Below are 72,089 nucleotides of genomic sequence, written 5' to 3' on the forward strand. Positions count from 1 at the left end.
CAAGCTTTAATAGTGCAACACATGTAAAGAATATATTCATGTAAAGTTTAGCCACACTTAAAAGTTCCCATTTGAATAAGTTAAATGTTAAAACAATTAGAAGAATAAACCTTCAATTTCAAATAATCAATACATGATATGTTGTAGCATTACTGAGGACCAAACAACCAACGTTTAGGATCTATGGCAAGCGAGTAAAAAGGTTCTAAGGACCAAACATTTCACTTATGACCCCTTATGTTTGCATGTCTACACTCCAACACCCATATCGAGAAACACACCCACACCTACATCCACAGACAAGCATGCACACTCACACACAGACACACAACTAAATGAAAGCATTATAGCTTATGAAAAGCCTGAAATCAGGCCCGTCAGATAACCTTGCAGCAGCCACAAGGTACATCTTCTAAAATTAAACTAAAATGTTAGAAACATAGAATTGCAGACTTCATTTACATCCTTTATATCTAAACTACTTCCATTGAAACATGGATACAATTCTTTGTTGCACAAGACCATATGAAAGTTATACAACAAGAGAAAAGAAAATAGTTTTAAATAAAAGAATTTCATACCCATGAAAATATGTGAGCTTTGTCGTTGATTCAATGATGTGTAGACATAAAGGATTAATAAGATATATAGTGGATGATTAACACTAATTAATTGTGCAGTGCCCTGTTCACTCATGATTTAGATAGGCATTGATGCAAAATTTGTAGTTCTTAAAAAAATTATACCATTGGCACCTCTAATATGTAGAGAGAGGACTGAAATTCCAGAGATGGGATTATGGGAAGTGTACCTTAGCTTATTATCTTAAAGAAATTAAACACCAATAAAAATCAATTCTAGTTCTAGCTAGATGGATTCATTAAATCGTCTTCAACACCTATACAAATAAAACGAAATGCAGCATTCAAAACAAAACTTCAATATTAAACGCAAAGCAAATTAAAATAAGTTAACATAACCTATATCAAACCAAAATGACAAACCTGTTGATTAATAGTTCTTTCTACTGATTCAAAAGCTTTCATGGTTTGAGACAATTAATCCAACGTTGCAGATCCCTCTCCCCTTTTTGTGGCTCACAAAATAACTTCCTAAATATAAACAAAAGAAAATTCTTTAAAAATGGAAAAAAAAAAAAATCTAAAATCCAATCAATTGGGGAAACAGACCAGTAGAGGAGGGTTAGACAGACAGAGAAGTTCAGTTTTCTTGTCGCAACTTCAATGAATCTTACAAATTTATTCGATTCGAAAGTGCTCCATTATATTCTTAGATTAGTTGGAGCATGTGGAAGAGGGAGAAGAAGATGAAGTTTTCTTTCTGTTAAAAAGTACATAAAAATAGTTGAGAGAGAAGAAGATAGGTTATCGTCGAGTCGGAAGAAGTACAAATGGTCAAGAAAGTAATTTGCATTTGAGAAAGGGTAAAACGGTATTAACCGGAAGGTGGAAGAAGGGCATGGTAGGAAGTTCACATTTTCTGGCTTACATCATCAAGTGGGTCCGACGTCCTGTTTTGAAATAAAACATGGGTCAACATTTTCAACGCCTTATTGTGGTATGTTCGCTAATTTGTGGCCCGATTCGTGTATTTGCCGATTCCAAAAGGCATAAAACTGAAATAACTTTAGTGAGCCAACTTATCTTCTTCCCCAACACCTAATTTCTACCAGTAGTAAACAAGAAGAAAATAATGGTTTGACGAGACCCTTAATTTCACCATAGCAATTAAACATAAAAACCCTTATTGTCTACTTATAATCGTAGACATATTAACATATCAACCACATGAATTCCGCCCAGTCCCGGCACCAATCAACACCAAATCAACAAATTATCTACTTTAACACTTATAACAGTCCTATACACACCCTTAGCTAGTCATTAATTATACCATCACCAACAAGCATTTAACCCCTAGAATCCCCCGATTTTTTTAATTGCATCGGATTAGAACGATGTTCATACATAAACATAAGGAAGTCTTATCACCGTCCACGTACCACTTATATACTATATGCATTATGCTTGAATCATTGTAAGTTTCAAGAGAGATGGGTTATATATTATGTGATGAATTACTGATCATCAATCACGAAGTAGAGAAAAAAAACACAAAAAGAGAAAAAACCATTAAAACCAACTCCAGAAAGAATGAGGTTTTTTCAGAATAAAGGTGAAGTCTTTTGTTGGATATGTGCAAGCCTAAAAATGAGATGTAAATAATGTTTTTTGTTCATTTTTTTGCAAAAAATATATTACACATGTGAAAATGGTTGCCACATAAGCTGATTTCGAACGGCAAGTTAACAGATTACCCCGATTGACCAATTTACTAAGTTTGTTACCCCAATTGACGAGAAAAAAAGTACGTTACCCCAATTGAATTTTCGGGGAGAGTACGTTACCCACTTTGGCTATTATTTCAAAATGAAGCGTACTTTCATTTGTGCCAAAAAATACAAGTAAGTTTCGAAAGGGTATCTAGATATGAATGCAGTCAAATTATTTGAACGGTATGTATAGTAGACCGTTAAATCCTTCCCCAATCTATTTTCTGCCCACGTGGACGTATGAAAAACTTCCGAGGTGGACAAATGTTAAAATTTTGCATTCAAGCTAACTAGAAGATGCCGAAATATGAAATCATTTCACGCATGTTTCTCCCGTGACCAACTAACACCCAATATTTCTTCCCTCGTTTTTAGTTGAGTAAGTACTCTTTTTAGTTCCAATTTGACTCTTCCAATTTTTTTTGTTTCCACCCACCACTAGCCTTAAATCCCTAAATCCCCAAATCTAGTTTGAGAGAAAAAATGGTATTGGAGCTCTAAATTCCATTGTGGAGTAGAACCTAAGTTCTTTAAACTTTATCACCTCAAAGTAAGTTCTTTAAACTCTATCACCTCAAAGCAAGTTATCTTTAATTTTGAAAATGGGTTGATTTGTTGTCGGTTTCGAGAATTGTTTTCATCATTACTTTACTTTAGCACTTTTCCTATTAAACTAAGTAGAGTACTCAAACTAAGTACTATTAAAGTAACAATTTTGTTTTTTTATTTACTTTAGCACTTTTCATTGTTGCTTATTCTATTGTTTGATGCTTTCCTTGTTGCTTATTATATTGGTTGAATTGATGCATTCTTAGAGTTGTTTGTAAAACATGACTTAAATCATGTTTTGTAGTGGTTCATGATACGTATACTCTAGAATTACACCATGGGGGTGTTTTTCATAATGCTCCCAAATTGTGTTATGAAAATTGAAAGGTTGAGTTTTACACTGAATTAGAGGTTGACAAGCTATCCCTTTTTAAGCTTAAGGGCATAGTCGGTGAGTTAGGATACAAGTCACTGATTAAATTGTACTGTTGTGTACCTTTCAAGTCCTTAGAGCATGGGATTAGATTAATTTGTAGTGATGTTGAAACAAATTTAATGGTTAAGGATATCAGACAACATGGTGTAATTGCAGTTTATGTTGAATTTGCAACTGTGGAAAATGTTGTGGCTGAGAGTGAAGTGATGATGATATATAGTGAGGATCTCTCTGATTATTACTCGGAGAGTGAGTCAGAGCCTGATAGCCTTGGAAATACCAGTGATGCTGATGAGGAACTCATTCAATATAGGAAATCTGTACTAGAAAAAAAAATGTAAGAAGTCTAGTGAAAAACCTAAAAAGAACGTACCAGAAGTAGGAAATGCCTATGATGATGTAGTAGTTGATGATGGTATTAATTCTAAAGAATATGATAGTCCTTCAAAGAATTCAGATGGCCAGTTTCAAAGGAAACCATCAAGGTTTCTTGTTTTTAGCAGAAATAATGACTTAATATAGATGCAACCAGTGCATGGAATGAGATTTTCTAGTCCAGAGCAATTGAAGGAATATTTGATTGATTATGCAGTGGCAAACCTTGTTCCTCTTAGGTTTACCAAAAGTGGTACTCAATGTTTGCTTGTTCAGTGTGCCCATAATTGCCCTTGGAGATTATGGGCTAGTTACATGCAATTTGAGAAAAGTTTTCAGATTAAAAGCTTGCACAATGAACACAAATGTGTGAAGAACTTTAAGATAATGATTGCAACCTACCATTGGTTATATAAGAAGTATGTTAAAAGGATTGTTGCTAACCTATGCTGGAAGTTGAAAGACTTCAAAGATGATGCCATAGAGAAGTATAAAATCCTTGTGAGTAAAATGCAGTGTTATAGGGCCAAGAAGTTGGCCATGGTTGAGGTTGAGTCATCTTTAGTTGAGCACTATGGTAAATTATGGAGCTATTCACATGAAATTTTATGAAGCAACCTAGGAAGTACTGTGAAGATTCAAGTTAAGGATAACCCTGATGAAACTGGACAAGGTAAGTTTATAAGAATGTATGTTTGTTTTGATGCTTTAAAGAGAAGGTGGAAGGAAGCATGTAGACCTGTTATTGGTGTTGATGGGACTTTCTTGAAGAGTTTTTGTAAGGGAGAAATTTTAGCAGCAACTGGGAGAGATGGGAATAATCAAATGTTCCATATTGCTTGGGCAGTAGTTAAGAATGAGAACAAGGATAGCTGGAGGTGGTATTTACAGCACTTGATTGATGACTTGGACTTGGGTGATGGAATTAGACTAACCATAATTTCTTATCAGCAAAAAGGCCTAGTGCAAAACATAACAGATTTGTTTCCTTTTGTTGATCATAGAAGTTGTGCTAGGCATATATATGATAATGTAATGACTTAGAATTTCACTAAAGGGTATTCAGGTTATTTTACGTGTTGATTCAGCGTACTATATGCTCTGTTTGGTTCGATGCAAGCAAGTGCAAATAGCAAATGGGTGCAATTACATCGTAATGCACGACAAGGAATTGCAATGGCAATTCACTTCACCTGTTTGGTTAGAGTAATGCAAAAGCACCCTACATTTTTTTCATCTTCTTCACAAACACATAACTAAATAACCAGATTATTTTCTCCTCCCCATAATTCCAAATTCTAAATACACACTTTAAGATTAAAATAAGTCTTTAAATATGAAACAGTTTATTTTCAGATCTCATCCATAAACCTACATAAAATCTTTTTTTTCCTCAATTTTTCATTCAATTTTTATCTAATTTCGACAGAGATTCAACAAAATTAGTTGATTTAAGTTGGTTTAAATCTTCATAAAGAGGAGATTGAGATTCAACGAAATTAGTTAATTTGAGATGGTTTATTCTTCATGGAGAGGAGAAATTGAGATGAAAAACTAAACTTTTATTTTCCTTGCTGGTGGCAGCTACAAAAGAGGAGGAAGTTACCAAAAAAAAGTTACGAAAGAGAGAGAGAGAAATTGCAAATAGTTACTCTGTTTTTTTGGTTGCAACAAGTTGTCTCCTGACCTATTTATACGGTGCACATGATTGCAACTTATTTGCATAACTGTCACTTTGCATTAGTGGACCAAACACCAATAAATGGCTAGTTAGTGGGAAATGGGTGCAAATGCATCCTATTACAGTGAACCAAACAGAGCTTATAGGAAATTTCATAAATTTCGTGTTGACTATCTTATTTTTGTTGTGTAATAGGGTCGAACCTGTGCAGTTTAAGTGCTAATTGGGAGCAAGTCGCTCCAAGAGCTTATAACAATTAATCGAATTAATCGGAATTAATTGCCTTAATTAACCTATAATACATATGTCACATATAAGTGATATAACAACCTAAAACAAAATAAAGTAAAAAAACTACAAGATTGAGTGGTGGAGTGCTAGCTGGCCTAAGAGTTTTCTTTAATTTGGTGGTTTTTCATTTTTTACGGTTTTAATTGTTTTTCCTCGGTGAAGCGAAACATTTTCAATATATAGATTCGTGGGCTTCTCTTTTTTGGGCCTTTTTGTGGACTTAAATTTTTTTAAAAAAACAAGCAAAACTTGCAAACTGTTATGAAATTCGTGGGCCTATATGGATGCCCACCATTGAGCCCATATGGGACACCTCCTTATATGTATTTATCCTAGTAATCCTTTGTCTTGGTGTTTATCCTGGTAATCCTTTATCTTGGTGTAATCCTTTATCTTGGTGTTTATCCTGATAATCTTTTATCTTGGAAAGGAGGTTACCTAGTTGTATATAAAGGTAACCTCCTCCCATTCATACTTACCTCAATGAATAAGAATTCTCTCTATTTCATTCTCTCAATGATTTAATACATATCAAATACATGTCAAGTTAGTGTGGTGTTCTCTCTAAGTCGGTTTAATTCTAACACGTTATCAGCACGATAGTCTCTAGCTTTGGATTAAAGGTATGTGTTTAACTTGTGATTAAATCGTATTCGATATTGTTGATACCATATTAAATTCGTGACTGTCGAATTTAACTTTACAGTAGAATAACATAGGTATGTTATTAAGAGATATTAGTGTACTACAATTTCTCTTTTAATTTTGAATGAGTAATCATAGAATTAGTAGTGTACACTGCACACTACAAAATAAAAAGCTCAATACAGAAACTCACGCATGCTGATGCGCTGGTTATTTTAGTTATATCATTTAAGAAAACAAGTTGATATGCCGTAAGAAAGATTACTATTTTATGATTGTTTGGCTATGGCGAAATCGTTTTACCTGATTTTAAGCGGTATGTATTGCGTTTTGGTGCCAGAATCAGTATTGTTTCGACCATTGGAATTGGTGGTGTTTGATGCCGTTATAGGTACTTGTATAGGCCGTCGAATTCGATGAACTAGGCCTGACCACTTATATTGGATGGGTTGGTTTGTTTAATTTTATGATGAAACCAAAGATTGGGCTATTTTTGTTTAATTGATCTAACCCTTTGATAGTTTTGTTTCGTGCCCTAAGATGAGAGGTAGAAGACGATGATGTCATCAGGACATAATCACTCATTAAAGATCTCCTTGGGCTTTAAGTCTATGTTTTACCTGGGCTTCAAAACTTAATGTTAATGTTCTGGGCTTTTAGCATTTGTTTGTTTCGGACCTAACTTCTTATAAATTGACTTGGGTCCGACCCGGTTTGGACCGAGCCATTTTGACACTTAAGGACCGTGTCCGGTTGTCTATATCAACTTGGTCGAGTCCAACCCATAAGGACTGGTCCGGTTTTGGCCCATTACAGTGGTCATTTATGTAGGCCCAATTTGTTTTTATAGCTATTTTGTTTTCAAGAACTTGAAGTTCTAAAATCATGAACGTGAATATTTGATGCCATCATTTTTTTTTTAATACATGTATGTTTAATTTGTTACAGTTACTTGAAAGATGTCAAACCTTACTAAACTCGATTTTCAAGCTATTTCAATTAGAGGCGACAATTATTTATCATGGCAGCTGGATGCCAAGATCCATTTACAATCTAAAAAACTTGGTGATACTATTAAAGAAGGAAACAAAATGACCCCAAAGGAAAAGGCCACAGCTCTCATATTCCTATGTCACCATATTTATGACGACTTAAAAAATGAGTACCTAACAGAGGAAGACCCAACAAGTCTTTGGAAATCCCTGAATGATAGGTATGTGATAAACCGATAAAATTAAATATATCTCTACTTACGAATAAACGATGAAATTCAACGCAAGTAAAACTAAAACTTTATCGTATACTATTTATCAAAGATTTCTACTCTCGATACTATTGAAGTAGAGTTGGAATAGAAGATTCGTTCCACTCCTAGTTCTTTAGCATTCAAGTTTTCTACGACTATCAATCCTACCAAAGTCAATGAGAGTTTTACAAATTACTCTACGATGCAATTTATACTAACAAGATAATGGGATTATAATGATTCAACTACGAAATGCTACGGAATACTAAAGTTTGAATCTAGAATAAGAATTAGGGGGGAATTGAATCCACCTTGAATCCAACTTAATAAACTAGCATAGATTGTTGTAATCAAATTCTTATATTCTTACGGTAAGAATTGGTCGTTCTAATCCCTAATTATACATGACATTTCTACCAATTCATAACTAGCATGTGAGGAAGTCCAACCCATTCTCATGGCGAATCAACGACCTTCTAGAGTGGAATAGGCTCTTACAACGATTCTACACTACACAATCAAGTTTTTATCAAGGTTTCATCAAACCCCTCTAATGGAGGTTTAGCCTTGATTCATCAAACTATCATTTCCATATGAATTAAAACTAGACATCATAAAAAGATTGGAACTTTGCTTATTTAAACTCAAATGGAAACTACTCATGCAATAATTGATTTAAACTAATAATGGCAAATAAGTAAATATAAGAATTGAAACTAATAATTAATGGAAAACGAAATTAGATTATCAAGAACTAAATATTTTATTGATCTAACAACTAAATAACAATCATTCAATACTGAAATTAAAACAAGAATAACAACTAATTAATTAATTGAAAAACTAGATATAACTAAGCTTTAATGGCTACTTTCTATCCTAACCTAATTGATATTTAAGAGCTAAGTCTTGTGTGTGGAAATAGAGGAGACCAGATCCATATTTTCGTGCATGGGCTGAGGGTCCATTTTTGGGTCGGAAAATCGAGCTCAAAGCCCAATTTCTTCAGTCCACAGGGCCTTTTTCAGTTAGGTTTGACTTCAATAGGCTTTTTGTCCACTTTTGCTCCTCTGATTGGGTCAAGGTTTGGACCATTGGAAAGCTCTTTCCGAGCTGGTCGTTTTGACATAAGGTATGCCTAATTCCAAGGCATGAGTCCAAAGATACGGTCTTCAGAGTTCTGCTGACTTTTATGTGCTGTTTCTGCCCGCGTTGACTTTGAATTTTCAGCTTCTGACTAGGCTTTACAAAGGCTTTTTCTCCTTGAATCTTGGCCTTTAATCACAGAACTTCTTAGCAACCAACCCTTGCTCCTTTATATCGCCAAAGTGGCACATTTTTACACATAATTGACTTCTATGCCTGAAATACATAAAAACATGTAATTAGCATTAACTCTTATTTATTACTCGCATAATTGGTATAAAAGTATTATTGTTAAGGGGTTAAAACTACAGTTTTGGGCTCTTATCAAACCATCCCCAAACAGCATTTTGCTTGTCCTCAAGCAAATATGAGAAATTAGCATAAGTGACCAAAAATGGAGTTCTAACTAATCTCGTTTCTCCGAGTGCGATTGCATTGACCATATGCAACAAGGCCTTAAACCACTAGGAATTCCCTGATGGACGAGTTATAGTCTCATGAGAGTTTTCCAGTGAAGGTACTCACAAACTTCATCTATACTACAACGACTCAGAAATAAAACTATTGTTTCCTTATCTATGTCTCAATTATCTATATATCTCACTATCAATGAATACAGAATAATCAAGTCGAAACCTAAGCTAATATATGCATAATAATCAATCATCTATGAATAAACATATATACAATGAGTAATACTATGAGATGTACTAGCAGGTCCGTTTATGAAAACTCGGAATAACGTCCTTAAGTAGGTCCTCACATAAATGTCAGGACAAAAACCACTCTGATTTTTCTGCTCAAGTTTCGCTACTCCAGTGTGCAGTGGGCACACTTTACCTTACAAACTCAATGACACATAAGGAAGTCGGAGTCGATCAAACACATCTGCCACTTACTATCACACTAACCTATTCCTAATTGAGCTAGAGGTCTTTATTAGGTGTTGCAGGGATTAGGAGATGGTTTAAGAAGGAAGGAAATGGATATTCAAAAAGGACAAGTTTGAGATACTAGAGGCTTCATATTATGCAACTAGAGAAACCATTGCTTTTTTCTTTTGCTTCTACACTTTGTTTCCATCCTTAGCCATATTTTTTTTTCTTTGGCCTTTGACTCTTTGATTCTATTTTTGGAGTTCTAACTCTTTATTTTATTTTATTTTTATTTTTTTATTTGGATGGAAACTTACTTTTCTCATCTGAAGCGACTTACAAATTCTTGATTTCAAAAGTCCTTCTCTTTTCTATTCTTCATCTCTATTCTCAGACTTATTCAAAGAATTAGGTAGGTTGATTTTTATTTTTTTTTTTTTTATTTTGTTTTGTTTTGTAACAGGGTAAAGGATTTGTGGTTTATGAAAGGCTAAATAAAGGCTCAGAGGGGCGACTAGCGGAAAATAATTCATAGGTTTGAATTTCTGGCTATATCGATCCAAAAAGGGCCTAAATTCTCGCTTAGGATATGGTATAGTAATCAAGTAAGTGGACGTGTGATTTCTCTATTTGGATTTTACTTCTCCCTTGTGTCATTTCTCAAATGTTCACTCATATAAGGCTTTAGGCTATATTTTCACAGGATTTGTAGAATAAGTAGTACTCTAGCCTAGATTTCAGAAACTTACTGCCAACAATCATAGATACTCATGTAACATATTTATAGACAGATGTAAGGATTATTACCTACATATTAGCCTAAGTTTCTAAAAACTATTCTAATGCAAAAGCTACGTGAGATTTGTAGATTATCAAAGGCCTAGAGAAGGAAACAATACCAATATTCCTAAGTGTATAACTTAAACTTTTATTTATATATTTTATTATATATATATATATATATATATATATATATATATATATATATATATATATATTTTTTTTTTTTTTTTTGAATTTTTAACTAGAAAACAAGTGCATATTATACATAACTATATCCTAACAGATGCCTTAATTACACTTCTATGCCCCCCCCAAACAAGAAGCATGCTTTGTCCTCAAAGTATTTAAATAAATAGGTTAGAGAAATACCATTGAAACGTGTGAAATTCTAGACCATCTGCAAAACAAGGTTAAACATACTAATATAGAAAAGAAAAACTGACGCAACTCTTTAAGAGTTCCACCCGTAATGGGGTTAATGAGAAATAAATTGCTTGGGACATAAGCAGACACTAACTGAAATAAAAACTAACCTTAACTCCCGTTTAAGCATTTTCCTCATTTCCCTCTCCAAAGAGAGGAGGTTCCTTCGCATCCTGCCATGCCATGATAACTTGCCAAGCCCGCCGCCGTGTGTTGTCAACTTGTGCTAACCTGTCTAGTGTTACTATGTCTGATGGGGTGTAAGGAGCAACCAAATGAGGTTGCACCTGCCATCCCGGCCAAGTCATTACTCGAAATGAGCGAACCACCCAATTGGTGGGTCTCATGACTTCAACCCTTTTCCAATCCGTGAACTGGGTACATAATTCAGGTAGACAACTAAGCATGATGTGACAAACCAAAACAGGCATAAGAAGATACTTATGTCGCATGCTTTGGGCTCTTTTAAGACTAGCCACTAATACTCGGGGAATGTCATATCGGCGACGTCCCTCAGCTAAAGCAAGGAAAACGTCACCAGCGGTACTATTTGCAGAGGTAAACTGCCAATCTCCTAAAATATTCATCAGGATGAATAACATAGTGGTGCCTACATTTAGGGATAGGCTACCAAGGGCTATGTTGTAACGCCCTTGGTCCATTATACGAAATACCCCTCCCCCATAATACTCATGGAAATATGTTTAGTCATAGAGGTATGCATTATCGGTCATATATCCCCACGTGTGAATAGGATCAGGTATTGGTAGTCCCGAAACTAATGCTACCACATACTTATTGAATTCTAGTGGTGTGTCATCAACCGTGAAGGAGAATTCTTGTTCTCCATCTTGGTTACAATAGAACTTAACATTATTGTAAAAAAATTCAGTAAGCTTAGGTGAATAAGAGTCGTCTTCACTTACCAGAAGATGCCTCCATCCGAACTGCATGATCCTTTCGCGGAACCAATGTCCATAAGTCTCGCTCCCTAACAAGTCTTCGAAAGATTGCTCCGGTATTACTATAGGAGAAGTCATCACAAAACTACTCTCTAGAATAGCTGCAACGATCCTGAAACAACCCACAAAAAATTAGAATTTTTCTTGCCCACAAGGGTCTGGGCGCGGGGTGCGCTTAACCTATGCCTGGGTAGGGCGCGGGGTGCACCATGGTGATTTTCGAGTTCCAAGTACTTGGGCGCAGGGGGCACTCACTTTTTGCCTGGGACGGGCGCGGGTCGCGCTCAAGATGAAAACTGGAATTCCAGTGTTTTGGGCGCAGGGTACGCTCAGCTATGGGCTTGGTAGGGTGCGGGTCGCGCTCTGATGAAATTTGGCTAATAGTGCCTAGGGTGCAAGTAGCGCTCCATGGGCGATATCGCGGCCTCGAGCTCAGCCTTGAGTTGCTAAAATGGAGAAGAAAAAAATAGGAAACGTGAAGTGAAAGGTGAGAGATGAAAGTGAGGTGTAGTGTGGGTTGTCAGTGTAGAATGAATGAAGTTTTTATAGGTTTTAAGTTGCTAAAATGAATCGGGAAGTTGCCAAAAAGCTTTAAGGCAATTTCCGGAAAAAAAAATTTTCAAATCGAAAATGGAAACAACCCATATTCTTGATTCTAAAACAACTCTAATATCTTTTAGATTGAATTTAGAATAGTAACTTCTAAATTATTTTAGATTTCATCCTACCACAACATCTAATCATAGGTATGGCCAGATCGACAATATTCTCAACCCTTACGTCAAACCAACTACTAAAATGGAGGATCCTATAACAAATCATGCTAGAATACCCAAACAATTCGGCAAGGTGGGATTAACGATAAAAACAATGCACAATTTGAAAACAACCAAATTATATTAAAATTGAAATTCAAATACAATTAACTACCGAATTTAAATTTAACTATTGAATTTAAAAAACTTAATATCCGAACTAATAAAAACAATAAAAACAACTAAATAACATCGAAACAACATATTTTTAGAAAACCTAGCCATATGATGAAGATGGACCCTGAGATGGAGATTGGGCCTGGGATGAAGATGGGCCCGAGCCATCCGTCCTTTGATAATGACTCTTATGCCTCTCAGACTCATCTGAAATAGAACCCTCCAGGGGTGGCATGCATCGTAGAATCTCTACTTGGAACAGGCGTTGTGCTTCCATTACTGCTTTCATCTTTGCATTCATCTCTGTATATTGTGCCTTGTGACGCTGAAGGAGTGTCTCCATGTTACACAAGAGATCCTCCTGACCCTTTTTGAGGTTTTCAAAACTCATCTGAAGGTTCTTTTGTTTATTTCGAATTATAATCTGCCTATCCCGTACATCTTCACAAATAGCATAAATGCAACGCACGCTAGTATGCAACACTGACATGCATTCTGACTCAGACGTACACTTTTCCAAGGCATCTTCATCCAAACATGTCATGTCCTCCATTTACTCATCCGAATCAACCACCCTATCCTCCGGCAACATCCAAGTCTTTTGGATGCACTCCGTATAAATAATTTCATTTGAATGCAATTTCAACATAGTCCGCTCAGTTCTTGGTTTCCCCCCCCCAAGACAACATTATCTTCGTAATTAAAGCAGGGAATGGTGCAATACTCTTCCCAACTCCTCTAATCATATTTATCAAAAACTCGAGGATACATAATTCATACCTCTTCTCTTGAATATCCAGATAATGTGTAGACATGTCAAACCGATGTCGCTCACTTTCTCTTTCCCAATGACGTTCTTACCAATCCACTGAGCTATAGCTAGTTGGTTGGTTTGCAGAGATGACTGTTGAGCACAATGAGAATTCGGATTGTATTGACCTTCCATGAGAGTGTCGTTCATCAATGCAGGAACTCCAGTATACTGGGATTCCTGCATGGTGGCGTCGAGGTGGCGTGCAGGCGTAATGCCTAGAATCTCAGCCAACTTCTCTCTCGATAATTCTCTCCTAACCCCAGCCACCTTCATGAAAACTTTCCGACCATCCAACTCTCTCTTCTTATAGAATTGTTTGACCAAATCGGAGTGGTAGAAATTATCTGTCGAGTACCACAACCTATTCCAATTCCTCCTAATCATCTCGTCACGAAAAAACGGCGCGAAGTGGTCGGCCGTAAAAGCTTGTTTCGGCAGAATTCTTCGTCTTAGAGCCATTGAAAGTTTTGAACTGATTTGGGGGTTTGTATATAGTGTAGGAAACGATGTGAAACAACCCTACTTAATAAAAAAAATGATGGTGGTGGGACAACTGTTGCGCAGCAGTTCAAATATTTTGTGGTTTTTTCCTAATTTTTGGTGGTTGCAAATGTTGGGGATGGTGGTGGGAGTGTTTTGGGAAAGGTTTTGAATTTGGGCGTGGTTGTATTTAGGTTTCTCTTTTTTTTAGGTTATGGTTTTGAATTTGGTAATGGCGGAATTGGAAAGAATCGCGATTCTGTTTTGTTTGGAAGAAGGAAACGCATGCGCGTCACACATGCATACCTTGGGCTCAAGCCCAAATCGATTTCGAAATTCGTCGATTTTTCGCTCAACTTCAACCTAAAATTGCCGCTTCGTTACCGGTCCGATTTTTGTGAATGAGTTATGGAAATGATCAGGAGAGAATTTCCAATCCAATGATTCATAAAACACTAAATTCCGACCATGGATGACATATAAGAAGATGGAAAACACCTCGAAGAGCGTACATGACGTAAGTTATGCAAACGAATGAAATCTAAATTTATAAATAATGTCAACCCGAATCGAAATACGATTAAACGGCCTAAGCAACACAAATGAAAAGTTGAACAATCCAGTACGGAAAAATGAACATCCCACCCCCAAACAAATTTTAGATAACAGAATTTGAAAATTTGTTTTAAAAGTGGGTATTTTAAAGTCAGATTCCCGAGACTTCCTAACTTACTATTTTTATGATTTTAACAATTTTTATTTTTTATGAATAAGATTTAATATAAGCAAAAAAACAAGAAAGCAATAAATGCATAATTCACACCATAGAGGAACATGACTAAAAAATCAAGAAAACATGCAAGAGTGGAAAACGTGAATTATATTAAACGTACGTGGACTTAGGATCCGGTACTTACAGCCACACACTCCTTAGGGAGGGCCCGGTTACCTGAGTGGTGCACTTACCAATATATGGAATTATAAGGAAGTACACTAAATAACAAAATGAGCCGTTTATAGTCAGATACTCGAAACTTTAACAAATAACTGGATATGTATATATATATATATATATATATACCCTTCAATTTTCCATATATCAACAACCTAAAGAGTTGGGGGTCTTTCCATAAATAAATAACATAGAATGCACCCCTAAACAGAATCAAGCACCAAGATTCTCTACGATGCAGCTTATTGAAATGAAAGTGAAGTCTGATGGATTTAGAATGTAACCGCGTATGCACCTTCTTTTTCGCCTTTGAACAAGAGGGAGTCCAAGTGAATGATCGTGAGAAAATAGATGTTTGTGGAAGATATGGATGAATTTTAGACGTAAGGAATGGAAAAAATGAGAATGTAGGTTTGGCACAAAACTCATTCATGGTGTAGGTGGGAACTGTCTATATTCTGAAAATGAAGGTGTCAAGTGCCTTTCCCTTGGGAATTATTTCTGTATTAAGAGGATTTAGAAAATCATTAAGTACAGAAGAAACAAAAGGCTCAAGCGCAAACTCCAGGTTCCTTTGAAAGGATGGAAGGTGGAGAATATTGGTGAGGGAAGATGAATGAGTGTCAGCTAGAGCTCTCAGGTCTAGATCATTAGAAGCCTTGAGATATGCCAGACATTCCTCAATAGGTGGGTCACTGGATAGAGGGTGAAAAATTCATCTTTCGTCATAGCGTCAAGGGATAAATGGATGTTGGCAGGGTGGGACTCGTGAGGTGGCAGGGAAGAGTTGCAAAAGAGTTGAAGGAAATCTTCCTCAATTTCCTCTATGTCCAAGGAGTATTTGTCGAAGTTTGAACTTCCAAAGGAAATGAATTTGTGCATTTGGTCATTCGGAAACGTGGTTTTGAAATAATCATGAGCTAAGCTCTCAATCATGCTAACCTTTCCATCGATATTCGTATAAGGCAACTGTTTGATTGTTTTAAAAACGTTAACCACAACGGAAAGATGGCCAAAGGATAAGGACATCGAACCATCGCGGCAGTTTATAAGCGCGTTGGCAGTTGCTAAGAAAGGGCGCCCTAAAATGATTGGAACATAATCGTTAGCTTACTTACGTCAGACGAGGATAACAAAATCCAGCAGGATAGTAGAAATCCTGAACCTTAACCAGCACGTTTTCCACTACACCCTTAGGATACTTGATAGACCTATCAGCTAATTGCAACGTCATTGTTGTAGGTTGCATTTCCTATAGACCTATTTGTTTATATAAATAATAAGGGAGTAAGTTAACACTCGCCCTGAGGTCTAATAAAGCAGTGGTCATGTGAGTATCCCTTAAGGTGCATTGTGCGATGAGGGGGCGACTGTGGTCCTTGTTCTTAACGATTTCATTGTGTTCCGTTAAAGTTGGAAACTGTTCAGTTAAAAAGGCGTCTTTAGGAATCTTTGTCTTATGCCTAATAGTGCACAACTCTTTAAGAAACTTAGCATGGTGATAAATAGTAAAATTGAATAGTTTACCTACGAAATGAACGATGAACTCAAAACGTAAGTAAACTAAAACTATCTTACGTGTCTATATTTATCAAAGTTTCTACTCTCAATTCTATCGAAATAGAGTGGAGTAACAAATTCGTTCCACTCCTAGTGCTCTAGCATGGATGTTTTCTAGTCTAATTAGTCGGTCTTAAGTCTAATGAGAGCTTTACGAAGGGTTTTATACTACGATACCTATATGAAATTGATTATGTTGAATTAAACTATGAATGCTATGGAAATATGATTGTTTTGAATCTAGATAAAGGATTAGAGGGGAATTGAATCCACCTCGAATCCAACTTAATAACCTAGCATAGATTCTTGTATCTCGATTCTTACGTTCTTACGGCAAGAAATTCGAGTTCTAATCCCTAGTGTTCATGACATTTCTACCGAATACTAACTAGCATGTGAGGTCGTCCACCCATTCTCATGGCGAATCACAACCTTCTAGATTGGAATAGATTCTACAATGCTTCTACACTATACCACTAAGTTTTCATCAAGGCTTCATCAACCCCTCTAATGGAGGTTTTAGCCTTGAGTCATTCCGCAATCATTTCCATATGAATCTAAACTAAACATAATATCAAGATTCAAAATTTACTAATCTAAATTAAACAATAATTAAATTCTAATTAACAACTAAGAAATGGTAACCAACAATAATTAAAACTAGATCTAATAGATTGAAATAATAAAAATCGAAATGACAAGAATAATAACTATTTTATTTATCTAATGAATCAAGAACAATGATTCAAGAACTTAATCTAAAACAAGAATTGAAAATGGAACTAAAACTTAATTAATCTACTGAAAACTAGATCTAGAATTATCTATATGGTTTTAGGTCTAACTAGCTACCATTAACAAAGAGCTAAGCTTTTGTTTTTATACTTTTAGATCCAAAAATCGTGCATGGGCTTGGAGCCATGTTTTGGGCCAGAGAATCAGGCCCAAAACCCAATTCTTTCAGTCCAAAAAGGCCTCTTCAGCTGTAGTTGGCTTCAACAGACTTTTCGTCTGCTTCTGCTCATCTGATTGGATCAAGGCTTAGACCATTGGAAAGCTCTTTCCGAGCCGGTCGTTTTGACATAAGGTAGGCCCAATTCCGAGGTCTGAGTCCAAAGATATGGTCTTCGGAAGTTCTGTTGACTTTTGCATCTGTTTTTACGCCGCGTGGACTTTGACTCTTCATCTTTTGACCGGGCTTTACAGAGGCTTTGTCTCCTTGAATCTTGGCCTTTAATCACAGAACTCCTTAGCAACCGACCTTTGCTCCTTTATCTCGCTAAAGTGGTACATTTCTGCACATAATGGACTTTGAAACCTGGAATGCATAAAAACACGTAATCAGTGTTAACTCTTAATTATTACTCACATAATTGGTCTAAAAGTATGACTGTTACAGGGTTAAAACTCCATTTTTGGGCTCTTATCACATGGTGAGGTAACTTTTTAATCGCTTCAAGAAAAGGTAAGTTTATCGTTAGATTTTTAAAAACTTCCCTAATCTCGTCAAAATTTGTATCCTTGTTTAACATAGCTAATTTCGAGAAAACGATGGTTTCTCTCTATATTTAGCATATGGATCAATAGGATGGTTAACCTTGCTTTTCTGTTTCTTAGGCTGTAGTTTAACTGGTACCTCTACAGGGGTAGGATCTTTAGTTTCTGTTTCGGTATCTAGTGTAATATCTGGTGTAGGGACTACTGGTGGGGTAACTATAGACATAGTTACTTTGTTATCCACCACTCTGCCTGAACGGAGAGTGGTGATGGAATTTATCTCACCTACATTTGCATTTTCGTTACTAGTATTACCGTTTACCTCAAAGGCTGTGTTTGGTGTTTTAGGATTAGGTATCACTTGTCCTGGAAACACACCTTTGGGTTGTACTTTCTCTTGAGTTAACTGCTGTAAGGAAAGTTGGATGGCTTATAAAATCTGTTGTTGAGATTGCATAAAGGTATCAAAATGATTCGGTTGTGGAGTAGTATTTGCTATTGGTTGTGTGACAGGAACTATGTCCCGTTGATTATTAATGGGTGGATTTTGGTAGGTATTATTTACCGGAGCGATACCTCTATTAGTATTATAATTATTATTATTATAATTATTATAATTACCCTGACCTTGTCCTTGTCATGGTTGAGCCTGGTTGTTATAATTATAATTACCCTGAACTTGTCCTTGCCTTGGTGGACCTTGGTGGACCTTGGTTGTAATTGTTTGTTGGCCTAACATTTGGGTTAAACAACCTTGGAGGTTGTTGATTATTTCGCCAACCGAAGTTGTGGTTTTGTCGCCAAGCTGTGTTAGGTTCGCTATTAATGGAACAAATATTATCTTGTTATGATTGTTGTTGTTTATAAGCGAGAGGACAATAGGAGTTGGGATGCTCTGGACTCAAACAGAAATTACATGGATTGGTATTGACATTCATGACGGGGATAAGCGTTTGTTGAACAGAAATAGCATCTACCTTTTTAGTTAGAGATTCGATTAAATTTTTAAGTTCCGGATCGGGTTTCATCTCAAACATACCGACAACTTTAACTGTTGTAGAAGAACTAGCAGAACGGGAGAAATTGTCACTACCCCCCCAGTTATTATTACGCTTAGTTTGATCTTCTAAAAATTTATAAGCCTCTGACACTACACCATAACAGGCTATTTGTAACGGCAAAAAAACGTTGCTAATAATTTTCGCAACGCTTTTTAAGCGTTGCAAATATGGCGTGGGTAAAGTGTTAGAAAATTTTGCAACGCTTAATAAGCGTTGTGATAAGAGCCCAAAACTGTAGTTTTAACCCCTTAATAATCATACTGTTAGACCAATTATGTGAATAATAAGTAAGAGTTAATACTGATTACGTGTTTTATGCATTTCGGGCTTCAAAGTTCATTATATGCGAGAAATGTGCCACTTTTAGCGAGATAAAGGAGCAAAAAGGCGTGAGAACTTCAGAATGCCATATCTTTGGACTCGGACCTCGGATTGAGGCCTACCTTATGTCAAAACGACCGGCTCGGAAAGAGCTTTGCAATGGTCCAAGCCTTGACCCAATCAGAGGAGCAGAAGTGGACGAAAAGTCTGTGGAAGCCAACTGCAGCTGAAGAGGCCTTTTGGATCGAAAAATTGGGTTTTGGGCCCCGATTCTCCGCCCAACCCATGGCTCCAAGCCCATGCACGAATTTTGGATCTGGATGTATAAAACAAAAGCTTAGCTCTTTGTTAATGGTAGCTAGTTAGACCTAAATTAAGATATAGAATTCTAGATCTAGTTTTATTTATTAAATTAAGTTTTAGTTCCATTTAAATTTTGTTTTAGATTAAATCTCCGAATCATTGTTCTTGATTGATTAGATAAATAAAGTAGTATTTTTATCAAGTTGAATTTGTCATTTCCATTAGATCTAAATTCAATTCTTGTCATTGTTTTATTCCAGCCATTAAATTAGATTCATTATTGCTAAATTAAGTAATTCTCAATTTCTCACATTATGTTTAGTTTAGATTCAATGGTAAATGTTAGATTGATGACTCAAGGCTAAACCTCCATTAGAGGGGTTGATGAAGCCTTGATGAAAACTTGGTTGTTTAGTATAGAAACATTGTAGAATCTATTCCACTATAGAAGGTCGTGTTTCGCCATGAGAATGGGTGGGCGACCTCACACGCTAGTTAGTACTTGGTAGAAATGCCATGAAAACTAGGGATTAGACTCGGAATTCTTGCCGTGAAAACGTAAGAATCGAGATACCACAATCTATGCTAGGTCATTAAGTTAGATTCGAGGTGGATTCGATTCCCCTCTAATTCCTTTATCTAGAGTCAAACAATAGTATTTCCATAGCATTTGTAGTTAATTTCTAGTAATCATCTTAATTAAGTATCGTAGTATAATATTTCGTAAAAAGCTCTCATTGACTTAAGAGCGACTAGTTAGACTAAGAAAACAATCCGTGCTAGAGAACTAGGAGTGGGGAACTAACTTCAGACTCCATTTAGTGCAATTCGCATTGAGAGTAGAAGCTTTGATAATAGATAACGTAAAAGTGAAAGTTTAGTTTACTTTACGTTTGGATTAATAGTTCATTTCAGTAGGTAAACTACTCATTTTACATTTGTCAAAATGCCGCTGCCATCTTAGTTGCACTTTAGCATTGTTTTCATAATATAATTAGTTATTTTTAAGTCCCATTTCACCCACCCACCCTTGTTTGATTCATGTAGTGGTTGCCGTTTCAGTTTTGGAAAAATTTCGCGAAACGCGACTCGAAGGCCGCTCACGCTTCAAAGAGAGCGACCCGCTTATCTTCTTGGACTTCGTTTATACATCGAAGGGCGCTTCAAAGAGAGAGCGATTCGCTTATCTTCATCGAGGCTTCGACTTTGCCTTGGCTCACTAAGATAGAGAAGCGCCAGCATAGCTGAAATTTTCGGATTTCCACAGTTTGATTCTAACTTCGAGCTGTCAAGTTTTTTTGTTCTACTCTCTTTATATATAATCGAACACGCTGCATACACAAGACGCTATTCATAAGCGAAGCAAGGACGCAATCAGGTATTCCTTTCTTCCACACCTCGCATCTCCTGTTAGAGGTTTATACTAGTATATCAGAATTGTTTGGAGTGTTGCATGTGTAGTTAAGCTCGACTTAGTCTTGCATGAGATTAAGGTCTGGTCGTACAAAAACACCGAACGTAAATACACAACAACATCAACAATCAAGTCTATCTAGTACACCACCCACGACACCTCTAACTACTATCACACACACCATACCTGACATAATGGCTGAAGAAAGAGAGACTCCTCTCTCCGACTTCTACAAAGCTTTGAGCGATAGCCCTAAGTCTTGCATCGCTCTAGTAGACCAACGGGGATTTTTGAATCCCCCAAATATATTTAATTGTTACCCGCTTTTCATGGGGGTTAGACCATGAAAACCCTATCATTTACATACGTAGGATTGAACAAGTCCTTATAACATTCCACCACCCTACGGTTGGTGCAGAACAGATTAAACTAAGGGTATTTCCTTTCACATTAGCCGATAAAGGCGGCTTCTTGTTAACCGCCCAAGCGCCTTAATTTGTGGACACGTGGGCTAAACTTGTTGTTGTTTATGGAACATTTTACCCACCCCTAAAGACGGATGAAATGCTTTCCAAGATTCATTTCTTCCGGAGTAACCCTCATGAATCATTTTTCGAGGCATGGAATCGTTCACCGATCTCCTTATAGAGTGTCCACACCATAACCTAGCAAAAGACACGTTAGTTCGCGGCTTTTTCAAAGGACTTCAACATCACCATAAAGAAGTCCTTGACATAATGAATGGGGTAGTTTCCTAAGTAAAGGAGCCTCGGAGGCTTACAAATTTTAGAAGACCAAACTAAACGGAATAATAATTGGGGAGTGATGATATCCCCCGCTCCGCTAGTTCTTCTTCAAATACCAAGGCCGCTAGTATGTTTGAGAATAAAACCGATCCGAACTTAAAAATTTACTCGAATCTCTAACTAAAAAGTAGAGGCTATTTCGTTCAACAAAAGCCTATCCCCGGTCATGAATGTAAACTCCAACCCATGTAATTTCTGTTTGAGTCCGTGAGCACCTCGACAATTATTGTCCTCTAGCTTATGAACAACAACCACTAGAGCAAGATAATGTTTACTCTATTAATAACTATCCTATTCCTAACGCCCCTTGGAGACAACATCCCAACTTCAGTTGGAGAAATAATCAACACCTCCAGGGTACAATAATCAAAACGTTAGGCAAGAAAACAATTATAACCAAGCTCCACTTAGGCAAGGACAAGGACAAAGTCAAGGGAATTATAATAATTATAACAACCAAGCGCAACCTAGGCAAGGTCAAGCACAAGGTCCGAATAATTATAATAATTATAATACCAATAGAGGTATCGTTCCGGTTAATAATAATAACTATCACAACCCACCCATAAATAATCAACGAGATATAGTTCCAGTCGCACCACCCGTGACTACTACACCTACACAACCGGATCGTATAGACGCCTTTATACAAGTTACCCAACAACTTTTCCAGACAATGACTCAATCAAACCAACAGATCTTACAATCCATAAATCAGGGCATACAACAGTTAGCCCAAGAGAAAGCCCAACCAAAAGGCGTGTTTCCAGGTCAACCGATACCAAACCCTAAAACAGCAAACACAGCCTTTGAGGTAAACGGTAATTCTAGTACGGAAACTACAATCGTAGGTGACCTAAATGCCATCACCACTCTCCGTTCTGGAAGAGTGGTTGATAACAAAGTAACTACGCTCAGTAGTTACCCCATCACATTCCTACACACCAGATATCGAACTAGATACCGCAATAGAAACTGAAGAGCCTACCATGGTAGAGGTACCGGTTAAACCACAACCAAAGAAACCGAAAAGCCAAGGTTACACAAAGAAGTAGAGCCATACGCTAAATATAGAGCTTAAACCACCGCCCTCAAAAAATTAGCCATGCTAACTAGGGATACAAACTTTGAGGAAATTAGGAACGTTTTCAAGAATCTAACGATAAACCTCCCTTTTCTCGAAGCTATTAAAAAGCTTCCTAACCACGCTTAAGTTTCTTAAAGAGTTGGCACTACTAAAGGCGAAGACTAACATACCCAAAGACGCTTTTAACCGAACAGTTCCCAACTTTATCCGAAAATAATAGAATTGTTAAGTACAAGGACCCCGGTCGTCCCCATCGTGAAAATGCACCTTAGAGATTTCCACACGACGACCGCTTTATTAGACACGGGGCGAAGTGTTAACTTACTCCCCGTATTACTTATATAAACAAATAGGTCTACGTGAAATGCAACCTACAAAAATAACGCGTTGCAATTAGCGGACATGTCAATTAAGTATCCTAAAGGTGTAGTAGAAAACGCGTGCTTGTTAAGGTTCGTGGATTTCTACTATCCCGCTGATTTTGTTATCCTCGATACGTAAGTCGCTAATGACTGCAGACCGATCATCTTAGGGCGCCGCCTTCTTGGCAACCGCCAACGCGCTTTATAAATTGTCGCGATGGAAAGATGTCCTTATCTTTTGGCCATCTTTTCCTCGCCGAGGTAAATGTTTTAAAATGATGAAACAGTTACGATTCGGGCCGGTAGATGGGGAGGTTAGCATGATTGAGAGTTTAGCTCAAGATTATTTTAACAACACGTTTCACGAAAACAATATGTACAAATTCCTTTCCTTGGGACCTTCAGATTTTGTAAATGACTCCTACTTAGAGGAAGTCAACACCATCCTAGAGTCCACACCAATTGTAGACCCGCCGGTTGCTCCATACACCGATTATGCGGACTTGCTACCCGAAAGCAGGTATTCATTATGCAAAATGAGGACCCGGACTAAATATCTATTGATTTTCCACCCACCCGGTGCTTAAACCTCTTCCCGAATTAAAATATATATTAACTTGATCCGATGGTAGTCATCCGTAATTATATCTTCTTTGTTATCTAAAGATGAAGAGACATCTTTAATAAGGGTGATTAGGGAACATCGGTCTGCGATTGGTTGGTCCTTAGCTGACATTAAGGGCATCGAATTCTAATGTCCGCACTCATCAGATCCATTTGAGGATAACGCGAAGACTTCTCGCGAACCTCGGCGGCGCTTAAACCCCCGCCATGAAAGAGGTGGTTAGGAAGAAGTCTTGCGACATCGGATGCTGGTATTATATACCCAATCTCCGATAGCTAATGGGTAAGTCCCATTCATGTAGTTCCTAAGAAGTCGGAATTACCATGGTGCGTAACGGGGAAGGGTGACTATGTTGTCACTCAAGGTCCTATGAAATGGAGAATCAGATTGATTACGTGACGCTTAAATGCTATGACACGAAAGGATCACTTTCCCTTACCATTTATAGATCGATGCTTGAACGCCCGGGCTGGTCATGCCTTTATTGTTTCTGGATGGCTACTCCGGCTATTTTCAGATTATTATTGATATTGATGACCAAGAAAAGATAACCTTCACATGTCCCTTCGAACATATGCCTATAAACGAATGCCTTTTGGCCTTTGTAATGCTCCCGGTACCTTCCAAATGTATGCTTCATATATTTAGTGACATGGTAGAGCTTTTATGGAAGTTTTCATGGATGATTTTTCTATCTATGGAGACTCCTTCACGATCGCTTTGTCTAACCTCGCCTAAGGTTTTGACACGGTGTGAAGAAAAGAGCCTCGCTTTTAAATTGGGAAAAGTGTCACTTCATGGTCAAAAGGGCATAGTACTAGGTCATATTGTATCTAGTGATGGCATCAAGCAGATAAAGCCAAACTAGATAAGATAGCGATTCTACCTAAAACCACGGATCGTCCGTGAGATTAGAGCCTTTCTAGGCCACGCAGGGTTTTATAGGCGGTTCATTAAAGATTTTTCAAAATAGCTAGGCCTTTAACTAACCTCGCTTTTTGAAAGATGCCATCTTTGATTTTAATTTTAATCAGAAACAGGCTTTTTGAAACCTTAAAAGCGCCTCTAACCATCGCACCTATTATACTGACCTCCTCGATTGGTCTAAACCTTTCAACTCATGTGTGATGCTAGTGACTATGCGGTTTGGTGCCGCCTTTAGGACAGAAAATAGATAATAAGTCCACTGTCATTTATTATGCTAGTAAAACATTAAACGATGCTCAACGGAATTATACAACTACTGAAAAAGAATTCTTAGCTGTCATTTATGCTTTAGATAAATTTCGTCCCTTATTTGGTTGGTTCTAAAACTTTAGTTTACACGGACCATGCAAAATTTTAGGTACCTTCTTGCAAAGAAGGATGCTAAGCGTAGATTAATCCGATGGATTCTTCTCCGCAAGAGTTCACATTAGAAATAAAGGAAAAAAGAGGGGTCGAAAAACGAGTTGCACCACCACTTATCTAGACTTTACAAATGACGATAGTAGTGATTCCGAAGTCCATACGGACTCTTTTCCGATGAGCATCTCAGATGCTATTTTTCATCACCATGGTATGCGGACATCGTGAAATTATTTAGCGGCTGATGTTATGCCTCATAATTGGTCAAGAAATGAACGAAGAAGTTCTTGGCCGAGTCAAGTTATACTATTGGGATGAGCCCTACCTTTTTAAGTATTGTGCGGATCGATTATTCGTCGTTGCATTCCCCGCTGGGAATATAATGAAGTTCTATCCTTCGCCATGACAAAGAGTGTGGTGGCCACTTTAGTGGAATGAAAACAGCCGCTAAAGTTCTTCAATGTGGATTTTATTGGCCTACCCTTTTAAGGATGCCCAAGTGCATTGCAAGACGTGTATTCGTTGCCAACAACTTGGGCTTAATCATGGAAGCGTAATATGATGCCATTAAATCCAATCTTAATAGTAGAAATTTTGATGTTTGGGGTATTGATTTCATGGGCCCGTTCCCCGCTTCCCACGGTTATATTTATATTCTAGTTGCCGTGGACTACGGTCTAAATGGATAGAGGCCCTAGCTTTGCCGTGAGCAATGACCATAAGACCGTAGTATTTTTTATTAAAGAATACATTTTCTGTAGGTTTTGGCATTCCTAAAGCCATCATTAGTGATGGGGAACACATTTTGCAACAGAGTTGTTGCATCCCTAGTGAAAAAGTATGGAGTTACACACAAAGTAGCAACTCCTTATCATCCACAAACTAGCGGACAAGTAGAAGTTTCTAATAGGGAAATCAAAAAGATTTTAGAAACAACAAGAACCCCGATAGGAAAGATCGGGTCAAGTTTTCTATCGGATGCCTTATGGGCATATAGAACTGCTTTCAAAACTCCTATAGGTATGTCTCCCTTTAGACTTGTATTTGGGAAACCATGTCATTTGCGGATTGAATTAGAGCACTGCGCTCGTGGGCTATAAAAAGCCTTAACTTCAATATCGATGAGGCGGTGTCAAACGCAGTTACAATTAAATGAGCTTGAAGAAATCCGCCGCGACTCTTACGATCTCGCTGAAGGATTATAAAGCTAACATGAAACGTGTTCATGATAAGCATATCCCCAAGTGAAAGAGTTTTGTGGTCGGACAAAAGGTTTTGCTTTACAACTCCCGATCTACATATTTTCCTGTGGAAACTAAAACCCGTTGGTCCGGTCCTTTTCTCGTTATCAAGTCACCCCTTACGGGCAATTACCTTGGTAAATCCCAATGACAACAGTACCTTTCAAGTTAATGGTCAACGGTTAAAACATTTTCACTTAACTTTTGTCCCCCTCGATGTGGAGGAAGTCCTTTTACAGTGACTTCTATGAGGATCGACCTTGTCATTTGGTGTACTTACTTTCATTTCCATAAACCGATAAGTACACCATTCAGGTAACCGGGCCCTCCTTATGGAGTGTGTGGCTGTAAGTACGGATCCTAAGTCCACAGTTCACATAATTCACGTTTTTCCACTTTCGTGATGTTTTTCTCGATTTTTGAGTCATGTTCCTCTATGGAGTGAATTATGTATTTATTGTTTTTCGTGGTTTCTTATAGTAAACAAATAAAAATAAATTAAAATTCATAAAAAATCGAGACATAGCAATCCAACAAGTCTTGGGAATCGACTTTAAAACGACGTTGCAAAAACAAATTTTGTGGTTAAAAATTTGTTTGGGGTGGAAATCGATCTTCCCATCCGGATTGCTCGAACTTTCTAGTTGTGTTGTTTAGGTCCATTAGTATAGTTCATGGGGTTGACGTTATCAAATGGGGCGTGTTCATTCGCTCGCGATAACTTACATCATGCACGCACTACGCAGGGCGTTTTCCACTATCTTATTCGTCACCCCGGTTGGAATCGAGTGTTTTATGGATCATTGGATTGGAAATTCTCCTGATCATTTCCATATCTCATTCGCAAGAATCGGATCGATAACTAGCCGGAAATCTAGTTTGAAATTGCTTTAAAAATCGAAAAAAGTCGAAAAATGCGAATGGGCTTGGCCGACTTCGCCACCTAGAGCCACTTTCCAAAACCAGATCGCGATCTTCTTCTTCTCCGCTTTGAAACAAAATTAAATCCAAACCCTACCAACCTAAAAATAAAAATAATAATAATAATAATAATAAATAATATAATATATCCAAATAGAAACACCACCCACGCCCATAATAGAAACTCGACACCAATCTTCCACAATCTCCAACCGATCCCACCATCAAAACCACCAACCAATTCAAGTTTTCATACCCCCAACCGTCGTATCTACCATAACCACCTTTATTTGGTTTGGTTAGTTTTCATCAAACTCGCGATCCACCACCATCTACAAACCCCAAATCAAGAAATAACTTCAATGGCGCTAACGACGAGAATTCTCTGAAAAAAACGTTTGCTTCCCGATAGCCAAGGCCATTTTATGACGCGGAGATGTTTAAGAGAAATTGGAACGGACTGTGGTATTCGACGGAGGATTTCTACCACTATGAGTTGGTAGAACAGTTTTATAAGAAACGAGAAGTGGAGGGAACTAGGATTTTCATTAGGATAGCAGGAACGCGGAGGGAAGTTACGAGACAGTTGTTGGCTGAGCTATTAGGAATCACCCCTGTAACCAACCTAGATACGACCAAACAGGAATCTCAGTATACTGCAGTTCCTGTTTTGATGAAAGATACGGTCATAGAGGGTGAATACAATACGATATCTCATTGCGTTCGCCCAGACGATTCGAGAACCAATCAACCAACGCCGCCGGTGGATTGGTAAGAACGTCCTCGGGAAAGACAAAGTCAGCGACATCGGACTTCAGTGTCTGCACGTTCTCTGGAATTTGCAAACGAAGGAGTATAATTTCTGCATCCTCGATTTCATTTTGAATGTGATTAGAGGATGGAAAAAGCCCGGCTCTTCCCGTATTGATCACTAAGATTATGCTCTCATTTAGAGCCGCCGTTAGATCTGCTCCTATTAAGATCAAATTGCCTTCTAATGCGAAAAAGTATTTATAAGGAATGCATTCAAAAGACTTGGCCGTTGTCCGCAGAGAAGGAAGTTGAGTCGGATGATGAAAAGGAACATATGACATGGTTGGTTGAGGATAATTTTGATAGTCATACTTCTAATTTAGAAGCTAATGATAATGCCGCAAAAACCGGTTTATGCGCGCGGTTATCGATCCGCGGAAGATATTAGACATAGACAGATTGTACTGGGAAATAAGCAAACGGACCTTCAGACGACAAGTTGAAATGCTCAGAAAGAGTCGGGATGATATCTTGTCTAACATGGAGGTTATCCACAATAACCACCAAGCCCAAGATGTCGCACTCAAGATGAGATGGAAGCATAGCTTGTTCAGATAGAGATGCTACGACGCGATGCCACTCGTGGATGAGTCCGTCTCACCGAAGTCGAGGCATGAGGCATGCCGTCGTCGCCAGCCAGATGGCTCAAGCCATTCGTCACCGAGCCAGTCTCCATCCTCGGGGACCATCTTCTTCACACGCCTCTAGGTGTTCACCATCAATTGTGTCCTTTTATTTCATTGTCTTTATTGTTTTGTAGTGGAATTTTATTTCAAAGTAGTTAGATTTGAGTATTAAGTTGTTTGTTTTAGATTGCTTGGATTTCATATTATTTTAATATAATTTATTTTGATTATCTTTTCGTATAGTTGTCTTGGAGTAAAAGTTGAAAATTAGGCCGATACCGGCATATCTATGATTATTTTTTTGTAGCGGTAGCATGATATGTAGGAGAGTTTAGAAGTTACTATTCTAAACCAAGTTTAAAAGATACCAGGGTTGTTAGGAAATCAAAGACATGGTTAGTTCCGTTTTTGGGTTTGGCAGTTTCCTATTTCCGGAAATGGCCTTAAAACAATTTGGCAACTTGCCGATTCGTTTTGGAAACCCAGAACCTATTTAAACTTCCATCATACTACACTCACAACCCACACTACACCCCACAATCATCCTTCACTTTTCACTCCAGCCCTTTTTCTAGTTTTTTCTTGTTTTTTTCTTAGAAACTCACTTTCTGCACCTCCATGAAGCCGGCGCTCCGAGTCGAGCCGACGACCCTTACTTTATCATCAGAATCAAAAATTCACTTCATACACGCTTCCATGTAGAGCGCTGACCAGCTCAAACTCTCAGAAGTCCAAAACCAAAGAGCGACTTCGCTCTATCTATACGAAGCGCCCTCATTTGTAATCACAGGAATTTCCGATTTTCTGAGTTTTCTTCCAGGCTTTCGCAGCTATTCTACAAGTAGTGTTGAGATGACACCACCTATAGTGATTCCTGAGCAGTCTTTCGAAGACTTGATGGGAACTTATACCTATGGAGCATCGTTCCGCGAGCGGATCTTGCAATTAGGATGGCGACATCTTCTGGTGAGTGATGACGATTCTTTTTCACCTAAGCTAACGGAATTCTTCTATAATAATATTACTTTCTTTTGTACCCAAGAAGGAGAACAAAAGTTTTCCCTTACTATTGATGGTACGTCTATGGAATTCAGTAAGCACTTGATAGCTTTGGTTTCGGGATTGCCATTACCTGACCCTATGCACACGTGGGGATATATGATGATGATAACTCATACCTATATGAATATGCCTATTTCCATGAGTATTATGGGGAGGGTATTTAATTATCATGGACCAAGACCAATATAACATCGCCCTGAGTAGCCTATCACCAATGTAAAATAACCATGTTGTTCATCATGATGAACATTCTAGGGAACGGCGGTTTATACGCCAATAATACCGGCCGGTGACGTTTTCCTTGCTTTAGCCGAGGGACGTCGTAGGTATGACATTCCCCGAAGTTTTAGTTGCTACTCACGGGCGAGCCCATACCTTGAGGCATAAGTACCTTCTTATGCCCTCGTCTTGGTTTGTCGCCTTTACGCTAGCGCTTTTGCCTACCCGTGATTCTCAGATTACGCGCATACACAGTTGAAAAAGGGTCGAAATCATGAGACCTACCAATCGCGGGTGGTAAGATCATTCCGAGCCATGACTTGGCGGGATGGCGGGTGCAACCACATTTGGTTGCTCCTTACACCCCATCGCACCAAATAACACTAGAGAGGTTAGCATTAGTTGATGATACACCACGAAGGCGCGGGCAAGTTGTTATGGCATGGCGGGGATGAAAAGAACCTCCATATAGAAGGGAGGATGACGAGTAGATGTTGTGCAGGTAAGTTTTAGTTAAGTTAGTGTGTCCGCTTATGTCCCAAGCAATTTAAGTCCGTTAACCCCATAATGGGTGGACCTCTTATAGAGTTGCGGAGTTTTTGGTATTTCCTATATTAGTATGTTCTAACCTTGTTTTGGGTGAGATGTTCCGAATTACACGAAGTTTCAATGGTATTTTTCCTACACTCTTTATTTAAATGCTTTGAGGGACAAAGCATGCTTTTTGTTTGGGGTATAGAAACATGTGTAATTAAGACATCTGTTAGGATATAGATATGTATAATATGCACTTGTTTTCTAGTTAAAATTTCAAAAATTCAAAAAATATAAATAAAAAGTATGCTATACACTTAGGAATATTGGTATTGTTTTCTTTCTCCATGCTTTTAACAATCTAGAAGTCTCAATTAGCTTTTGCATCGGAATAATTGTTAGAAACTTAGGTTAATATGTAGGTAATAATCTTTGCATCTATCTATAAATTTATTACATGAGTATCTATGATTGTTAGCGATGAAGTTTCTAAAATCTAGGCTAGAGTAATTTATTCTACAAATCCTGGAGAATATAGCCTAAAGCCTTATATGAGCGAAACATGTGAGAAATGACACAAGGGAGAAGTAAAATCCGGATAGAGAAATCACACGCCCACTTGCTTGATCACTAAACCATATCCTAAGTGAGAATTTAGGCGCTCTTTGGATCGATATAGCCAGAAATTCAAACCTATGAATTACTTTCCTTAGTCGCCACTCTCGGAAGCCTTTTCTTTAGCCTTCCATAAACCACAATTCCTTTACCTTGTTACAAAACAAAACAAAATAAAAATCAACCTACCCAATTTAGAATAAGTCCGAGAATAGAATGAGGAAGAAAAGAAGAAGAGAAAAACGTGGTAAACAAAAATTAGTTAGTTGCTTCAGAAAATAAAGAAAAGAAGTTTCCATCCAAAAAAAAGAAAAAAAAAAAAAAAAAAAAAAAAAAAAAAAAATAAAACTAAAAAAAAAAAAATAGAATAAAAGGGAGTCAAAGGCCAAAGAAAGAAAAATATGGCTAAGGATGGAAACAAAGTATAGAAACAAAAGTAAATAACAAGGTTTTTCTAGTTACATAATATGAAGACTCTATTATCTCAGACTTGTTCTCTAGAATATCCATTTCCTTCCTTCTTAAACCATCTCCTAATCCCAAGAACACCTAATAAAGACCTCTATTTTCAATTAGAATAAAGTTAGTGTGATAGTGAAAGTGGCAGATGTGTTTGATCGACCCCGCTTCCCTTGTTGTCATTGAGATTGTAGAGAAAAAGTGTGCCCAATCGCATTAATCGAGTAGCTTAAAAAATCCGAGTGGAAAAATCAGAGAGGTTTTGTCTTGACATTTATGTGAGGACCTACTTCAAGGACGCTATTCCGAAGTTTCGAAAAAAACCTCGCTAAACATTTCATAGTATTACTCACTGTTATATGTTTATTGTAGATGATTGATTATTATGCATATATTAACTTAGGTTTTTTTTTTTTTTGTTATTCTATGTAATTGCTATGTAGATGTATAGATAGTTGAGCATGAAAGGGGAAAACAATAGTTTTATTTTTAGTCGCCAGAAGATAGATGAAGTTTGTGAGTACCTTCACTGAAAAACTCTCACGCAGGCTATAACTTCGTCCACTAGGAATTCCTAGTGGTTTTAAGGCCTTGTTGCATATGGTCAATGCAATCGCACTCAAATAAACGAGATTAGGTAGAACAGGACAAGCAAAATGTGCTGTTTAGTGGTTTGATAAGAGCCCAAAACTGTAGTTTTAACCCCTTTAATAATCATACTGTTAGACCAATTATGTGAATAATAAGTAAGAGTTAATACTGATTACGTGTTTTTATGCATTTAGGGCTTCAAAAGTCCATTATCTTAAATGTGCCACTTTAGCGAGATAAAGGAGCAAAGGCGAGCGTAACTTCAATGCTATATCTTTGGACTCCGGACCTGCCGGTTGAGGCCAAAGATGGCATTCCCTCGCTTCCTCGCTAAAATGGTTTGACTCTGAAGGTCCTATGAAATGGAGAATCTATTGATTACAGACGTTAAAGCTATGACACGAAGGATCACTTTCCTTACCATTTATAGATCGATGCTTGAACGTCCGGGCCGGTCATGCCTTTTATTGTTTCCTGATGGCTACTCTGGCTATTTTCAGATTATTATTGATATTGATGACCAAGAAAAGATAACCTTCACATGTCCCTTCGAACATATGCCTATAAAACGAATGCCTTTTTGGCCTTTGTAATGCCCCCGGTACCTTCCAGCGGTGTATGCTTCATATATTTAGTGACATGGTAGAGCCGCTTTATGGAAGTTTTCATGGATGATTTTTTCTATCTATGGAGACCCTTCACAGACTGTTTGTCTAACCCGCCTAAGGTTTTGACACGGTGTGAAGAAAAGAGCCTCGTTTTAAATTGGGAAAAGTGTCACTTCATGGTCAAAAGGGCATAAGATTAGTCATATTGTATCTAGTGATGGCATCGGCAGATAAAGCCAAACTAGATAAGATAGCGACTTACCTAAAACCACGGACTGTCCGTGAGATTAGAGCCTTTCTAGGCCACGCAGGGTTTTATAGGCGGTTCATTAAAGATTTTTCGAAAATAGCTAGGCCTTTAACTAACCTGCTTTTGAAAGATGCCATCTTTGATTTTAATTTTAACTGTAAACAGGCTTTTGAAACCTTAAAAGCCGCCCTAACCACTGCACCTATTATACAGCCTCCTGATTGGTCTAAACCTTTCGAACTCATGTGTGATGCTAGTGACTATGCAGTTGGTGCTGTCTTAGGACAGAAAATAGATAATAAGTCCACTGTCATTTATTATGCTAGTAAAACATTAAACGATGCTCAACGGAATTATACAACTACTGAAAAAGAATTCTTAGCTGTCATTTATGCTTTAGATAAATTTCGTCCTTATTTGGTTGGTTCTAAAACTTTAGTTTACACGGACCATGCAGCCCTTAGGTACCCTTCTTGCAAAGGATGCTAAGCGCAGATTAATCCGATGGATTCTTCCCGCAAGAGTTCACATTAGAAATAAAGGACAAAAAGAGGGGTCGAAAACAAGTTGCCGACCACACTATCTAGACTTACAAATGACGATAGTAGTGATTCCGAGTCCATACCGACTCTTTTTCCCGATGAGCATCTCATGCTATTTTTTCATCACCATGGTATGCGGACATCGTAAATTATTTAGCGGCTGATGTTATGCCTCATAATTGGTCAAGAAATGAACGTAAGAAGTTCTTGGCCAGAGTCAAGTTATACTATTGGGATGAGCCCTACCTTTTTAAGTATTGTGCGGATCAGATTATTCGTCGTTGCATTCCCCAGTGGGAATATAATGAAGTTCTATCCTTCTGCCATGACAAAGAGTGTGGTGGCCACTTTAGTGGAATGAAAACAGCCGCTAAAGTTCTTCAATGTGGATTTTATTGGCCTACCCTTTTTAAGGATGCCCAAGTGCATTGCAAGGCGTGTATTCGTTGCCAACAACTCGCTTAATCACGGCGTAATATGATGCCATTAAATCCAATCTTAATAGTAGAAATTTTTGATGTTTGGGGTATTGATTTCATGGGCCGTCCCTGTTTCCCACGGTTATATTTATATTCTAGTTCTGCCGTGGACTACGTGTCTAAATGGATAGAGGCCCTAGCTTGCCGCAAAGCAATGACCATAAGACCGTGAGTATTTTTTATTAAAGAATACATTTTCTCTGGTTTGGCATTCCTAAGCCATCATTAGTGATGGGGAACACATTTTGCAACAGAGTTGTTGCATCCCTAGTGAAAAAGTATGGAGTTACACACAAAGTAGCAACTCCTTATCATCCACAAACTAGCGGACAAGTAGAAGTTTCTAATAGGAAATCAAAAAAGATTTTAGAAACAACAATAAACCCGATAGGGAAAGAGCCGGTCGGGCGTCTATCGGATGCCTTATGGGCATATAGAACTGCTTTCAAACTCCTATAGGTATGTCTCCCTTTAGACTTGTATTTGGGAAACCATGTCATTTGCCCGTTGAATTAGAGCACCACTGCTCGTGGGCTATAAAAGCCTTAACTTCAATATCGATGAGGCGGTGTCAAACGCAGTTACAATTAAATGAGCTTGAAGAAATCCGTCGCGACTCTTCACGATCTCGCGAAGGATTATAAAGCTAACATGAAACGTGTTCATGATAAGCATATCCCGCGTAAAGAGTTTGTGGTCGGACAAAAGGTTTTGCTTTACAACTCCCGGCTACATATTTTCCTGGGAAACTAAAACCCGTTAGTCCGGTCCTTTTTCGTTATCGGAAGTCACCCCTTACGGGGCAATTACCTTGGTAAATCCCAATGACAACATGCACCTTTCAAGTTAATGGTCAACGGTTAAAACATTTTCACTTAACTTTTGTCCCCGATGTGGAGGAGTCCTTTTACAGGGACCACGTATGAGGATCGACCTTGTCATTTGGTGTACTTACTTTCATTTCCATAAACCGATAAGTACACCATTCAGGTAACCGGCCCTCCTTATGGAGTGTGTGGGTCAGTAAGTACCGGATCCTAAGTCCACAGTTCACATAATTCACGCTTTCCACTTTAGCATGTTTTTCTCGATTTTTGAGTCATGTTCCTCTATGGAGTGAATTATGTATTTATTGTTTTTCGTGTTTCTTATAGTAAACAAATAAAAATAAATTAAAATTCATAAAAATCGTAGACATAGCAATCCAACAAGTCTTGGGAATCTGACTTTAAACGACCCACGTTGCAAACAAATTTTGTGGTTAAAAATTTGTTTGGGGGTGGGAAATCAGTCTTCCCATCCGGATTGCTCGAACTTTCTAGTTGTGTTGTTTAGGTCCATTAGTATAGTTCATTGGGGTTGACGTTATCAAATGGCGTGTTCATTCGTTCGCATAACTTACATCATGCACGCACTACGAGGCGTTTTCCACTATCTTATTCGTCACCCCCGGTTGGAATCGAGTGTTTTATGGATCATTGGATTGGAAATTCTCTCCTGATCATTTCCATATCTCATTCGCAAGAATCGGATCGATAACGGCGGAAATCTAGTTTGAAATTGTGCTAAAAATCGACAAAAAGTCGAAAAATCGCGAATTGGGCTTGGGCACGAGCCGGCTCACTCAAATGGCGCCAGCTTACCCTTTCCAAAACCGTCGCGATCTTCTTCTTCTCAGCCGCTTGAAACAAAATTAAATCCAAACCCTACCAACCTAAAAATAAAAATAATAATAATAATAATAATAAATAATATAATATATCCAAATAAAACACCACCCACTTCATAATAGAAACTTCGACACCAATCTTCCACAATCTCCAACCGATCCCACCATCGAAACCACCAACCAATTCAAGTTTTCATACCCACCGTCAGACGCCTACCATAACCACCACCGTTGGTTTGGTTAGTTTTCATCAAACTCGCATCCACCACCATCTACAAACCCCAAATCGGTAAATAACTTCAATGGCTTAACGACGTAGAATTCTGCCGAAAACGCCAGCGTTTGCTTAGGCGGTTTTATACATTTTATGACGCTGAGATGTTTAAGAGAAATTGGAACGGATGTGGTATTCGACGGAGGATTTCTACCACTATGAGTTGGTAGAACAGTTTTATAAGAAACGAAAGTGGAGGGAACTAGGATTTTCATTAGGATAGCAGAACGCGGAGGGAAGTTACGAGACAGTTGTTGGCTGAGCTATTAGGAATCACCCCTGTAACCAACCTAGATACGACCAAACAGGAATCTCAGTATACTGCAGTTCCTGTTTTGATGAAAGATACGGTCATAGAGGGTGAATACAATACGATATCTCATCATTAAGCGGGCGACCACGAGAACCAATCAATCAACGGTGTCGCTCGGTGGATTGGTAAGAACGCCCTCGGGGAAAGACAAAGTCGTGACATCGGACTTGTTCCGTTCTCTCGAATTTGCAAACGAAGGAGTATAATTTCTGCATCCTCGATTTCATTTTGAATGTGATTAGAGGAGTGGGAAAGAGCCTGGCGCCTCTTCCCGTATTGATCACTAAGATTATGCTCTCATTTAGAGCCGTCGTTAGATCTGCTCCTATTAAGATCAAATTGCCTTCTAATGCGAGTATTTATAAGGAATGCATTCAAAAGACTTGGCCGTTGTCTGCAGAGAAGGAAGTTGAGTCGGATGATGAAAAGGAACATATGACATGGTTGGTTGAGGATAATTTTGATAGTCATACTTCTAATTTAGAACGAATGATAATGCTGCAAACTGGTTTGCGATGCGGTTATCGTATCTGTGAAGATATTAGACATAGACAGATTGTACTTCGAAATAAGCAAACGGACCTTCGGGCGCGCCTTGAAATGCTCGTAAAAGTCGGGATGATATCTTGTCTAACATGGAGGTTATCCACAATAACCACCAAGCCCGATATGCCGTACTCAAGACGAGATGGAAGCACAAATTGTTCAGGATAGAGATGCTACGACGCATGCCACTTCGTGGATGAGTCCGTCTCCGAAGCCCGCGAGAGGCATGAGCGCCGCCGCCGCTTGGGCCGATGGCTCAAGCCATTCGTCACCACAGAGCCAGTCTCCATCTCAGGGACCATCTTCTTCACACGCCTAGGTGTTCACCATCAATTGTGTCCTTTTATTTCATTGTCTTTATTGTTTTGTAGTGGAATTTTATTTCAGTAGTTAGATTTGAGTATTAAGTTGTTTGTTTTAGATTGCTTGGATTTCATATTATTTTAATATAATTTATTTTGATTATCTTTAGGTGATAGTTGTCTTGGAGTAAAAGTTGAAAATTAGGGCCGATACCGCATATCTATGATTATTTTTTGTAGCGGTAGCATGATATGTAGGAGAGTTTAGAAGTTACTATTCTAAACCAAGTTTAAAAGATACCGGGTTGTTAGGAAATCAAAGACATGGTTAGTTCCGTTTTTGGTTTGGCGCTTCCTATTTCGAAAATGGCCTTTTAAAACAATTTGGCAACTTGCCGATTCGTTTTGGAAACCCGAACCTATTTAAACTTCCATCATACTACACTCACAACCCACACTACACCCCACAATCATCCTTCACTTTTCACTCCGGCCCCTTTTCTAGTTTTTTCTTGTTTTTTTCTTAGAAACTCACTTTTTAAGACCTACGGCGCCAGCTCAAAGAAGCCGAAACTTCGCCCTACTTTTATTTAAATCAAATCAAAATTCACCACTAGAGCGCCACGCACCACGTAAGCTTAATTCAGCTCAAACTCTGTAAGTCCAAAACCAAAGAGCGATCTTCGCTCTTCATCTGAAGCCGCCAGCGCCTCTCATTTGTAATCACAGAATTTCCGATTTTCTGAGTTTTCTTCCGTGCTTTCGCGAGCTATTCTACAAGTAGTGTTGAGATGACACCACCTATAGTGATTCCCCGAGCAGTCTTTTTAAGACTTGATGGGAACTTATACCTATGGAGCATCGTTCCAGCGGCCCGGATCTTGCAATTAGGATGGCGACATCTTCTGGTGAGTGATGACGATTCTTTTTCACCTAAGCTAACGGAATTCTTCTATAATAATATTACTTTCTTTTGTACCCAAGAAGGAGAACAAAAGTTTTCCCTTACTATTGATGGTAATGCCTATGGAATTCATAAGCACTTGATAGCTTTGGTTTCGGGATTGCCATTACCTGACCCTATGCACACGTGGGGATATATGACGGTCTAACTCATACCTATATGAATATGCCTATTTCCATGAGTATTATGGGGAGGGGTATTTCAGTATCATGGACCAAGACCAATATAACATCGCCTACAGTAGCCTATCACTCAATGTAGGCACAACCATGTTGTTCATCATGATGAACATTCTAGGAACGGCGGTTTTATACGCCAATAATACCGGGTGACGTTTTCCTTGCTTTAGCCGAGGGACGTCGTAGGTATGACATTCCCCGAAGTTTTAGTTGCTACTCTGCGAAGCCCATACCTTGGTGCATAAGTACCTTCTTATGCCTGTCTTGGTTTGCCTTATGCTTTACGCTTGCCTACCCGTGATTCTCGATACGCATTACCAGATTGGAAAAGGGTCGAAATCATGAGACCTACCAATCGTGGTGGTAAGATCATTCGAGCCATGACTTGGCCGGATGGCAAGTGCAACCACATTTGGTTGCTCCTTACACCCCATCGGACCAAATAACACTAGAGAGGTTAGCATTAGTTGATGATACACCGGCGTAAGGCGTGGCAAGTTGTTATGGCATGGCGGGATGAAAAAGAACCTCATATAGAAGAGGAGGATGACGAGTAGATGTTGGGGTGCGGTAAGTTTTAGTTAAGTTAGTGTGCGCTTATGTCCCAAGCAATTTAAGTCCATTAACCCCATAATGGGTGGACCTCTTAGAGTTCGCGTCGGTTTTTGGTATTTCCTATATTAGTATGTTCTAACCTTGTTTTTGCGATGTTCCGAATTACACGAGTTTCAATGGTATTTTTCCTACACTCTTTATTTAAATGCTTTGAGGACAAAGCATGCTTTTTGTTTGGGGGCATAGAAACATGTGTAATTAAGACATCCGTTAGGATATAGATATGTATAATATGCACTTGTTTTCTAGTTAAAATTTCAAAAATTCAAAAATATAAATAAAAAGTATGCTATACACTTAGGAATATTGGTATTGTTTTCTTTCTCCATGCTTTTAACAATCTAGAAGTCTCAATGAGGCATTGATCGAGAATAATTGTTAGAAACTTAGGTTAATATGTAGGTAATAATCTTTGCATCTATCTATAAATTTATTACATGAGTATCTATGATTGTTAGCAATAAAGTTTCTAAAATCTAGGCTAGAGTACTTATTCTACAAATCCTGTGAGAATATAGCCTAAAGCCTTATAATATGAAACATGTGAGAAATGACACAAGGGAGAAGTAAAATCGGGATAGAGAAATCACACGTCCACTTGCTTGATCACTAAACCATATCCTAAGTGAGAATTTAGGCGCTTTTGGATCGATATATAGCCGAAATTCAAACCTATGAATTACTTTCCGCTTAGTCGCCACTCTGAGCCTTTTCTTTAGCCTTCCATAAACCACAATTCCTTTACCTTTGTTACAAAAACAAAACAAAATAAAAAATCAACCTACCCAATTTAGAATAAGTCCGAGAATGAATGAGGAAGAAAGAAGAAGAAAAACCTGTAAACAAAAATTAGTTAGTTGCTTCAGAAAAATAAAGAAAAGAAGTTTCCATCCAAAAGAAAAGAAAAAAAAAAAAAGAAAAGAAAAAAAAAATAAATAAAACTCCAAAAAAAAAAAAATAGAATAAAAAAGGGAGTCAAAGGCCAAAGAAAAGAAAAAATATGGCTAAGGATGGAAACAAAGTATAGAAAAAGTAAATAACAAGGTTTTCTCTGGTTACATAATATGAAGACTCTATTATCTCAGACTTGTTCTCTAGAATATCCATTTCCTTCCTTCTTAAACCATCTCCTAATCCCCATGAACACCTAATAAAGACCTCTAGCTCAATTAGGAATAGGTTAGTGTGATAGTAAGTGGCGGATGTGTTTGATCGACCCGGCTTCCTTGTTGTCATTGAGATTGTAAGGTAAAGTGTGCCCACTGCACAATCGGAGTAGCTAAACTTGAGTGGAAAAATCGAGAGAGGTTTTGTCTTGACATTTATGTGAGGACCTACTTTAAGGACGCTTATTCCGAAGTTCTAAACAAACCCGCTAAACATTTCATAGTATTACTCACTGTATATGTTTATTGTAGATGATTGATTATTATGCATATATTAACTTAGGTTTTTTTTTTTGTTATTCTTATGTAATTGCTATAGAGATGTATAGATAGTTGAGCATGAAGGGAAAACAATAGTTTTATTTCTTAGTCGTTGTAGTATAGATGAAGTTTGTGAGTACCTTCACTTGGAAAACTCTCACGAGGCTATAACTTCGTCCACTAGGGAATTCCTAGTGGTTTAAGGCCTTGTTGCATATGGTCAATGCAATCGCACTCAAATGAAACGAGATTAGGTAGAACTCCATTTTTTGGTCACTTATTCTAATTTCTCATATTTGCTTGAGGACAAGCAAAATCTTTGTTTGGGGTGGTTTGATAAGAGCCCAAAACTGTAGTTTTAACCCCTTAATAATCATCACCTTAGACCAATTATGTGAATAATAAGTAAGAGTTAATACTGATTACGTGTTTTTATGCATTTCGTGGCTTCAAAGTCCATTATGCTTGAAATGTGCCACTTTAGCGAGATAAAGGAGCAAAAGGCAGCAGAACTTCCGGAATGCCATATCTTTGGACTCAGACCTCGGATTGAGGCCTACCTTATGTCAAAACGACCGCTCGAAAAGAGGCTTTGCAATGGTCCAAGCCTTGACCCAATCAGAGGAGCAGAAGTGGACGAAAAGTCTGTGGAAGCCAACTGCAGCTGAAGAGGCCTTTTTGGACTGAAAGAATTGGGTTTTGGGCCTGATTCTCTGGCCCAACCCATGGCTCCAAGCCCATGCACGAATTTTGGATCTGGATGTATAAAAAACAAAAGCTTAGCTCTTTGTTAATGGTAGCTAGTTAGACCTAAATTAAGATATAGAATTCTAGATCTAGTTTTATTTATTAAATTAAGTTTTAGTTCCATTTAAATTCTTGTTTTAGATTAAATCTCTGAATCATTGTTCTTGATTGATTAGATAAATAAAGTAGTATTTTTTATCAAGTTCGAATTTGTCATTTCCATTAGATCTAAATTCAATTCTTGTCATTGTTTTATTCCAAACCATTAAATTAGATTCATTATTGCTAAATTAAGTAATTCTCAATTTCTCACATTATGTTTAGTTTAGATTCAATGGTAAATGTTAGATTGATGACTCAAGGCTAAACCTCCATTAGAGGGTTGATGAAGCCTTGATGAAAACTTGGTTGTTTAGTATAGAAACATTGTAGAATCTATTCCACTATAGAAGGTCGTGTTTAAGCCATGAGAATGGGTGGGCGACCTCACATGCTAGTTAGTACTTGGTAGAAATGCCATGAAAACTAGGGATTAGACTCGAATTCTTGCCGGGAAAACGTAAGAATCGAGATACCACAATCTATGCTAGGTCATTAAGTTAGATTCGAGGTGGATTCGATTCCCCTCTAATTCCTTTATCTAGAGTCAAACAATAGTATTTCCATAGCATTTGTAGTTAATTTCTAGTAATCATCTTAATTAAGTATCGTGAGTATAATATTTAAGTAAAGCTCTCATTGACTTAAGAGCTTAACTAGTTAGACTAAGAAAACAATCCGTGCTAGAGAACTAGGAGTGGAACGAACTTCGTACTCCATTTAGTGCAATTCGCATTGAGAGTAGAAGCTTTGATAATAGATACGTAAAAGTGAAAGTTTAGTTTACTTACGTTTGGATTAATAGTTCATTTCGTAGGTAAACTACTCATTTTACATTTGTCACGTTGCAAATAGAAATTTCCAACGGTTATTAACCATTGCAACAGAACTTTCCAACGCTTATTATAACTATTTATTACACAAATTGATAACCTTTGCAACGGTTTTTTATTTCACAAACGCTTTTTAAGCGTTAGTAATTTGTTAAAAATATTACCAACGGTTTTTAACCATTGCAAAGTTGTTAGTTAATTTTTTTTAAAATAATTTAAAATTCGTTTGTAACGGTTATAAACCGTTGCTAATGGGTTGCTGATAAAAAAAATCTCATATTTTGTAGCAAGAATCATTAAAGTATGCAACACACTTTGCCAACAAACTCTTCTTTTTTTCCATACTTTTCCCTCTATACTCATTTTTCCCATTAAAGTAATTAGAATTGTAAGACAATACTTCAGGTAAAATAGTGGCTCATATAACAACAAAAACTGGTCAAATGGGAGTCTGCACATATTTAATAGGTCAAAATTAATGACAAATCAATGGATCAAAACACTATAATATATATAGCCTTTACATGCAACTGTGGTTCAACTTCAGATAAGAACAATCTCTTTAAGTAATGCCTTCAATCAATTGCAATGATGAGAAATCCAACAGAGACATACATTAGCAAGACAGGATAGAGTGCAAGGGCTTTTCTCCCGTGGCTTACAACCCAACTCATGAATGGATAAGCAGCCCAAGAGCTCGAGCCAATGCCACGCAGACAGACAACCATCTTTACTATCACATTTCCCTTGAAAGATGCAGATTATGGCTCCAACATCGAGGGGAACAAGCAAGAACCAAGAAGGCTAATACTCTGGAAAAAGATTATGTGCCCACCCTGAAAAGATAAACAATGTATAACCTAAGCACTCGGTATATATAGATAAGAAACTATGGATTTGATAATTCTACAATTGTGGTTCATAAGAATAATCCTGGGTTAATGGAGGAAATCATTCCTAACTGTGACACCCACATTGAGAGACATGGTCTCACAGAAATAGAACCTGCTTTTTTTGGCCGGTTGAGAACAAATGTATTTCCAATCTCTCCTGAGAATTCTTTCACCATATGTCATATAGATTAGATGAGAAAACCTTGTATTCATAACAAAAGAAATAAAACCGATAAAGTTCTTTTGGATTGTTGCACTCCATTACCAGATACCAATTGGTCTGAAGTTGGTTTAATGGCAAAAAGAAAAAAATCATACAAGATATTACCATACATAAACACACGAACTGGAAGAGAAAAGATGCATACCAAAAGTAAAACATTCAACGCCAGTATTATGACACCCACTGCAAAGGAGTGCAAATGCCACAGTGAAAACCTCAGACTGGTAAGAGGTCAACAAAAACACATTAGTCAACTTTTAACACAGATTTGTGGCCTTAGAAAAAAACTATATAAAAGGAAAATCCAAAAGTCAATCTCACCCATTAATTACTTATAGAGAGATCCATTTAATTCCATATACCAGTTGTGTTTACTACCGAGGTTCTTTATGCATAACATAGCATCACAAGCATTTGATCTTTAAAACAAGTGAGAGTTGATTTGCCTTTTTTCTAAACTTTCACAAAGATTGATGAGACAATCATTATATCTAGAAAACATCTGGTAGGACTTCTCATGGCTTGAAGCACATAAGAAGATCCAGGACCGAGTATCTTCACAAATGAAGTCTAATTGGACAAGTACAGGGATCCATAAGCACACTTTGTAATCTCATGGACACAAGTTAATTCCTAATCGTCTCCCACCACATATATCAAAACTACCATATCCTATATAATCATAGAATTGCCGAGAAATTGCAATGGCATTTGGTTAAAACTTAAAACTTAACTTCCAAAGAAGAAGTTATACCGTCAAACAAAATGCTTTGTTCCGATCCAGGTAGCAAGCAAATACATCAATACTTAAAATTAGCTAGATTCTTAAACCAAAGCATCCCAGACCGGCCCTATATACAACCAAAGGAGGCCCTAAATAGAAAACTAGAAACAGAACAAGAAAACTGTTACCTTCTTTATTCCGATCATATTAAGTCTATCATCGTTGCCAATTGAAATAACTGAGTCCACAACCATAGATGCGAAAAATTATTTTTCACCACCAATCAGCTTTGAAGAGAGTGTGGTAGTAGCACACTTTGCCAACAAACTCTTCTTTTCTTCCATACTTCTCCCCTATATACTCACAACAAGTTCCTTAATTTTGCTAAGTGCCTGAAATACAAGTAGCAAACTCATGGCTTCTAGAACAATTTGTCATGAACATATCCATCCAATCAAACCAAAAGATCCAAATTCCTTACCAAATTGGAAGCAGCTCGAAAACTACGTATAAGACTCTGTGAGTGGACACCATCCTCAATGAAAGGCTTGACCTCCTTTAAAAACTCTCCCGCAAAAAGATGAGTTGCACTGCCCTGTCCACTTGAAGTTGCATTTTTTCTTTTCTTTTGAGCAGCCTCCACCAATTCATATAGTGTTTTCCATGGAAATTAGTTCAAAACTAACAAGTTAGTACAAACTTAAGATAAATCAGTCGAAAAAAAATTGTCTATAATAACAAAGTAACGAACTAACAGCCTGCACACTAGTTCGTGCATCATTTACAAAGGGAAATACTATGTCAAAGACTTAACAAAATTATAGTTGGAACTTAAGTGAAATGCAAACTCACATAACGGGCTCGAGAACTCTCCAAAATAGTCCCATTACGACATTCATGTCCTGCTTTCCAGCTGTCTACTCGTCCACACACACTTCAAGATATTGATGGCACTGGTTAAGTTCAAAATATGATATTTGGATATTAGAAGTTTAATGGATTAACATGTACTCCCCTATCTACAGAAGACAGGAGCAAGGTATTATAAAGTACAATTAAAAATGTTTAAGGTTTTTGGTGCATGCATGGCTTGAAAGTAATGGGCGGCAAGGAAAGGAGAGTATTTGAGACCTAAGCGTAATGATGACCACATTGACAATTTTATCATCTTAAAGAAATAAGTATAAACGCCTAAGATGTGGTGTAGGAGAAAGGACAAACTTAATGGACAAAGAAACAAAACAATCCTCGGAGATGGCATTGAATCCTAAGAAAAATAGGGGGATATCATTTCAAAAATTATTTTAAGAATCAAGAATACCTTAAAACCACAAGAACTCCCTGCATTTATGATAAGATCTGGGCTGTAATGCTTGGATATAAGCATATGTGACAAGTGATGCTTTGAATCTGTGCCCGCGTTATCAACCCGTGGGGATGATTTCGAGAGATAACCGGACATTAAAAATATAGTAAACCAGTTCTTGGTAGCCTAACCACCCGATTACCCCATAATGTATTATGTGACCTATGGTCTGATACATATTGTTGCATCCTGCATTCTTATTATTTAGTAGTACAAATAAGTGGTAGAACATGTGTAACACCATGGGCTCACCCAAGGAGCCATGACGATATATGTATACGTTGTGGATTGGTTGTGGATTGAACGAAGGAAAAGAAATAAAAGCAGGGGAAAGGACATACCTAAAACAACATCTTTTCTAGGCCAGATAATATTAATATTCAAATCCTTGTAAATACCATCATATCTAATCCATGGGACTCCTTTTGGAAGCCTGAACAAAACATATATAATTAAGATAAGTTATTATTATAATTCTCATTATAAAACTTTAATTGATACCAGGAAACAACATTAAATTAATACGTCATATTTTTAATCGATAAATTATTGAGGGCGCACAGATACACACAAGCACAAGTGATAGCGAAAAGAAAAAAAGAACTCACGCTGAATCGATGTCTTCTGATAACTGGAATTTGGTTACGAGCGGAAGTGCTTCAGTTTGCATAGCTACTAGATCAAAATATTCAGTTAATAATAATAATAATAATAATAAATATAACCTACAAAATAATAGTATAGTAAAAAAAAAAATGTAGTACTGATGAAGTCTATGTGATATATAATGAAGTCTATGTGATATATTGGTACAAAAATAGCAACTAGTGAAGAGTACCTTTAATGTCACACTGTTGGATGCCTTCCGAAAGCCCATAACAAGTTTTCCCTCAGGGTCTAGCATTCTGAATGTTACTGAAAAGAAAAATACAATGGATAAAGGGTCATATGTAACAGTTACTACGAAGACTGATGAACTAAATTTCAATAAAACATTAAAAATGAATGCCCTGCATATATCCGACTTTAGTAAAATGACATAATCGGAAAAAAAAAATTGAGGTTAAAGTCGCATGCTAAATACCAAGATATCACCCGGCTTGTAACCGCATGGATGTATGCATGGTGTCATACCTTCTAATAATTACATTCTCATTTGTTATTTGGCCAAAATCGAAACTAGAACACCCATTCTTTCCCCTTTACATCTTGAATACTTAAAAGAAGGCCTTCCGGCTGAGAAATAGGAGGAAAATATGCCTGCAAAACCAAACGAAAAAGAGAACTTCTCACTAAGAAATAACTTCGAAAATATTGGCGATATATGGGCTTGTGCCCCGACAAGAAGCCAACAAAGAGTAAACTAGTCTGCTGCAATATATCGATATCTAAAATCTAAGAACAATAGTTGCATCAAAGACAGTCCATTGTCATCGTTTATGCGAGAAAAGGAGTGAAAATATATATAGTTCACCAAAACCTATTCCAGGTCAAACAATGGTCAACAGGACAACAACAATGACAACGACAACTGTTTATGATTTACTATTAGATCTTCTTCGATGTAAACCAGCTTCTAGCATCTTTGGCCCTAGACCGTTCAACGTTCTAGTGAGACAAAATTACACCAAATAATTATTTTGTCATAGTAGGGACCCCAAATGTACAACCCATTCCAAAAGTGGACCTACACACTGAATTGTTGGATACTAGTATTGTGTGCCTGTCGTGCTATAATCTGACACATCTCTTCATTAAACACTACAAGCTTTTGGACCATCTATTGCAACAACGTAAAATAGGTAGGAACTTACCTCAGCACATGCTTTCGAAAGAACCAAATGGCCAATTCGAGAATGGCCTCTGAGATTAATATCTGGGCACAAGCAATTGGTTTGATAAGGCTGTGAGATTACTATCCTAAAAACAGTATCACAGACCTTCTTGCTTGTTTCTTGGAGCTCCCCAACAAGAACGAACTCGTCCAAAATGAGATAAACCTTTACAGAGAAAATAAAAATAAGATAAACCATGACGAGACAAAAGAGCAAGTGAAAGAAAAGGTACCGTGTGGAAGTTAAAGACCAAATCTAGCTCACAGACATTGTTGAAAAAATGATCCAAAATCTCGACAAATAAATGAATGCACTCTAAGTAAGCCAACTCATTATCAATAATGTCAACACACATGGAGAAGAAGAGTCTAGCATATCTCCGATAGATAACCTTGTGTGTGCGAAACTGGCAAGGCCATGACATGAATTAATAAATAATAAACAATAATAAAAATTTAAAGTAATAAGTCAGTAGAAAGAAACCTCGACAAAGTTTGTGAACTTGGGATAACGATTAACAACCAGACGATGAATCTCGTATTCGACTTTGTGCTTTTCAAAAAGAGGAGGAGGGGTTGAAAGAGAGAAAGAGGAACAAGGGTCACCAACAAAGATAAGAAAACCCTAACCTAGCGGCTGTGAGAGAGAAAGAGAGGTTTTCTATATACTGAGCGCGATTTCTTTTTTGTTTCCCTCTTTTCGAAATTTCGATGTTGTTTTGGTTTTTTTGGATTGTAACACTTCTCAAATGATTTCCAACAATTTCTAAGCGTTAGCAATTAATTCCAAAATTCACCAAAATAAAGTAACGCTTTACAACATTACTAACGCTTATATAACGTTGGCAACTTACTAACGCTAAATAACCGTTACAAAGCAAAAAATGTGCGTGTTGCAAATATCCTATTATGGTGTAGTGTGAGGCTCCCTTACTTAGGAAACTACCCCCATTCATTATGTTAAGCACCTCCTTGTGGTGGTGTAACAGTCCTTTGAAAAAGGCACGAACTAGCGTATCTTTCGCGAGGTTATGGTATGGACACTCTATAATTCATGAGGATTCTATCGAAAGAAATGAATCTTGGAAAGCATTTAATTGGTCTTCAGTGGTGGGTAAAAATGTTCCATAAACAGTTGAACAAGTTTAGCCCACGAGTCCACAGAATTTGGCGCTTGGGCAGTTAACCAAGACGCCGCCTTATCGGCTAAAGTGAAGGAAAATACCTTCAGTTTAATTTGTTTAGCACCAACTGTAGGATGGTGGAATGTAGTAAGGACTTGGTCAATCCTACGCATGTGCTGATAAGGCTTTTCATGGTCTAACCCATGAAAAATGGGTAACAAATTAAATATATTTGGGGGGATTCGGAAATCCCCCACTGGGTCTGATAGAACGATGCAAGATTTAGGGCTATCGTTCAAGGCTTTGTAAAAGTCAGAGAGAGGAGACTCTCTTTCTTCAGCCATTACTTCAGGTGGTGTGTGTGGTATATTAGCTAGAGGTGTAGTGAATGGTATTCTAGAAAGGCGTGTTTGTTGACGTTGCCAATTGATTACATTAGGCGTTTTTCTTCGGCCTGACCTTAATCTCATGCAAGGCTAAGCCAATCTTAACAAAACACAACAACACTCCAAACAATCCTGATATGCTAGTATGAACCTCTAACAGGAGATGCGAGGTGTGGAAGAAAAGATGACCTGAATGCCTCATTGCTTCGCTTATGAATAACGTCTTGTTTATGTGTGCTCAGTGTGTATAACAAATTAAAACACTGAAAACTATGAAGAAATGGAAATTTGAAACAAACCTGTGGAAATTGGGCAGTTTCAGCAGAAGGCGCAGGTCGCGCTCAGAATGGGCCTAGGTAGGGCGCAGGTTGCGCTCAGGTCAAGATGGAGTTCCAGGCATTTGGGATTGGGTGGCGCTCCAATTTAGCCTTGGTAGGGTGCGGGTCGCGCTCAGGGAAAAACTCAAGCTCCAGCGGCCGGTCAAGCCGGGGCTTCGTGTTTTGCCTTGGCAGGCGCTGGTCGCTTTAGCTAAAAAAGTGGAGTTTCAGCTTTTAAGCTGGGTGGCTCCCAATTTAGCTTGCCTAGAGCTGGTCGCTCCGTGTAATTCTTCGGGAAAATTTTCAGTGCTAAAACGGACAACCACAGTGAGAATCAAACAAGGGTGGGTGGGTTATGGGACTTTGGAAAACTAACAATTCTAAAGAAACAATACTAAAGGGAACTAAGATGGCAGCGACGCCATTTGATAAACCGATAGAATTGAATAAAACTCTACCTACGAATAAATGATGAAATTCAAATGCAAGTAAAACTAAAACTTTATCGTATACTATTTATCAAAGATTTCTACTCTCGATACTGTTGAAGTAGAGTTGGAATATAAGATTCATTCCAATCCTAGTTCTTTAGCATTCAAGTTTTCTACGACTATCAATCTTACCAAAGTTAATGATAGTTTTACGAATTATTCTACGATGCAATTTATACTAAACAAGATAATGGGATTATAATGATTCAACTATAAAATACTACAGAATACTAAAGTTTGAATCTAGAATAAGAATTAGGAGGGAATTGAATCCACCTTGAATCCAACTTAATAAACTAGCATAGATTGTTGTAATCAAATTCTTATTCTTATGGTAAGAATTGGTCGTTCTAATCCCTAATTATATATGGCATTTCTACCAATTCATAACTAGCATGTAAGACTCTTACAACGATTCTACACTACACAATCAAGTTTTCATCAAGGTTTCATCAAACCTCTCTAATGGAGGTTTAGCCTTGATTCATCAAACTATCATTTTCATATGAATTAAAACTAGACATCATAAAAAGATTGAAACTTTGCTTATTTAAACTCAAATGGAAACTACTCATGCAATAATTGATTTAAACTAATAATGACACATAAGTAAATATAAGAATTGAAGCTAATAATTAATAGAAAACAAAATTAGATTATCAAGAACTAAATATTTTATTGATCTAACAACTAAATAACAATCATTCAATACTGAAATTAAAGTAAGAATAACAACTAATTAATTAATTGAAAAATTAGATCTAGAACTAAGCTTTAATGGCTACTTTCTATCCTAACCTAATTGATACTTAAGAGCTAAGTCTTGTGTGTGGAAATGGAGGAGACCAGATCCACATTTTCGTGCATGGGTTGAGGGTCCATGTTTTGGGCCAGAAAATCGAGCCTAAAGCCCAATTTCTTCAATCCACAGGGCCCTTTTCTGTTGGGTTTGACTTCAACAAGCTTTTTCTCTACTTCTGCTCCTCTGATTGGGTAAAGGTTTGGACCATTGGAAAGCTCTTTCCGAGTTGGTCGTTTTGACATAAGGTACGTACAATTCTGAGGCCTGCGTCCAAAGATATGGTCTTCAGAAGTTCTACTGACTTTTATGTGCTATTTCTGCCTGCGTTGACTATGACTTTTCAGCTTCTGACTGGGCTTTACAAAGGCTTTTTCTCCTTGAATCTTGGCCTTTAATCACAGAACTTCTTAGCAACCAACCCTTGCTCCTTTATATCGCCAAAGTGGCAAATTTCTACACATAAATGACTTTTATGCCTGAAATACATAAATGCACGTAATTAGCATTAACTCTTATTTATTACTCCCATAATTGGTCTAAAAGTATTATTGTTAAGGGGTTAAAACTACAGTTTTGGGCTCTTATCAGTATGATCACCAGAAGATGGTCATACTACCAAATGCTCAAAGTGAATGGCTCAACCTGAGGTTCCAAGACTATAAGACAGTTTCTGAATACAACTCTATTTTGTTTAATATAGTTTATCGGTTGAAATTGTGTGGTGAAAATGTAACTGATGAGCAGATGTTAGAGAAAACTCTTTCTACCATTCATGCCTCTAATGTGCTCCTGCAGCAGCAGTATCGAGAGAGACGATTCTCCAAATATTTTGATCTTATAACATGTCTCCTTGTTGTGGAGCAAAATAGTAACCTTTTAATCAAGAACCACAACTCCAGACCAACTGGGTCAATGGCAATTTCAGAAGCAAATGCTAGCTTTCGAGCTAGTGGTAGTCGTGGTAAAGGACATGGGAGAGGGCGTGGAAGAGGCAGAAATACTAGGAGAGGTGGTCAAGGTTATCATCTTTATGGAGATGGCAATGGTAATAGAAAAAAGGATCATTGGAATACTAATGACCAACAAAAGGGAAATTGGAACAAGTGGACAGCTCCACTGCATAAAGGGGACTCAAATCCTCATAACAAACAAAAAGAGAGTAGTGATATTTGCTACATATGTGGTGGTAATGATGGACATTGGGCAAAATACTGCCGAGCTCCTATAGAAGAGGTTGAAAAGTATAAAGCCTCTAGGAAAATGGAAACAAATGTAATAGAGAGTTGGAAGAGTGACCACTTTAATGATGGTACTCATTTGGATTGTTTCGATTTCCTTGAAGTTCAGTATGAGGATCCAAATAGCAATGGGCAAGTTTGATGAGCAAACTTTAATACTTGGAATGATTTATTTAGTTAATTATATTTTTATTACCAATTCATGGAATGTTTACAGTTAATATTGTGTTCTCTTCATGGAAAGTCTAGGCCTTGATTGTCGTTAATATTTTGAATTTCCCTATTATGAATCTCAAGTTTTATTTTTCTTAATACACTTGTGCTAGTATCAATCCTTACAAATTTATTTTGCTTTATGTTAAAATGTATGGATATATAAATGGAGAAAAGTAGTGTGGATATATGTCCGGTAGACTATACCTATAAATGAGAAATACATTATGTATCATATCTAACGTTTGGAGCAAGAAGCTCACTTAGACAGTCTGTATTACATAATTGTCAATTTAATGAGACAGTATTCTCGTCGTTAGGGGGAGAAAAGCAATGGTTGCTTTAAGGAACGACGTGAAGCAACTTGGATCACGTCTTCTGTCTCATTAAGGATCCAAACAATGAATGCGACTATATGAGATAAGGAGAATGATACACTTGCAAGTGGTTGAAAAGAAAATGCTTAAGCATTTAATGATATGGTAAAAGTAACCATGAATGTGCCAGCCAGAATTGATGTTCCATTTGGACGGGGTCCAAACATGGCGGCAAATGAATCTACTATACGCTAAAAGTGTGGTAGACCTATAGGATCCAAAGAGCGGCTCCTAGGAGAGGAGAACTGAGGAACCATCTTGTCCAATAATAACCAGGTAATGGTTGGAGCTCCATAAACAAATAATGAAAATTTGCAAATATCCAAAATTCACTGAAATGCCTATGGTTGCCCATGGAGAGGCACATGTACCTGAAAATGAAGAGATTGATCTCAATATTCCATGTATGTTCAGGTGAATTGTGGGATAGGAAAGCACTTGTCATAGATGACATATTTAGCTATGGTCTACCTATTGGAACATCAAAGGACAATGATGAAAAATAAATGAACCACGTGTTTTGTCGACAAAGGAAAGATTGGCCAATCTGGAATTTGTTATTCAAGCATAATTAAACTCTTTGAAAAATATGGTGTGGACCTATAGTAAAATCCGAGATTGGATTCAATATAGTAGCAGCAAGTTTGGTTGGTATAAACTTGATTGGGACTCCTAAGGAATTAGAGAAAACTGCTGACTATAATTTTTTTTGAAATGAAATGGACAAAGCACATGGTTGTGTGAAACTTGGGTTTAGATAAGGATCCATTTCGACTAAAGGGAAGAACATGAGGAAGTTCTTAGTCTTGAAAATACCCTACTTGAGTGATATTGAAGCATTTATGTATTTAGCACAATACGTGCAGAAGATCAGACATTGCATTTTCTATTAGTTTCTTATCAAGATATAATTGTGCACATACACTTAGACACTGTAATGATGTCAAACACATATTGAGATATTTTTATGGAATAACTGGTATGCAAATATTTTATTTTTATGGTTCCACTAATAACTATGATCTAGTTGGCTATGCAGTCTTTGGTTATCCATCTGACCCTCAGAAGGGTCACTTTCAAACATGTTAAATTTTTATTAATAAATATGTAGCTATGTCTTGGCAATCAACAAAGCAAGATCCAACAATAGCTTCCTTAAATCGCGAAGAGTTCACCACCAAGCCATGTAAAGACTTGTTTTTATCAGGGGGTAATAGAACAGGGGGAGCATCCTGAAGAATGTATTCCAGGACATATACACTGCACTATTTTTCCTTATTTAGGTTTTATCCCACTGGGTTTTCCTAATAAAGGTTTTAATGAGGCAATATAAAGCAAGTCACAATGATTCTGAGTAATGTTGTACTCTTTTTTCTTCGCTTTGGTTTTTCCCACTGGGTTTTCCTTAGCAAGGTTTTAATGAGGCAATTGTCATTGGATAGTTTTAGAGCATCCAGAAGAATGTTACAAAAGATGCATCCACCAAAATTTCCACAAAAATGGTGGACATCCAAGGGGGAGTGTTATGAAATCCGTGGGTCTATATAGATGTCCACCATTGAGCTCATATGGGACACCTCCTTATATGTATTTATCCTAGTAATCCTTTATCTTGGTGTTTATCCTGGTAATCCTTTATCTTGGTGTAATCCTTTATCTTGGTGTTTATCCTGGTAATCTTTTATCTTGGAAAGGAGGTTACCTAGTTGTATATAAAGGTAACCTCCTCCCATTCAGACTTACTTCAATGAATAAGAATCCTCTCTATCTCATTCTCTCAATGATTCAATACATGTTAAGTTAGTGTGGTGTTCTCTCTAAGTCGGTTTAATTCTAACACAAACCTATTAATCAACATTTTTTTTTATACCGATTTTTCGAAAATCGGCCGATCATCTTGTTATAGCAAAAAATTTAATGTGAGATTGTGTGTGTGTATTTGAATTTGACTAAATTTCATATGAATAATCTGCTTTAACTATTTTTACAAAATTGATGGCGTAGTTATTATTGGTTTTGATGATTATTTTGATATGGAATAATTCATTTAATTGTTAGTGTGTCATAAAATGCAATGATATGATAAAATGCAATGATATGATGCTTATTATAAGGGTGGAATTTGAGCCTCGGCTCGGAGCTCGCTCGTTTAACTATATGAGCCGAGTTCGAGCTCAAATTAAAGCTCGTGTAACAAATGAGCTTGATGAAGCTCGGCTCGTTTAGCTCAAATAGCATATTTATAGTGTAAAATAACAGAGCAGCTTGGGCTTGGCTCGTTTAAGCTTGGCTTGAGCTCGCTCGTTTAACTATATGAACCGAGCTAGAGCTCAATTTAAAGCTCGTGTAATTAGCGAGCCGAGCTTGAGCAGAGTAAAGCTCGGCTTGTTTAGCTCGGATTCCACTCTTACTTATTAATTGTTTGATTATGTGGGCTTGATTTGTATGGGCTTTATTAAAAATGTTATTGGGACACCTTTTATGTTTTTACCTTATAGGGCCATCTTTTATGATTGTGGGTTTGTTATATTAAATTGGGCCTGTTAAATTATTAGACTTGCTATATTATATTGGATCTATTTTATTAGTGTGCATGTTATATTGCACTGGGCCTATTGTATCTTGGGCCTGTTCTAATATTTTTGACTTATTCTTACTTTACTCGCATGAATTTGTGTGATGAAGTTAATGGAGGAGACACCTCATGGGTTTAGATGAAGCATGAGCTGGTCCTAGGGAGCATACTTGCATGATTTCTTAACTAATAATAGGATAGGCATTAATTTGGGGAGTACACCTCCTCCTTAGACTTTAGGAGGAGCTGGCGGTTAGAAAGGAGAAATACCTCACTGATCGATCTCTCTTTGGGGGGGTTTCGAAATGGAAAAGAGATGGACACCACTTTATTTGGGCAAGCTATGGAGTGGGTTTATATAACCGGGTTGACTAATCACCCATAGATTAATTAGGTCTTACATAGTGGTTGCTTTTTTTTTTTGTTAATCACTCTTATTTATTTATGTCAACAACAGATACTTACATTGTCCTGCTCCGGGTTATGTTTAAGCCATATTGGAGCTATGCTAAACCATACATTAGGTAATAAAGTTAAAGCAAAAGTTGCAAGTTTCTGCGCTGCATTGTTTGTACTTTTTGGTGTACAATAGTAGTAGTAGAGAATTCCTTCAGTGCTTCAGACATGTCTTTGAGAATAGCTTTGGACTGGTGATTTAAATTTCTTTCCTGCAAGACAATGATCAAGTTGTTTTTATTGTAAAACCCCCATAGATAACCAAATGGGAGGTTCCAGAACATGTTTATTATAGGTTTTGTTAAGTTCTTATAGTGTTACTGTGTGAGTAGACTGTAAGTAACTCCTCATGTACTCTCCTCCTCCTCCGCTCCCCACAACCACCTTTCATCAATACAAATTTTTGCTTACTGAGAATTTTTTTTTTTCCTTCCTGCTTCTCCAAAAAAGAGACCACATCCTGAGCTTCCATTTCAATCAGTAGCTTTGATGACTGGTGTTTCTTGCACCATAAGATTGCCTTGAGTAAGCCTCTGCATTGTGCTGATTCATCATCTGTTGCCCTTCCTCTATCAATTCTTGCACCAATAAGTTTTCCATCAGTATTTCTTAAAAGAAAACTGTGACCTGCCTTACTACTTTTCTTCTTCCAAATAGTATGCACATTCATTTTGAAGAATCCTGATTCTGGTGGTTGCCACTTTGTTGTTGGTTCATTGAGAATGTGAATTGGTACATGCAATGAAGTGTTATTTATTCCAAAATGATTTAAAACTAGTAATTGAATTTTTACTAGTGATGGTTTTGTTATGTTATAAAGGATGTTGCATCTTTCGATCCAAAGAGTATATATATATGAATAGGTATGTGTTTGTCCAGGTGTTCTTCTCTACTGGCCAGTCATCAGGTGGGAAGTACCAATTGTGAATCCATTCTTTTGTGGTGAGGTTACTGATAAGCACCCAAAACTGTAATATTAAACCCCGAGAGACATAGTATTTTGATCGATTATGTGTTTAATAATCATGTAATAATTATATTTTCGTACTTTTGCAGGTTTCCGTATTTAAAATAAATATAATGATAAAATGTGCATCGAAGTACGGGAATACTGGAATATTTGAAGTTTCCCACTCAACTCCAGTGAAGCCTAACAGAGCCTGACTAGAGCCGAAGTTTCCAAAAGAACAGAACCAGTGCAGAACAGGTCCACATATAAAGAAGCAGCAAACTTCCAAAGCTCAAATCGGATAAATCGGGTGGCGTTGGCTAGTGAAGTGCGAGGCTTACCGAGGGCGACAAACTCTACGCAAAGACGAGAAAGTTGTAAAAAATGCCAAAATCGGCTTACATACTAAGTGGACCCACTCTGGGGCCCCGAAGGCATGATGAGTCAGCATAGGCAGGTGGCAAGTGATGGTTTTAATTTGGTGCCACCTCGCAATATGGAAGACACGTACCAATTCAAAACAGATGGTTTGAAATGAAATTGGCTAAAAGACGAAACTTTAATACGGTAAAGGACAAAACAAATGGGTAAAAACAAAACTTTGATTCTCAAAGTTTTGAACAACTCAATTAGAAAACAAACAAAAGCAAATTAAACCGTCTCCAGTCTCCAGTCTCCAGCCTATATATATGAGGGGGTAGCCTTCATATATTTTCCTTCAACATTTTATGCTCTAGCTTCCGCTTAGCAGTAGTTAGTTTTAATTCAGCACTTACATTTCCAGCAGCTTAAATACTGTAAGTCATTTTACCCTTAATAACAGTCATTTCTTTTCTAGTGTAATTCCTGTCCTGCATTTATTTACTTAATGTATACAACAAGTTTTATTATTCCTTCAATGACCATGAGCTAATCCCCTCGAGGGGTTATCTTTGCTTCGTGTAAGAATCGGATTGACTTCGTTAATATTATTGAATCACTACTTAGGAATTAGGCATAGATTAGACATCCGGTCCCAAAATGATCGAGATCTGTACAAATTTGGAGTCTTGATGCTCGAAACAGTCTCGGGCACGACCTAAAAATGTCTCGCTTCTATGGTGTCGACGACTCTCCAATTTGTCCAAATTGATGTGGAATCGAGCCAGAGCTGAAATGATATTCCAGAGATGAAATATTAGTTCAACTCCTTATGCTAGTGTGATGCGGCTTAGAGATGTGGGCATGCGCTAGGGATCAATACTCGACGTCGTCTCCGAACACGAGACGAATTAGAGATGTAGTGATGTGGTAATATAAACTGTTAAAAATGATTCTTGCATGAGTATGATTAACTCTCTCCCTGTTTCTCTATTTTTGTTTACCTACATATAATCGCCGTAGTAATTTACATTATTTGCATTACCGTTAATTTAATTAAAACCAACTAAAAAACCTAAAATCCTACTCACCAAAAGTTGTAATTCCAGTTGTGAACCTTTTCCGAGAAAGGTTTGAGCGATCCCTTACTCGACCTATCCTACCAAACCCATGTGAGTAAGGTAACTTGACTAAAACGTCATTTACTATCACGGGACGTTGGACTTTGGACTTTGGACTTGGGTCTTTGGACTTCGGACTTTGGACTGTGGACCTCGGACTTAAGTAATTAATCAAGAAAACCAATAAACGTACAATTAAAATCGTTTTTATCAAATGGCGCCACTGCATGCTGATAAGTGCTCAAAAGTAATGATTTATAACCCCAATTATGTGTATGTTAGTCTCCATTTTATATTTAAATATTCTAATATGATGCAATTTGAGTTTTTGCAGGTCAAAGAACCTAAATGTGAAATATGGAGGGAAAAGAAGTCAAACAAGTCAAAAAGGAGTCACTGGGAATTACAGCTAAAGGCCTAGAGCAAAAATGTCATATTTGTCTCCATAAGTGCCAAGCCTAATGGGACTCTAAAAGAGGATAATAATTGAGTTAGAAGAGTCTTCAATCTGATCTCAAAGCCTTAATTTCGACTTCATAGGAAGATGAGATCAACATGGAAAAGAGTCGAGTTTCACAAGAATTAGAAACCTGAAAAGTCGTCGGAAGCCGCGGCTTAGGAAATAGCCCTGCAGGGACAAAGTGGGCCACGTCCAACTTTGGTCCAACCGAATTTAACTTTTCCAGGATTTCTTCTAGAAATATTACAGAGAGTTTGACACCAAATAAACATGGGATTCGGATCTCTATCCAGACGAGCATGTAAGCCAATAAATAAGGCACAAAAACCTCAGTTTACATCATGTAGGAAATTTAGTTTTTGCATCTTAGATCCAGAATTAAGAGAGAAGAAAGTTCAGACCTTTTCACCATTAATAGCTATAAAGATTATTCCTTTTCATATTGTGTTCATAGCATAGTATGAGGGGCTAACTTCCGCTTCTCTTGGGAGGGAGATGAAGCCTTTTTGTATGTTTTAGTTTAGTTCTTCTTCTATCATGTTTTAGTTTAAATCCCTCATTGAGTTTCTTCTTATTCATCCATTGATCTAACTCTCCCGGGAGGTTAGGAGGTCTTAGGGTAATTCAAGATTGTGTAGAGCCAAATACCACAAACCCTAGATTCTTTTCTTCTAGTTTTTAGTGTTCTAGTGTGATGATTGGATTCTTTATGGCACCTCAATTAGTTGTATGGTTAATGCCACATGTGGATTTTCCATGGCACCTAGAGTTGTATATTGAATGCCACTTAAAAGCACAATTTGGTTAGATAGAAGATATCATTGGAGATTGAAGAAGTATTTGATGGAAAGATAGAAAGCACGTTGAAAGCCACATATTATCATCATGGTTATGAGCATAAGGTTTGTAGGTATGGTGAGTTTCTATTGGTGATTTATATTAAGCATGATAGGTAGATCTGTTAGACTAATTCTATGATTTTGGTGGATTCATCTCTCCCAAGATATTCTCTCTCTTGATTCATATTCATATATTTAATTTAGTTTATTTTATGCATAGTTTAAATCTCAAATCAAATCAACCATATATTACTTATTACTTAGCCACATCTTTTACTTGCATCCATTAGAGTAATTTAGATTAGGAATTTCTATTACTATCAACTAGTTATTTAGAGTAGGATTGATACCTTGCTAGCCACTATACTAATCAATATATAATAGGCTAAGTAAGATTTGTAAAAGATACGTAACACAAACAACGATATAAATAATTACGTGTTGCGTGCTTTTTTCAATGGCGCCGCTGCCCGCTCTAAATTGATTAGGTGATAGAATATTTAATTTAGATTACTTTAATTTAGGAATTCATATAGTATAAATTGCATATTTAGCATAATTCAATTAGATTTCATAGTAAAAAGTATTTCCATAAAGTTTAGTGTTTGTTTAACAGAAAAGAACAGTACAGAAAACATATTTATAAATTTCAAAAAATTCTGAAATTTTACAGAGTTGATCTGTACAGTATCGGTAATTTATTGAAATTTTTTCAAATTTTTAGTGCTTGTCTTACCTGGGTAACTAACATCATCTTTGCAGTAACCCGTTTTCACATTGTAGGACGCAAGCATCTGTACAAACAGTCGAGCAGAGTTATTTTCACATTAGCAAAAATTCTAAATTTTTTACAGGCGGAACCTCGACACGTCAGGAGCTTCCAGTAAAAATTTGAGTACTTTTTGACCTGTTTTGACCACTTAACTAGTTGCTTGTTTTCAGTGTGTTTCTGCAGCTTTTCAGGACCAAGGTCTCTGGAAGAACAGTCGAGAAGAAGGATCTGTAAAAATCCAAATAATCCAAAATTTTTACAGGATCATCCCTGACACGTCAGGAGACTCCAGTAAAAATTTCGTGATTTTTAGTGCTCTTTGACATATTTATTTAATCGATTGTTTACAGTGTGTGTAGAAAACTTCTTCACTGAACTCTGCAGGATTAAACAGTACAGAAGAGGGACTTACCAAGCTCCGATTGCTCTGAAATTTTACAGGCTACTTTCTGGACGTATCAGCTAGCTGCTATAAAAATTTCAAATTTTTTGGACTTGTTTTGCTTGCTGTAACAGTAAGTGCTTCTCTTCCACCGTGAATCCCCTGTTAGCGGTTTCATAATTAGCATCATATAGTTTGATAATATAATTTAGTTAATTAATTGCATATTAGATTATTTTATAGCTTTATTATCTAGTGCATGAAAACTTGGTTTCGTGATTCACCTCGTAAACGTTTAATCAGAAGAGCTAATTCTTGTAACAATCTTCCAATTCTGGTTTTAGAGGAGAACACACCATCAAACTCAGGATCTAATTCTGATTCTGAAACACACACACCACTAGTAGATTTAGAGAATACACCAGAGAGAGTACAATTAGACACCATGGCTGATCAAAGAACTCTTAGCACCTTGTTTCAACCTATCGCAGTTCAACCACCAAACTGCATAGTGATGCCAGACAATAACAATAACTATGAGATTAAACCGACCATTCTTAATATGTTGCCAAGATATTATGGCAAAACAAATGAAGAACCATATAATCATCTGAGTAAATTCTTGAGCATATTAAGTACTTTTAAAGCACCTCATCTTTCACCTGAAGAGACTAAATTAAGGTTGTTCCCATTGACTTTTGAGGATGCCTTTTCGTTGGTATAGATCCCTACCCTCCAATTCTATAACTACTTGGGAGCAACTATCACAAAAGTTTATGAAACAATATTACCCTTTACGTAAAACTGAAGCCATGCAATTGGCTATTTCAACCTTCAAAGGAAAACCTAATGAAGAGTTTCATACAACATGGGATAGATTTAATGATTTACTTGTCCGTTGTCCACATCACGGTTTTGACATACTTAATATCGTACATTACTTTATAAAAGGTCTTTCACCTATGAACCGTCAGTTAATTGAATCAATGAATGGAGGAAGATTTACTAGTCTTACTCCTGATGAAGCCTACAATTTTTTGCAAAACTTTTAAAGAGTTCTAAGGATTGGGCCAATAGTAGTGACCATGAGGACATGGCACGCGGGTAGATGGGGGATAAGTTTTAGTAAACCCGGTATGTATGAGGTTAAAATGAACTTAATGAGAAACTTGAAGGTGCCATTGCTAGTTTAACCACAGGAATCGAAAACTTAAATAAGAAATTTGATTCATTTACTTCAAACCCTCCAATGAATAATCAACCTCAACAAGCAATGAGTGCCAATCAATTTTGTGAAAGTTGTTTTGCCACAGACCATGATACACTAGTTTGTCCAGTATTTGTTGCCCATAACTTTAGTAATAACTATAACCAAGATCCACGAAATAATTATCAATGGAGACAGAACATGTCTCCACAGCAAAACCAATATGGTTTTCAAGGTAATCAAAGGGAACAATAGGCAACAATACATGAATAATAGAAGTAGCGATAATACCTTCTCCACGGTATTACCCAACAACAACAACAACCAAACGTAAATAGAGAATCAGCTATTAATCCTATGGCTAATTACCAAACCCAACCCAACACCACGATGAAACCATGAAAGCTTTAGCCACCAAAACTGAGAATGAATTCAAAAGAATTGACCAAAATTTGACATTATGGCTCAACAAGTAACCAACAAATTTCTCGGGTAACTCAACAAATAACTCAACAGATGAGCCAACAATTCAATCAGATACTAGCTAGTCTAGCAGACAGACCCAAGGGAACTCTACCAAGTCAACCTGAACAAAACCCTAAAGGTAGAAATGTTTATCAAGTTGAAACCACCCCTTCATCCGTACCCACAGAGGTAGTTAACTCAATATCTACCTTTAGGTTAGGAAAGAAAGTAGATAACAAAGTTGACATACCTGATTCTGAAGAAGTTGTTATAACAAAAGATAAGGAAAAGCCAGTTGAAACTGAGAAAACCAAAGAGCAGGTAACCGAAAAAATTCCACCCGCACCATTCCCCTCTAGGTTAAAAGATAACAAAAAAAAGAAGCACAATATAATGAGATCATGAATATTTTTAAAATCTACATATCAATATTCCTTTTCTAAGTGCAATTAAACAAATACCTTCATATGCTAAATTTATAAAAGACCTAGTAAAGAAGAAAACAAATATTCCTAAGGGCGGCTTTTATTGCACAAAGTTGTTCATCCTTTCTACGAGAACAAAGCCGTAGTAAAACATAAGGACCCGGTAGTCCTACGGTTATGTGTAGAATAGGAGAGGACTACACCGATCAAAGCATTATTGGATTTAGGTGCTAGTGTGAATTTATTACCATACTCGGTTTATAAACAACTAGGTTTAAAAGACTTGAAACCAACAAATGTTAGACTACTGATTAGGTGATAGATCTATTAAGATTCCACGAGGAGTAATAGAGGATGTGATTATCAAGGTCTCCTGATTTTTATTACCCGTTGATTTTATAGTTCTTGACACTTTACCTACAAATGGAAACCAAATTCCTATCATCTTGGGTAGACCATTCTTAGCTACTGTGAAGCTTTAATTAATTGTAGGAATGGGAACATGTCTATCACTTTCGAATATGAGAGTAGATGTAAACATATTTACACTATTTAGAAATCCTGACGATGATACGGAAAAGATGGATGATCTATGTGCAATACACACAATTGCTAATAAAAGTTTTAGGAACACTCACTACAAAGATCCATTTTTATCATGTGTATCACAATTAGGCATGAATTATAACAATGATAGTGTTATACACCATATTAATACTTTGCTAGACACTGGTCAACCTCATACAAAAATAGAAGACATTCGAAAGCATCTTTATGTCAAGCTACTTTTAATCGTAGATTTATCAAAGATTTAATTAAGATGACTAAGCCCTCTACTAAAATGTATAGGCCATGGAAAAGAAGAAAGATAAAAAGAGCAAAAATTGGATTACAAACAAGTTTTAAGTCTAGGGAATCTGACTATAAAAGACCCACAAAAAAAAAAAAAAAAATTAATTACCTAAGCTAGTTAGGGGGTAACCTTAAGTTTCCCCTCGTGTCGACTGACGACATTAAGCGTAAGCGCTTATGGGAGGCAACCCAAGTAGTTTAAATAGATAATATCTCATGACAAGAAAATCGAACAAAAATAAAATAAAATAGATCGTGCACGAACTTTGTCTTTGAAATATAAAGCTAAAGAATTGATTGAGTTGATGACTCTTGAGCTTTTATATTTCCCTCTTGTGAATAGCTTTCTCCAAATCCAATTCAAACAATGACAAAGGACTTAGGATAGTCCAACATAACCCAAAAGACTAAATTTTTTCGTGCAAACAAAAAAAGAGAGAGTCGTAGTCTATAAATTCGAGTTAAAAAGGAATATAAATCTACCCAGCGTCAGGAAGCTGTAGCTTTGCGTTTCTGACTAGGAGAGAAGTGGAGCACGTCTGAAACTTCTCCTATAAAGCTATACTTTGTAGCGTCTCCTGAGTTCACTATTTCAATACGTTCTACATCTCTTTCGTTCTGTATCTCATAGCCAAAACATGTCAGAAGAAATCGACCCATACTCTCCATATTTCACCGCTTTCAACGCAAATACCTACAAATTTTTTTCAAGCGCAAGTTTTATTTTCTACTGTCATGAGATTAGTTGCTTTTAATTATTTATATTATCAATAGTTTATGAATGTGATTAGTTTTTATGAATAAGAATGAAATTGATATGAGCTAAAAAAGTGTATCTTGTGATGCATATATATGCTATGTTGTGCGTATGTGTTATTGTGTGCTACTTAGACTAAGACTAGTAGAATCCTTTTTATGCTTCGGACACAAATGTAAAGTAGAATCCTTTTATGCTTTTAAACACAATTCCTAGTCAAAACACCCATATAAGTTCAATTTGGGCCTAAAACTAAAGCAAAGCCCCAACCGAACCAAGAAAAAAAATATATCATTCTCTCTTACGCTCATCTTCTACCTCCAAAGATAAAACACCACCACCGGAACTCATCACCTCCGTCATCTTCCTCCAGCCCACTAAACCCTCCTTCAACCAAAACCCGAAAGCTACGGCTTCATCTTCTAGTTTACCCAAGGCGTGGCACACTTCCCAATCGGCAAGTATTAACCCGGTCAGTTCACACAATGTTTTAAAATTAAAATTCGGAACTCTAGATTTCCAAATCGTGGTGTTGGGCGTCCTATTCTCGATAAGCTATCACCAAATTTTAGAATTCTTTAAATTCTAGAAGGTCTCCGATTACATTCAATAGAGATGGTTTCTATTTTTTGTCAACTGTTACAATGTGGGAGAGAGAAGAACAAGAGGGGTGTCGTAGTTTTAGGTTGTAAAGATGGGTAGATTATGAGTATTTGTTTAGGAATTGGAGAGAAAGAAGGTCCTGAACCTTAAGGACTTATTAGCTAGTAGTAGTTCTTTTGTGACCAGGTTTTGAACTTCAACGAATTGTTCCGCGGTCCTTCACCGATAAGGTGCTCTCGATTATAATAAAAAGAATGGTAGATTATGGGTATTTGTTTAGGCTTGAGAAGATTTGGAGGAGAAACAAGGTTCTGAACTGGACGATTTTATACCAACCAAGTATTTGAATTTTTAGTCTCGTTCGAGTAGTGTTGTTATGTTAGTTTACCTTCTGTTTGGCCATCTCCATTACGACAGCTCTAGGATAAGTTCAAAACGGTCGAATATGACGACCGAGCGAAAAGATTCACGCCCGAACTTCTGTTATGGAGAGTTGTTTGACAACAATGCCATGAACGGATTTTTAAAAGAAGAATCACGAAACTTCGGGGTTGGGACCGTCTCTTTTATTCTAATGGAGACAAATGTCACGAAGATATATTGTTTGATGCTTTTACGACTCTGAGAATTGATTATGAGTAGGCGAGTAGGAAAATGGAGTTGTATTGGGATAATGAATCGAGCTTATTATTATAAGCTGATTTTTACGGAAGAAAAATTTGGACTCGACTCCACAGTTCCACATTTTCTTAATAACTATTTATGATCACTTATATACTTGATTGTCTATTATGGTTTTATCACTCTTATTTATAGGCAGAGACAAATCTTGTATTCCGTATTTTAAATTATATTTATTATTATTATTATTACTGTTATTCATTGTTTATTTTTTATTTTTCAGTCGTGTCATTTGTACATGTGACTCTTACATTCTACCTCCACCTTTTTGGAGACGTATAACTCTATAGACATGCACATGACAAATATTTAGTCGTTGTAGTAATTTTAATCCTCACGAATCATTACTCCTATTTCTTTTAAGGATATAAATTCTACAGATTTTAGCTGATGTAATTTTGCACGCATTTAAGGTAATATCCCTCATTCTCTGATTATTTCAATCATGGTAAGCTTTAAGTTATTTTATTTAGTCATTGAGGACAATGCCTAATTTAGTTAGGGGGGTGAGAATTAAAATTTTGCAATATTTTAATTACAATATTTGGAAAGTTTATATGTGAATTATGGTGATTCTAGGTGAAAAGTATATTTTTATCGTTTAAAATAATGAAATAGGAAATTATAAGTCATGACCCGGGATTAGTAAGACTTTTAGACTAAGTTTCTATTACTAGAAATAGATCTCAGCGATAAAAGTCTTAGTCTAAAATAAGTTCATATAATACACCACTAGAGGAGGTTCAAATGAAAGAGCAACTTAAACTTCTACCAAACTAGAGGATTAGTACAGAGACTTGACCTGTGAGACTTGAGCCTTTCAATTTTAATTTCTTGGAGAGTCTTTACGTAAATCTGAGTCCAAGTTGACTCAACCATTTTTCTCGTGCTTAAATTAGTTGTGTAGTCTCATTTATTCTTGATTTGGTCAATCACGGAGGTGGCATCAACTGGGGAGATAGCCATTAGGTCTTGTAGTCTATTCAAAGCGGAATATCATCTTTGTTAAGTCAAGTAGTAAACCAATCAGCCTTTATCCCACCTAGTAGGATTATCATGTTAACCACTTTTGAGCCTTATATATTAAGCCCTTTTTATTCTTAAACCCGATCACCTAAAACCAAACTCAGGACAAGGAGTATATCCCATATTATTAGCCTTACCCATATTTAGAGAATTTCTAAAGAACTAAAGAGAAAGTTAGAACGAAGAAGATTTTGAAGGAAATTTGACCAAAGTCAAATGAAGAAAATCATTTCTTTTTGCTCAAAAAAAAATATATATATAAAAAAAAAAAAAAAAAGCAAAAGTAGTGATAAAAGTTCAAGTGTGTTGCAGTTTACAAGTGAAGAAAATTTCCAAGAAGGTCAAAAGCAAAAAGTCTTTAGTATATTCTCAGAAATTTTTGAATCCTTTTTACCCTTTTCTTGTTAACCTGTCCTAAGCCCCGTTTTAATACCCAGACTTATCACCAAAGTATGATATGAAGTGTAGAATAGGTGAGAGGATGCTAAAGTGAAGGACCCGACACTTCAAATGTGATTGACATTCTTTCCATGAGACTTTATTTATATATTTGCAAATTTCCGTCTTTCTGACTAAATATGTGGGATGCTCTACTTTTTACTCATTTCCCTGCATATAGAGGTAAAATAGAAAACTTATCTGAGAGAGATTTTCTTGTGAGTGTATGAAATGGTGAGATTTGAAGTCGAAATACTAATCCAAAGGTGAGGTAGAAATTCCGTTGCTTGGAAAAGAGAAAGGAATCAAAATGGTTAAAAATGAATAAGCTCTAGTTAGGATGATTAGTCAGTCTTTTCTATCTTTATGAATAGAACCTTAGCCTAATGTTTTATGATCATGGGTATGATAAGTAATAACTTTTTGATTTAGACATTTGAATTGAAAAAAATTGTTTTCTCTAGATTTCACCATAGTTCATATGTAAAATTGATTTTGTGGGTATATCAACTGAAAACCCTCACGAGGCTATAACTCGTCCTTTAAGGGTAACTTAAAGGTTTAAAGCCTTATTGCATATGGTAAATGCAACCCCGATGCCTCTTGAAAAGTGAGTTAGTTTATTATTTAATTAGTATTGTTAGCTTTGAACACTTCTCTAGTATAACATATATTTGCTAAGAGACTAGCAAAATGCTAGTTGGGGGGTTGTGATAAGTGCTCAAAAGTAATGATTTATAACCCCATTATGTGTATGTTAGTCTCCATTTTATATTTAAATATTCTAATATGATGCAATTTGAGTTTTTGCAGGTCAAAGAACCTAAATGTGAAATATGGAGGGAAAAGAAGTCAAACAAGTCAAAAAGGAGTCACTGGGAATTACAGCTAAAGGCCTAGAGCAAAAATGTCATATTTGTCTCCATAAGTGCCAAGCCTAATGGGACTCTAAAAGAGGATAATAATTGAGTTAGAAGAGTCTTCAATCTGATCTCAAAGCCTTAATTTCGACTTCATAGGAAGATGAGATCAACATGGAAAAGAAGTCAGAGTTTCACAAGAATTAGGAAACTGAAAGCTGTCAGAAGCTGCAGCTTAGGAAATAGCCTGCAGGACAAAGTGGGCCACGTCCAACTTTGGTCCAACCGAATTTAACTTTTCCAGGATTTCTTCTAGAAATATTACTGAGAGAGTTTGACACCAAATAAACATGGGATTCGGATCTCTATCATCCGCATGAGCATGTAAGCCAATAAATAAGGCACAAAACCCTCAGTTTACATCATGTAGGAAATTTAGTTTTGCATCTTAGATCCAGAATTAAGAGAGAAAAAGTTCAGACCTTTTCACCATTAATAGCTATAAAGATTATTCCTTTTCATATTGTGTTCATAGCATAGTATGAGGGGCTAACTTCCACTTCTCTTGGGAGGGAGATGAAGCATTTTTGTATGTTTTAGTTTAGTTCTTCTTCTATCATGTTTTAGTTTAAATCCCTCATTGAGTTTCTTCTTATTCATCCATTGATCTAACGCCTCCTGGAGGAGTTAGGAGGTCTTAGGAGTAATTCAAGATTGTGTAGAGCCAAATACCACAAACCCTAGATTCTTTTCTTCTAGTTTTTAGTGTTCTAGTGTGATGATTGGATTCTTTATGGCACCTCAATTAGTTGTATGGTTAATGCCACATGTGGATTTTCCATGGCACCTAGAGTTGTATATTGAATGCCACTTAAAGCACAATTTGGTTAGATAGAAGATATCATTGGAGATTGAAGAAGTATTTGATGGAAAGATAGAAAGCACGTTGAAAGCCACATATTATCATCATGGTTATGAGCATAAGGTTTTGTAGGTATGGTGAGTTTCTATTGGTGATTTATATTAAGCATGATAGGTAGATCTGTTAGACTAATTCTATGATTTTGGTGGATTCATCTCTCCCAAGATATTCTCTCTCTTGATTCATATTCATATATTTAATTTAGTTTATTTTATGCATAGTTTAAATCTCAAATCAAATCAACCATATATTACTTATTACTTAGCCACATCTTTTACTTGCATCCATTAGAGTAATTTAGATTAGGAATTTCTATTACTATCAACTAGTTATTTAGAGTAGGATTGATACCTTGCTAGCCACTATACTAATCAATATATAATAGGCTAAGTAAGATTTGTAAAAGATACGTAACACAAACAACGATATAAATAATTACGTGTTGCGTGCTTTTTTCACATGCCGAAGGACTCTGAACTTAACGTAATAACTGGAACACATCACATAAAACCCCTTTAACTACCTCTTCATTTTTTAAATTTCCATTTCTTTTACGATACTAACGTGTTACGTAACTGTTTGCCTTAACTTTTTCTGCTAACAAATATCTGTGAACCAAGTTTTGTTTATATTTTATTTAGCACAGTTTAAGTATTCCGTAGGAACTTGAAGTACTGAACTGACAAAAGAGTCTCGGACGAGACTAAATTACTAGCGCGAGAGACTAACCTGGAGTATCAACACTCCGGTTTTCAGGTCTGAGCCACTTTCCTTTTCAAGACTCTTTTGGACTCTCTTGTCCGTTTAGCAACTAAGTTCACAAGCTCGAGTTAGTTCGATCGTGTCTGCGAGGAATCGCGGGACACCGGGTTTCAAATCCTTAAACTCCTCAAACTTTGTCGAGGATATTATTTGGTTGTTACTATAACCCGCTTTTACCTTGCATGTTTGTGTGTGGCATAAGAACTCTTTGCATATAAATGTGGTTCGTCATTACATATTCACGTTAACACGATCAATATGATTCAATATATTTGGATGTATGTGTAGTTTCAAACCACCTGCTTAGAATATTTTTGTATGTGTATGTTACATCAATTCATGTACGTATTCATTTGTATGAGTTAGTTTCTATTATTCCCCGCTCACATATAACTTACATATAGTTGCCCGTTATAAGTAATATATAGATTTGCATGTGTAGACTTCTAAAAAACTTGTATATGTTAGTTAGTTTCTATTTTGGCATCTATCGTTTAATTGCATATTTCAGAATCACGTCTCCATAATACATTAATTACGTAAACTAAAAAATATATATATATATATATATATATATATATATATATATATATAAAAATAAAAAAATAAAAATTCATAGTAATTAAAAATTTCATCTAAATCATCTTAATAACACCCCGCATAATACACCATCATAAATCATCATCCTATTCCATCAGTGCCTAGGAAACTTGAAAAAAAAAATTGAGGTTGCCTAATTAAGGAACGTGCTAGCACGAACAACCTCCCTCAATTCTCTCGGGTGACCGGTCTTTGGAATATTCACACGCTATCCTAGCTTACCTTTCAAGTTAGCAACACTCGTTTCGGGAAGACGTGCTTCACCTCCCTCTTTCCTTAATTCTAAAAGCTCCAGTCATAACTCGTTCTTTATGAACCTTAAATTAAAATTTGTATTTGTATGAGACTACGGTCTGGTAAACATAAGGAATTAGAACTTACATATCGGCGTCGGAAATACAATAAACATCTGCTTATGCTATCTCCTAGACATAGTTCCTCCTCCGTAAACCAACCTCGTCAAACATCTCCGTTGCCGTCATCTCCTATAATTATGGCCCAGGAAAATCCCACAGTCGAGAAACCCCTTTTGGATTTCTATACTGCCTTACAAGAAGGACCTGCCTCCTGCATTAAACTCGATGCTATTGTAGGTGATTTTCGATTCATGAAACATTTTCGGTTTGTTACTGCTTTTACCATGGTCTAGACCATGAAAACCGATAATCACACTTCGTCCGGATGCAACAAGTAGTCACCACTTTCCGCCATCCGACTATTACCAACGAACAAGTCTTGCTTAGGTTGTTTCTCTTCACCTTAGTCGATAAAGCTTTCGGTTTGGCTCCGCGGCGCGCGCCCCGCAATCCATTGACACATGGGCCAAACTCGCATAAGCATTCATGATAAAGTTCTATACTCGAAGAAAACTACAGAAATGCTTCAAAATATTCAATTCTTTTGCTAGCACCCCTGTGAATCCTTTTTCGAAGCATGGAGCGATTTAATCGATATCGCTTCTCGAATGTCCCCATTATCAACTCGACACCGCTGTATTAGTCCGTTCATTCTTTAATGGTCTCTCTGACCATCAAAAGGAAACCTTAGATATCATGAACGGCGGTTGTTTCATGGACAAGGGCGCTACTGAAGCATACATGTTTCTTGAGAAACAGGCTTCACGAAGCACCCATTGGGGAAACACAGATTCTTCTAGATCTTCTAAAGACACTCCTACCAAAGTTACGTCTATGTTCGAGGTCAAACCCGATCCGGAATTAAAAAATCTAATCGAGTCCCTAAACAAAAAGGTCGATGCTCTTTCGATACAAGTAAATGATCAAAAACCCAAACAGGTCATGGCTGCCAACGCTTCCCCATGTCCTCTTTGCTTAAGTCCGGAGCACGCCAATTCTTATTGTCCTTTGGTATTCCGAAAGTGCCTTCCCAACCTTCTGAAGAGGCTTGTGCTTTTAACATCCCTAATGCACCTTGGCGACAACATCCGAATTTAGCTTGGGCACCCCCTGCCCAACAACAAGCTCCTCCGGGTGTCAACATCGTTCCTCTACGACCACCCGCGAACTAAAATTCCTATCGTCAAGGAAATCCTCCGCAATTCTAGCAAGGGCAAAGTAATTTTCCCAACAATGCAAATATAGGGTACCAAAACAACCGCAAACCTTGTTCCCGCTTAATCAAGGATATGGCTACCAAAATCAACCCGTAAAATAATAACCGCGGAACTAGTTCCTCGCCGCCCCAGCAGTACCCATCCACCATGGCCGATAAAACAAATTGAAACTTTTCTCGACATACATGAATCAACAGAATCAAATCCTAGCTTCTATCCAACCGGTCTATTCAAATTGTTAGCTCGGATAAAAGTCAAAAGGCGTGTTCCCCGCCAAGCGGTTCCAAACCTTAAGCCTACAAACACTGCCTTTGAACTCAACAATGCACCAGATCTAGTAATCCAAGCCAGAGTGAGGTAAATGCCATTACCACTCTTCGTTCTGGCCGAACCATCGACAATAAAATACGTATGCCAGACGAGGAATCGACGGAAACCACGGCTGACGTCCTTCCAACTCCTACCTCGCAACCTATAACGGACGAAGTTGTACCTTCCAATTCTACACCCACGTCTCTAGGGAAAGACACCACTGATCCTTATGCGCGATTCCACCCAAAAGCTCCGTTCCCTGCCCGTTTGGTAAAGAACAAACGTGAAGAACATTTCGATGAGATCTGTGAAACCTTCAAAAATTTGACCATAAACTTACCTTTTCTAGATGCGCATAAGCATTTACCCAAGCATGCCAACTTTTTGAAGGACATGTGCACCACCAAACGACGTATGAATGTTCCTTAACAAGCGTTCCTCACCGAGCAG

General features: G+C 37.1%; 2 protein-coding genes, 2 long non-coding RNA genes and 1 other non-coding gene across 5 annotated transcripts; 2 read left to right on the forward strand and 3 right to left on the reverse strand.

Annotated features, from left to right (window-relative positions):
• Positions 1–3,457: 3,457 nt before the first annotated feature.
• Positions 3,458–4,757, forward strand: LOC147505071 (uncharacterized). Its single transcript, XM_086605459.1, has 3 exons — positions 3,458–3,658; positions 3,861–4,290; positions 4,336–4,757. The coding sequence occupies exons 1-3, from the start codon at positions 3,458–3,460 to the stop codon at positions 4,755–4,757; spliced, it is 1,053 nt and encodes a 350-aa protein (XP_086461585.1).
• A 2,532-nt stretch (positions 4,758–7,289) lies between these two features.
• LOC147505072 (uncharacterized) lies at positions 7,290–51,794 on the forward strand. Its single transcript, XM_086605460.1, has 2 exons — positions 7,290–7,547; positions 51,003–51,794. The coding sequence occupies exons 1-2, from the start codon at positions 7,290–7,292 to the stop codon at positions 51,792–51,794; spliced, it is 1,050 nt and encodes a 349-aa protein (XP_086461586.1).
• Positions 43,071–44,895, reverse strand: LOC147505073 (uncharacterized). The gene is made up of 3 exons (XR_015220532.1): positions 44,576–44,895; positions 44,283–44,486; positions 43,071–43,591 (listed from the first exon to the last, which is right to left on the reverse strand). It is a non-coding gene; the product is annotated as an uncharacterized LOC147505073 (long non-coding RNA).
• Positions 45,659–46,398, reverse strand: LOC147505074 (uncharacterized). The gene is made up of 3 exons (XR_015220531.1): positions 46,299–46,398; positions 46,069–46,132; positions 45,659–45,893 (listed from the first exon to the last, which is right to left on the reverse strand). It is a non-coding gene; the product is annotated as an uncharacterized LOC147505074 (long non-coding RNA).
• A 9,170-nt stretch (positions 51,795–60,964) lies between the features above and the next one.
• LOC147505075 (small nucleolar RNA R71) lies at positions 60,965–61,072 on the reverse strand. Its single transcript, XR_015194080.1, has one exon. It is a non-coding gene; the product is annotated as a small nucleolar RNA R71 (small nucleolar RNA).
• Positions 61,073–72,089: the final 11,017 nt, after the last annotated feature.

The sequence above is a fragment of the Coptis chinensis genome, chromosome 4 (genome assembly GCF_015680905.1).
Source record: "Coptis chinensis isolate HL-2020 chromosome 4, ASM1568090v1, whole genome shotgun sequence".
NCBI classification, from domain to species: Eukaryota; Viridiplantae; Streptophyta; class Magnoliopsida; order Ranunculales; family Ranunculaceae; genus Coptis; species Coptis chinensis.

Coding starts and splice junctions, on each gene's coding strand:
- LOC147505071 (XM_086605459.1), top strand. CDS start 3,458: ATGGTTAAGGATATCAGACAACATGGTGTAATTGCAGTTTATGTTGAA. Junction 3,659..3,860: donor TCATTCAATATAGGAAATCT/GTACTAGAAAAA, acceptor GACTTAATATAG/ATGCAACCAGTGCATGGAAT. Junction 4,291..4,335: donor ATCTTTAGTTGAGCACTATG/GTAAATTATGGA, acceptor GAAGCAACCTAG/GAAGTACTGTGAAGATTCAA.
- LOC147505072 (XM_086605460.1), top strand. CDS start 7,290: ATGTCAAACCTTACTAAACTCGATTTTCAAGCTATTTCAATTAGAGGC. Junction 7,548..51,002: donor AATCCCTGAATGATAGGTAT/GTGATAAACCGA, acceptor GGCTCTTATCAG/TATGATCACCAGAAGATGGT.